At 38.8% G+C, this 72089-nt stretch overlaps 2 protein-coding genes and 1 long non-coding RNA gene across 3 annotated transcripts; all 3 read right to left on the reverse strand.

Annotated features, from left to right (window-relative positions):
• Positions 1-45958: 45958 nt before the first annotated feature.
• Positions 45959-47248, reverse strand: LOC145139525 (uncharacterized). The gene is made up of 2 exons (XM_079073320.1): positions 46705-47248; positions 45959-46638 (listed from the first exon to the last, which is right to left on the reverse strand). Exons 1-2 carry the CDS (start codon positions 47246-47248, stop codon positions 45959-45961), a joined length of 1224 nt encoding a protein of 407 aa, XP_078929446.1.
• A 2-nt stretch (positions 47249-47250) lies between these two features.
• Positions 47251-48056, reverse strand: LOC145139526 (uncharacterized). Its single transcript, XM_079073321.1, has 2 exons — positions 47424-48056; positions 47251-47334 (listed from the first exon to the last, which is right to left on the reverse strand). The coding sequence occupies exons 1-2, from the start codon at positions 48054-48056 to the stop codon at positions 47251-47253; spliced, it is 717 nt and encodes a 238-aa protein (XP_078929447.1).
• A 15843-nt stretch (positions 48057-63899) lies between these two features.
• On the reverse strand, positions 63900-66193 carry LOC145136383 (uncharacterized). The gene is made up of 2 exons (XR_013720428.1): positions 65805-66193; positions 63900-64140 (listed from the first exon to the last, which is right to left on the reverse strand). It is a non-coding gene; the product is annotated as an uncharacterized LOC145136383 (long non-coding RNA).
• Positions 66194-72089: the final 5896 nt, after the last annotated feature.

Genomic DNA, 72089 nt, shown 5'->3' on the forward strand with positions numbered 1-72089 from the left:
ATGCTTTGTTGCATCACTAGCTATAGCTATGATTGGTGCCTCGCTGTCTTGGCTGTTTGTCGAGGGTTACGCAGTGATGCTACATAGAGTTGGATAATGTAGCTGTTGTCAAGTGGAATGTAGCGAGACTGCTATCGAGAGCTGATCAACAAGGTTGCTGGGGGCCAAGCAGCGAGTTGCTAGCGATAGATGAGCAGCACAACTATTGAGAGTTGAAACACGAGGCTGCTCTTTCAATCCAAAATATTATCGTCACCTCGGGAGCGCATTATCATGCATAGCATCAGCTCTTCATGCACTTCAACTCTGCCTCTTCGAAATAAAAATCACTTTTGCATAGGGCCGAGGAGCCAGACGACTCAAGGCAAGGATGTTGAACCCTACATGATTGGGCGCAACGACTGGCAATCTATGTGTTTGGCCCAGGTTATCAGGAGCAAATGAAGTGTAATGGCACCTAGTGCCCTGCCGTATCATCAACTATAGCGATGATTTATGCCTCGTCTTCTAATGACTTTGTCAAGAGCTATACAGCGAGGCTATCGAGAGCAGGACTGTGGGGCTGCTGTCAAGAGTTAAGCAACATGCCGCCGAGGACTGGGCAACGAGCTACTACCGATAGATAGGCAGCATGATTACTGAAAGTTGGGCGACGAGACTCCCGAGGGTTGAACTACGAGGCTGCTCTTTCAAACCAGAATACTTCTGCCTAGTGTCGTACCAGCCCTTCCCCCCTCCCCCCTTTTTCTTAGAGGAGGGGAGGAAACTGAATGATGGACGCATAACTGATGGAAACTGAGCGACATAGTCGCTGAAAAAGCTAACTGACATAAGTGCCAACAAAAACTGGGTAGCGCGGCTATCAAGAGTTGGGCAACGCGACTGCTGGCGATCAGACCATGTAACTGCTGATGACTGGGCTTTGCGGCTGCTGAGCTGGGTCTCGTGGCTGCTGAGGACTAGGTTGCGCGACCGATGAGATCCAGGCAGCGCGACTGCTGGGAGCTGAGTAGTGAGACTATCAAGGGCCAGTCAGCGTGAATGGTGAGAGCTGAGTAGCGAGTCTGACTGAGGTTGGTTGTTGGGATCTAGGAAGTGCAGCCGCCGAGGAGTAGGCTTTACGGCTACTCTTTCATCTATAATACTAATGTCTTCCTGAGAATGCATGACCATATATCGTCCGCTTGTTATGTAGTTAAACTCCTTGCTTGAAATAACACTTCTGTAGTGCTGTCCTAACCCTTCCCCCTCCCCCTCCCCCTTTTACCTTAGAGGAGGCGAAGAAAGGGAAAGATGGATGTATAGCTGCTGAAAGCTGAGATACATAGCTACTGGGAAGAGCTAGGCGATGCGAGTGCTAACAAGAGCTGGGTAGCATGGCTGCCGAGAGCAGGGCAACGTGACTGCGGGATGTCGGCCAACACGACTGATGAGAGCTGAGCTACGAGACCGCCCAGGGCCAGCCATCACGGCTGCTGATAGTCGCGTAACGTGGTTGATGTTTGGTGTTGGGCTATGAAGCTTCTCTTTCATTTCTACCACCAAACTCTTTCCTGCGGATGCACAATCGTATATAACGTCAATTCATTATGTAATTCAGCTCTTTACTCGAAATAGAAATGACACCTCTGCATAATGTTAATACTCCTTCCACTCCCCCCCCCTTTATTTTTTATAATTATTTTTTTAAAAAAAGGAAAAGTGGAGGGGGATATCGGCTTGTGCTTGCACGTTCGAGCCTCATTCGTTTGTACATGCCATTGTAAACAATAATAGTAAGTTATCTAGCTCCATACTATGTGAACGGTCGTAATATAAATGTTTGATAATGGCAGCTAAAATGGCTTTTGTGAATGCAATTTTGGAAATTGTTCACAACATATGCCATTGTTTAAACTTGTATAGACAAACTACTTGTGCGTTGTATAAATAGTTGAGCAGTATGCAATTAGTAGTTGCAAACTAATGATGAAAAAATGGTTTGATTGTATCGAAAATTGTTTGTCAATTTAGTTATCAAAACGTGGTATTTTGCATAAGATGTTGTAGTAAAACGATTATCTACTATGTAGTAGATTAGTATTTTGCATAGATACCTTAACTCACTGAAGGTAAAGGCATGCCACGATTGTCATAATAAAGCTTTTAGTAAATATCCTAGTTTTTACTAAATGGAGATAATAAATAAATGACATTAATTTACTTGAGGAATGAGAGAAAGTAGACCTTGATCATTTATCTCGCGATCGTATTCTAAAATGCTTCATGGAGTAGTAGTAGCATGCTACTTTTTTCCCTCCTTTTTTTTTGAAAATGTCGAGTGATCCGGGCCGCAACGCGTGTTCTGAAAATGTTTTTTTTTTTTTTTGTTGAGCGGAGTTTGCGGCACGCAACTATTAAATTTCTGATTTTTGTCTTGTAAAGATGGCTCATGTTACTTGTTGACGTAGCCCAATATGATCAAATACCAATATAATAGGAGCTAAGATGTATTCTGCAGCCCAATAGCTTGGGGGAAAACATCTTGAAGAAACCCACTATAGAATTATAGCCCCAACTTTCTTGTATGAGAAATGTCCAACAATATGAAGAAGCCCGAAATAAAATGGCAACCCATTTTCGAAATGGTAAAGGCCCAAGATGAGGATTATTGGAATCACTCGTGATTATCAGCCCAATATTAATTTTCTTGCATGAACTATATACACAAATGGGTATTACCTCCTTTTTTTTCTTAAAAATGTCGCGAGAGTTCGACTTGCAACGCATTCTGTTGAGCGGAGCTTGCGGTGCGTGAGCGTTGGTTGACCGACTGTTAAATTTGTCTCATAAGATAAGTCTGTTTTATTGTTGTTGACGCAACCCAATGAAATGAAGGAGTCCTCTTGGAAGAGGCCCAAAATGAAATTTTATGGAGCCCATTCACGAAATAATCAGCCCATTTCTCGAGTTAGGCCCATCCTTATATTATAATCTTTCTTTGTAACGATGCTATGCACAAGGTAATATGTGCTCTCTTTTCTTTATCATTTTGAAACGTAAGCAATCTTCATACGGGCCCAATTTTTTTTATTTAAATTTGAAAAACAAATGGTTGCCCTCTTGCCTTTGCTAACGCAAGTGGTTGCGTAGAGACACCCAAAAGGAAAATTTATGCGAACGGAGCTCTGCTACTTCACGGAGAATTAATGTTTTTTTTCTCTCCCTCTTAATTTTTGTTCTCCTATTTTTTTTTTAAAACGTGAAGATCCATATTTCTTTCTTATTTGTGGTTTATGAACCGTATAAACAGAGAGGGGCCCACCACGCTCCAAAGTTAACATGACCCACACTGCTTTCGCTGCTCGTTTTTTTTTTTATAACCTGATTTTAGACGAAAGCTTCATATGGGCCCACTGGATTTTGTTCTCATCTTGCAGTCGCCTTCCCCATTTTTCTTACGATCTGTGGTACCAAAAAGTAGAAACAAAACCTGTGATGGGAGGCTCCTTACAGGAGGATACCGACTGTGGGGTAAAACAGAGATACGATTGTACTGGTGTCATGGAGCTGTTGGGTCGATTGGAGGTCGTCCGGTGGTTGGAGGTGGGTATTTTCTCGTCGGGAGACGATGGCTGTAGTCCCTAGCGGGGTCGACGGACTTAGTCGGCGGCGCAAGTCTGCTCGGTCATGACTGAACGCTCTTCGTCACCTGTGCTGAAGGTGGGTAGCGGCTGGAGGTTTTCCCGTTAGTGGTGGTGAGTGAGAGCGAGGAGGCCGACTGGTGGGTCAGAGTTTACTGCTTGTAAAAGTGGTCGGGGTAGTGATCTTGTCGGCGCTGCCGCTTAGATGAATCGGTGACCGCAAGAGGTCCAACATCGGCGGTTTTTGGTGGTGATTTGCACTGAAGGGGGTCGTTGCCATCGTCTGTGGTGGTCGGAAGAGGTGGTGACCAAATTGGGCCCCACCTATTGACTTCTCTTCCAGCTTTCTGTCTTTTCATGTACTTTTGGTTTATGGTGTACTGCACCTTCCCTTTTTTTTCAAGAAACACAAGGCACACTTTCCCTGTATGTTTTTTATATTACTTTGTCAGCTTTGGAATAGTTTAGGTCCCACACACTGTTGTATGCTACACCGTATATGGATGCGATGTACACGGATCTGGTGCTGATATACTAGACCATTTTTACTCTTTTGTCTGTTGAGCTGATTAATAACTCTTGTATCATTCTTTCTTTTTTTTTTTTTTTTTTTTTTGAAAATCATTAACCAAAATGGTAAAACTATGGGGTAAATGTAACTTTTACCTTTTGAAATGTACAAAAATTACAGCACCATTTAAACAGACTTGTACATTTAGACTTATTACTAAAATGATCTTTGGATGATATGTAAATTGAAAGATGGTAAAAACTCAAAATAGTTTGTTTTTTTTTTGAAAGTTGAATAGAGCCACCAAGCTATTAACAAAAATAGATCTGAATAATTCTTTGTAGACATGTTCAAAAGGAACAAAAATCTCAGCGGGTCCAAGGATCTGAACTGAGAATATATAGAAATACCCAAATGAAGAATGAGTTTTCTAAAAATTTGAGAAGGTAAAAAATTCATAGAAACTTATTTCTTCCCTCAAGCTTCTAAATAACTTGAGTAAACTTATATACAGAAAATCATGAACTAAATGAGATTTTCTGGAAACATATAAACTGAAAGTGGGATAGAACCCATAAAGAACCTCTTCTTCTCTCTTTTCTTTTCCTGAAGAGTTCTGTAAAATGTGCAAGCTACATAGCTGTATGTACAAATAAATGTTTCAGGAATTGAAGCCTTTTTACAAAAAATCGTTTTTCTGTAACATGTAAACTGAGAATGAGGTAAAACTTCTCTACTTCTCAGATTTGCTAAACAAACCCCATATTATAAGTAAAAAAACGAATCTAATGTGGAGTGCTGCACATAAGACCTCATTTGCTTTTCAGCTTGCTCAACAAGCTATCAAGATATGGGCAAACACCAAAAATAAAAAGGTGGTGTAAAAATTTGAGTTTTTTCTCTTGATTTTATGAACTGAAAAATATGAGTAAGAACTCACAAAACTTCTTTTCTTTTGAAACAAACCCCCCAAGATATAAACAAAAAACAGATCTAAGAAAGTTTTTGCAGATTTGGGGAGTATTTGAGTGAAGAAAATGTAGATCCATAGATCTGAACTAAATACGAAATGGATCTAACAAAGTTTTATCCTCACTAAACCTTCTTTACTCTTTAGCTTGCTCAATAGATCTGAAAATCTTTTGTTTTCCATCTCTAAGCTTCTAGAAGAAGCATCAGATAAACAACTTGAATGAAGTTGCACATGAGAAATCAGGAACCAAAACCGATTTTCTTGAAAATGAGCAAGCAAAAGAGGTAAAGACTTGTAAAATATTGTTTGTTCTTCAACTTGCTGAATAAAATTCGAAAATATGAACAAAGATGGGGAAAAACTCATAGAAATCTCTTTTCTCCCCAACTTTCTGAATAATCCAACAAAGATGGATCTGATAAAATCTTTTAACTTGAGAATTGCTCAAATAAACTAAAACAAGGCGTATTTAGATATCTGAGCAAAAACAAGGTAGATCTAACGATATGAGCAAAAACTCAACAGATCTAAAGATCTGAGCAAGAAACTAAACAGATCTGAAAGATCTTGGCGAAACCAAATCGATCTGAACAGATCTTGGTAGAAACCAAATGGTGGGTAGAAATGAACAGATCTGAACAAATCTTAGGGGGAAAACACATCAGATCTGAACAAATATGGGAAGAACAAGGTGATGGCTGCTTGATCAAGTCCGGGATGGCGCCAAATGTTGCGACATCGACCTCCGGCGAGTCTTCTAGTCTTCTGTTGCGGCGGAGATCTGGACATCACAGTGCAAAGTCGTTAGAGCCGCCCCAGGGACTGTGCCCCCGGAGCGAACTCCGACGGTCAAGTTAGATCAGCTAGAAGATCTGAGATGGTCCTCCATAGCTGGAGAGAACCATCTTGGTGTTGGTGGTGGTATATGGTGGTTGACGGCGGCAGGTGGCGGCTGAGCCACCCGGCCGGAGTATAGTGTGGCGGCTGAGCTATGTGGGAAGAGTCCAAGGGAAAGGTCATCGGGAAAAGAGTCCTCCTTCATGGAGGAGGCACTATTCTATTGATAGTGGACAATTAGGTCAAGGGGAATTAGGTCAGGCCTTGGGCAAGCCCAATTCAGGCCCAACTAGCAAGGAGCTGGGCAAGGCCGCCCGGAGACGTCGGGCGGGGCTGGCGGGCGCGCCCCAGGCAAGGCTGGCGGGCGCGCCCCAGGCAAGGCTGGCGGGCGCGCACCAGGAAAGGATGACAAGGGAGTGCCAGGCGAGGGAGCGCCTGGCCGGGCGGGCAGGAGAGTCCCCAGCAGGGCTGGCAAGGGAGCGCCAGGCAAGGCTGGCACGCTAGAGCAGTCTAGGCCATGCTAGTGGACCATATATATATATATATATATATATATATATATATATATATATATATATATATATATATATAAGAATAAGTATATGCATATTGCAATTAAATACATATGATTATGCTTATGCATATGCATAAAAATAAGTATATACCTAAAATAATTAAATACATATGATTATGCGTATGTATATGCATATGCATAAGAATAAGTATATGACATATGCATATTCATAAGTTTATGTATATTTATATTTATAAGTATATGTATACGTATAAGAATAAGTATATTCATAAGGTAATTAAATACATATTTATTATGCTTATGTATATGAATAAGTATATACATATGCATATGTATAAGAATAATTATATGCATATGAATATGCATAACTATATGAATATGTGTAACATCCCGAAATATGGATGTTTAGAAGGTGAGAAAGAAAATGAAATAAGTTGGAAATTGACAAATAACAATAAAGGGAAAAATGGTCAAAGAGGGTAAATTGGTTATTTTATGTAACCAACAAGGTATATAATAGTAAATATGTCACAATTATACGAGTTATATGAGTTTTATATGCTTATGGTGTAAGGGATTAAGTTCAAGGGCAAAAGTGGAAAAGAATATGAAATTTGTAATTCCATGTAAAAGTGATAAAATGCCAACTTTGAGACCATAAAAGTCAACCTTAGAGGAAAATAAAGGAAAAAGGTTACAAAGGTAACTTGTAGTAGACTTGAAAATGAACCAATAACAAAAAGAATCAGCTTAAAAGGAGGTCATATGAAAAATCTACTAGGTTGCAAATTTGGACAAAAATTAATTAAAAGCTGATTTGGGAATTTGACAGTTGTAACGTGTCAACTTTGGAGCTTAATAAGTCGATATTCATAGCTAAATATAAAGAACATTATAAAGCACAGTTGTAGTCTATAAAACGAATAATACACAGGAAAAAGAATCAAACAAAATGGATATGTAATGAATGAGATATGGTCGTTTGAAGTGGGTTGTTCAAACACTTGAAATGTTGTAAGATTTCGACTTGCCATGTTAATAGTTGAATTATTCCCGTTTTAGACATATTCAGACGAAACAAATAATAAGGAACTTGTAATACTCCTAACAATCTTTCCAATGATATAAACATTGCCATTATCATGTTGACATTAGTAAATAATAAATTTGCCACTATCATGTTAACATTAGTAAATAAGAAAGATGAAAATAATTAAATTAAATGAGAATTTCTTTTTCTTTTGGAAATGCCTATCAAGGTAATATAGTGAGAGCCCTTTTTGCCAAAGATCTATTCACACAATACCAATGATCAGTACTTGTAAATAACATAAGTTTCTTGCTTTCGTTATCATCATTAATTAATTAAGAAATAAGATGCAATTTCCACTTAAACCCCAAATTAGGTTTCATCATGGGCATATAAATATTTCAAGAATGAATAAAATCCTACATGTATATCTTGCTGCATTGGACATTAAGTAATTCAAGTGTCAGAAGCTTTTGAAAGTTCACACAGAAAAGCATTTCATCAAACAAGTGGTAGGCAAACAAAGTTCAAGTATCAAAAGATTGGAATTTCACTCAAAAAATCATGCCAATTAATCGGAAGAACCAGAAATAGTATGCAAGAAGTCTTCATTACCTCCTGCAATACCCCTTAATTTTGGAAGTCGACAATAAAGATGCATATGAACTCCCTCAAAACCACTTTTTGGTGGGTAAATTTGTAGCATAAACAACTTCTATAGTGTAGCTTGATAGCAACCGAAAGAATCGTAAACGATAACACACCCGCCGAACCACCTTCCGGAGCACTGGCTTCCCTTGCCTCCCCTAGAGAAAAATCTCTACTGACATGATCAACCTGCTACGCTCGTAGCAACCCATACTTCTGGATTGGAAAGCTCCATTGTGCCTTTCTCGCACGCGCTACACCGACCCCGACACTGCTGGCCTCTCCAACCTGTTCAGAAGTCAGGGGTCTCTTCCCGAGACCCTCCACTAAATGCACCTGGCCTGATCCTTTCTCCCCGAGGTACTCCAAATCGATCTCCCACCCTCGGAATCTGGGATTCATATCATTTAGGGTCTAGCACCCTGACACCCTTACCATCTCAATCGTCAACGGCTGAACTGCAATAACTGGAGCAACCTCTGCCCTAACCTGGGTTACAAACTACTCCCAAGACATAGTCTCCAATCCTGAAAGCATAATAGATCGCACAATCAATCCCCAACAACTCCTTGCTGCCCGATACAAGAGATCCAAGGCGAACCGAACCTTAGCTCCTAAAGGGTAGGGACTAGTGCGGAAAACACTTTCCATCTCCTTAAACCAACGTGAACTCAAATCTCTGACAGTCCTTCCACTACCTGGCTCACCATCGGAGCCGAGACCAAACCCTGGTCCTTCCCCATACGTGCTCATCCTCATCTTGCAAAACAACTATTCACATGATCAGAGCATAACCAAGAATTCTCCTTCCCATAAGCTTCTTAGATTCACCAAGACTCTCACCGATTTGAGTATGGATCCTGTGCTTTCAGTAGTACGGGCCCAATACTACCTTCCACGCCTATCCATACTTTCCTCAACAATCCTCCCGAATCCTCTAAGTCACTTCCTCAAACCAAAGCACCAACCTTGCCAACTCGCCTCACTAAACTCACTGGAGCATATCCTAGGCTTTCATAGGTTCCCGACCTCACCTTGTCATCAGCTGCTGAAGAACTCCTCATGATGCCAGCCATCCACCTCCTGAATATCATCATATGCACTTAGCAGCTGACTCCCATCGTCCAAGAGTTCCACAAAGCACAAAGCAAGCAGCATTCGTGCAGTAACTTTCCAACCCATGAAACTATCATAGAACATTCGACCCACATACCACAACTCATGCTATCCAAATCCACCCTCACTATTGGTTGCCTTATGCATGCAAATTATACACAGAACAAGATCTAATAGACTCTACCCTAGGACCACGACCAGACAAGGAACAAGAAATAAGGCCAAATCAATTATTCTAAGGCTATTAGATCCTAACCGTATACAATTTTCAAAGCATACACTTAGCAGTTACTAATACCAATAGCCATTCCCATTCCAGCATAGCATCCAGTATCCCCAAGGCTACAAGCATCACATATCAGGCCAATCTATCGCTGACTGTTCAGCACTAGCATGCAAGTCTACCAGCTCAAACAACATATAAAGGCATCTCTTCTAGCCCTAACTAGCATGCGATTCAAAAATTCATAAATCAAGTCATAATAGATAACATATATGGGTATTATGGGGAAAACTTACTAGAGCTCGTCCGATTGCATGCACCACACCCTTTCTTGTCTTAGAAAACTCTTTCCTTGAAAACATTTTTCTTTTGAAGACTTTACAGATCCTCAGTTTGAGTTCAGACACACTCGAAAGTATGTCCGAATCCCTCAAACCAAGGCTCTGATACCAACTTGTAACGAGCCAAAAGTAAAGGGTAAAAATTTTATTTTTATTATAGTCAAAACACAGATATCTTTTAAATCCAAGCATTCCAAAAACATTGCTAATTAAAAACATTTATCAGAGTTCATCCCAAAATCACATATTGCGGAAACATGGGTGTGTGCGTTGCGATCAAGCCGGGCCCTTCCTTTCCAAACCAATGATACCTGAAACCATAAGCAAAACTGTAAGCACGAAGCTTAGTAAGTTCCCCATAACATACCCCACACAATCCACATAATCACATACACCACACCAACCACATAATCACATAAACCATATAAGCTATATAAGCTATGCATGCAAACATATAAGGATGCCATGGAAACCCCCCAAGGTTTTACACTGAGTGCCATGGGAACCCCCACATGGTCTTAGCCGACTGCCATGGGAACCCCCACATGGTCTTAACTAACTACCATATAAATCATACATACAAATTTATAAGGATGCCCTGGAAACCCTCCAAGGTCTTACTCCGGGTGCCATGAGAACCCCCACATGATCTTAGCCTGGAATGCCATGGGAACCCCCACATGGTCTTATATCCAACTGCCTCAGGAACCCCCCGGGGTCTTCCATTCAAGTATCATAAAGACAACTAGCATACCACATACCACAAAATCAACTAGCATACCACATATAACTAATTGCCATGGGAACCCCCGCATGGTCTTCACATAAATACATAATGTATCGATAACACATCCGCAATAATCATCACAACTAGATAAATGGGCCGGCCTTGGTACCTTCGACCCATTGGTATGGTGAGGAGACTCACCTCGAATGTAGAAGCTTCCCGGAAGAAAACCTTAGTTGCTACCCCGCCGGCTTCCCGAGCTATCAATACCAGAACCAGATAAAATCTTAGTTAATAGGCCAAAACCCTCAAGTTTGGCCCAAGGTCAAACTTGGTCAAAAGTCAACGGTCAACGAAAGTCAAAGTCAACAAGTCAAACTTCAGGCTGAGTATGCCCAACGTACTCAGCTCGTACGCATGGCGTACTTACCAACCAGAATCAGGACCCCATATGAGTACACGCAGCGTACTCGAAGGTACGCCCGACGTACCCGGCCAAATGGCACTTTTCCATTAAATGCTTAATCTCTTAAGTCCTTTCATCCAACACTTAGATCTAGTCCTACAACATCATTCTAAGTCATAAAGTTTCCACCTTTATGACTTTCCATGTTTAGAAAAGGTCCAAAAGTTAAAACCTTAACTTATCAATCCATTAAGACATCATGACACTCTCATGGAAGGTATAGAAGGATCAAGATTGCATTTTTATGGATCCTAAAAGCTCCATAATGGATAAAGTTTCCAACTTTATCCATTAGAATGGTCCAAACCACTAAGATCTAGCCTTTAAGCATCAAATGGAACCAAAAATGCATCTTTTTCAACTTAATCCATTAAGTCCAAGTCTCCAACCTTCGTATCTGAATCACAATGATGTTTAGATGGATAAAGTTTCCAACTTTATCCATAACAAGTTCACAAACTTTCAAGATCTAAACTTTATGCACTAAAATGACCAAAAGCTCATAACATCCAAAACTAGTTAGATTTAACAAATGCATCATCAAGATTCAAACTTTATACCTCTAGAAGATAGATCAAGGTGAACAAAGTCCAGATCTACAAGCTCCAATGCAACCAACACTTCTATAAGTAGTTCCTTCTTCTCCAAGGTGCACCATGCATACTCCAAAGCACTCAAAATCACATTCTTTTAGCTCAAAAGGATCATCTAAGGTTAGGGTTTCATGAAAGGGGTGTTAAAGGGGTGGAGGCTGAGAATGGAGTGGGTTTGGGGGAGTTAAGGAGCTTAAATAGGGCTTAAACCACGAAAATAGGGTTTGGGAACTGATTACGTATGCCCTACGTACTCCTGGTACGCCCAGCGTACTTAGGATTCCATTAGTACGCCCAACGTACACCTTTTTGTACGCCCAGCGTACTCAGCTTGGCCCAAAACCACCCAAACTTCAAACGGTCATAACTTCTTTGTTCTAACTCCATTTTCAACGTTCTTTATATCCACAGAAAGGTATTGAGGAGCTCTACAGCCCTATCTAATTACTTTTGAATTAAAACACATCTAACTAAAATCCATAATTCATAAAAGAAGTCTGAAAACAATACATTCCCATTTTACCCTTTGACTCCAAAGTGCAAACCGAACTATTGGGTCACATATCTACATTACCCGCATCCAAATAGGCCTAAATCTTACCTTTTTAAAGGCCTAATCCTTATGATGACCGCTCTTCGGGCCACAACCTCGAATTATGAATCGATTCGGAACAGGGCGTTACAAGTAGTACGTCATCAACATACTATACTAGAAAAGTTACTATACTCCCACTGAGAAATTAAATATCCTCCTACTTTTGTTCCTATAAATCTTCCTACCCAATTAAATGATGACGTGTGTCACATTAGTATATTAGAATATCATTAAATGAACATTAAATGTTACAAATGTCACTATTTAATTGGGTAGGAGGATTTGTAGGAACAAAAAGTAGGAGGATATTTAATTTCTCCTCCCACTAGCTTTGACATACACACCAGACTCATCCTTACTTCTAGAAAAAAACAAACTCTTTGACTTTTTCATGGAATCAAAGATTCCAACTGCGAGATGCTTGTTTCAATCTATAAATGGATTTCTCAAGCTTACACACTCTATTAGGAAACTTTGCATCAGCAAAACCCTCTGGATGACTTATGTAAACATCCTCAACCAACTTCCCATTATGGAACGCAATTTTAATATCCATCTGCCAAATTTCATAGTTATGAAAGGCAGCTATGGCGAGCATTATCCTAATAGATTTTATCTTAGCTACTGGTGAGAAGGTCTCATCATAGTCAATCCTTGGGGTTTGAGTAAATCTCTTTGCAACCAGTCGTGCCTTGAATGTGTGCACATTACCATCAATGTTGGTCTTCTTCTTGAAGATCCATTTGCAACCAACTATCTTTTGACCAGGTTCTTGATCAACTAAATTCTAAGCTTGGTCATCATACATGGACTTGATCTTGCTGTCCATTGCCTCTTTCCATTTAGCAGCCTTAGGGCCTACCATTTCTTCATTGTAGTTAGCTGGTTCTTCCAAAGTCACCAGTATACGATCACTAATAAACGTAACGCCTTCTGCAGTTATATGGAAACCATAAAACTGAGGTGGCATGCTAACTCTACTGGATCGATGAAGAGGTAAGAAAGTGTCAAATGACTCAACTATAACTTCTTCCTCTGGTTAAGTTCTAGTGTCTTCTAAGGTTATTTCATTGGTTGACTCTTGAATCTATTCAAGGTCAATTGTGCTCATACTGTCCTCTTTGCAAATGAGCTCTCTCTCGTGAAAAACTCCTCTTCGTGCTACAAAGACCACGTTTTCACTAGGTCTTAGAACAAATATCCAAAGGAATTTTGTGGGTAGCCAATGAAAATACATATCTCACTTCTGTCATCTTGCTTGTCTTGTGCCTCTCGTCTAACAAAAGCTTCACAACCCCAGACCTTGATATGTGCTAAAGAGGGAACTTTACCTATCCACATATCGTGAGGTGTTTTGGCAAACCTTTTCGTTGGGACAAGATTGGGGATATGGGTGGTAGTCTTTAATGCATACCCCAGAAGGAAATGAGAAGAGTGACTCGACTCATCATGGAACAAACCATGTCCAACAAGGTTCGATTGTGCCTCTCAGCCACACCATTAAGTTGTGGTGTCCTAGAAGGATTAAATTGTGAAACTACTCCACATTCCTTAAAGTAGTCGTGGAATTCGATACTAAGATATTCTCATCCTCTATCAGATCAGAGCATCTTTATATTCCTGCCTAATTGATTCTCGACTTCGTGCTTAAACTCTTTGAACTTTTCAAAGGTTTCTAATTTATGTTTGATCAAGTAGATATAACCATATCTGCTATAATCATCAATAAACGTTACATAAAATCGATTAGCATCTCTTGTGGTGGATCTGAAGGGTCCACACACATTTGTGTGTATGAGATCCAACAAACCTTCAACTCTTTCACAAGATCCGGTGAAAGGTGATTTTGTCATTTTGCCCAAAAGACAAGATTCGCATTCATCATTTGGCCTTAGATCAAATGATCAAATGAAAAGTAAATTAGATTGGGACTTAAAATTCCTCCATACCTCTTTTTACACCAGATAAAACAAAACTGGTTGTACTCAGTTTTGTGTGATCCAATTCAAATTCTAGTTTGTAAACTGTTAATGCACCTCAAATTAAACCACTATAAATGCTAAAAAAAATACATGTTGAATCTGATAAATTAATAACTAAAAAAAACAAAAAAAACTTGTTTTTCCAAGAGTAAACACTCAGTAGGGCTTCCAACAGGATCCGAAACAATTTGGGCTAAAGCTGGAACATGGACCGTAGATGGGCCATTAATGGTAAAGTCTCGGCTTGAATTGGACTGGATCCATTGTCCAAAGGTGCTCCTACTCCAAGAGCCCCAGGAACTGATGGGTTTTAAGCATAAGAACAATCTTATGTGCTCATACAAACCCTAATGCTTGGATCTAGGTTTCTCTATTGTACATGCATTGAATCCAAGACTTGCAAACCCTAATCTAGCATACATAATTCGAAAATTAACTTAATACATCAGATCCAGATGTTTACCTCTTCAAAGATTGGCTTAGATCTTCTTATCTTCTTCTCTTGAGCTTAGAGTCACAATTATAACTCCTCTAATGGATCACAAACACCTCAAGCAAGAAGGCAACTTTGAGAGAGGAGGGAGGATGCTAATTTTCGGCCCTAGGGTTTCTCTTGGAAGCAAGTGGCCGAAAATTGGAGCCTTGGGGTCTTATTTATAGTGCAGGCTGCTAGGGTTTCAGTCTAAACCCTAATGGATACCTTAGCCACCAAGTAGCCCAAGGAACCTTCTGGAATAAGGCCCTTGGACGAAAATATGATGATCCTTCATCATAATTTCGTTCCCCCTTAGTCCATTAGGTTTCCCAGCCCAAAACTCAACTATCACACATTTGACAGTTTATGCCCCTTTATTTAATTAATCTCTTTTAGTCACCAAATTAATTCCTAATTAATTTATGAGTAATACTAATTAAATAAATATGATTTCTCCTTTAATATATTATTCTTATAATATATTATTCTTATAATATATTAATAAACCATAATATCAAGTTGATTTGGTGAAGGCAACCCAAAAGGACCATGCATAACCGGGTCAAGTACATACCAAATATAGTTTAGGCATTAATCCCATGACAAAACAGCAACAAAATCCTGAAATATCCTCTGCCTGATGCACAGACTCGTCGAGTCAGACCTGGACTCGTCGAGTCGGGCCAACTCGCCGAGTTGAGTCGGGCAGAGGAAAAAAAATCGATTTTCAGCAATTAAACAGTTAAAGCATCACATACAACAGAAACCAATCAAGGCTCTGATACCACTGATGGGTTTTAAGCATAAGAACAATCCTATGTTCTCATACAAACCCTAATGCTTGGATCTAGGTTTCTCTATTGTACATGCATTGAATCCAAGACTTGCAAACCCTAATCTAGCATACATAATTCGAAAATTAACTTAATACATCAGATCCAGATGTTTACCTCTTCAAAGATTGGCTTAGATCTTCTTATCTTCTTCTCTTGAGCTTAGAGTCACAATTATAACTCCTCTAATGGATCACAAACACCTCAAGCAAGAAGGCAACTTTGAGAGAGGAGGGAGGATGCTAATTTTCGGCCCTAGGGTTTCTCTTGGAAGCAAGTGGCCGAAAATTGGAGCCTTGGGGTCTTATTTATAGTGCAGGCTGTTAGGGTTTCAGTCTAAACCCTAATGGATACCTTAGCCACCAAGTAGCCCAAGGAACCTTCTGGAATAAGGCCCTTGGACGAAAATATGATGATCCTTCATCATAATTTCGTTCCCCCTTAGTCCATTAGGTTTCCCAGCCCAAAACTCAACTATCACACATTTGACAGTTTATGCCCCTTTATTTAATTAATCTCTTTTAGTCACCAAATTAATTCCTAATTAATTTATGACTAATACTAATTAAATAAATATGATTTCTCCTTTAATATATTATTCTTATAATATATTAATAAACCATAATATCCTCTCTCTCATATCAAATTACCTTGTCAAGTTGCTTTGGTGAAGGCAACCCAAAAGGACCATGCATAACCGGGTCAAGTACATACCAAATATAGTTACGGGCTTAGACACTAATCCAACAGTCTCCCACTTGGATAAGTCTAGTAACTATATCTCACATACGACTTCAAGATCTGGTTAGCAATCGCAGCTCTTATATGCTTCTGTCAACTCTGATCAAAATCCTGTCCTTCAGATAAGGGATCGTATAATCCTCTGTTCTAGATATCATGCTGACAATACTTATTATCCAACATTTTGTTTCTCGATCTCTGATTTATTCGACATAGAATTTAGTTGAACACATCAACTTCATTCTGACCGGGCCCGGCACATAAGTCAAACTAAATCATCGAGTGGCCAAGATATCGCTTTTATTCTCTTAGAATAAAAGGTATAGAAAAACTTCGACTTATATGCTTTTATCATTTACTAGCTAAGTCACACACAATAATGCGTTTTATAACATCAAGTTACTGATGCGTTTTCACATTATCAATGCATAATCAACTAGCAAACAACAACCATATCTCTAGGTTTAAAGATTATATGATATTATCATCTTGCGATCACTTATGGTAACTTTCATGAAGTGATACAAGCAAGTGCGGGTTTATTCCAATGCTCAAAACAAATTTCATAAGCACTCATAAACTTCGTAGCAAACCTTTGCTATGTCTAAAACCTTTCAGACAATCTACAAACAAATTTATGACAATCTTCTTTCATATCTACTTCCAACATATGAGCGATTGTGGATTGTTCGAACAATCTTATTATTCAGGAAGTCAAAACATGCAAAATTGGAAATAACAGATAAATAATCAACACAAGATAGTAACTTTCTTATAAATAACACACCTTTATTTAATCATCAAAATGTTGAATACAAAATTATCCATTACAAATTTCCTACCTATCTAATCTAAACTAATATCGTCCTTTAGTCCAACGCTCCTAGCGTGCTTCAAATGCTTAACCCTACTCAGTCCCTTCGTAAGGGGATCTGCTGGGTTATCTTCTGACGATACCCTCTTCACAACGAGGAGTCCCTCTTCTACCCGATGTTTAATAAAATGGTATTTCCTGTCGATATGTCGAGATCTGCCATGATCTCTTGGTTCCTTGGTCAAGGCAACCGCTCCTTCATTATCACAGAAAATTTCTATAGGCTCCTTTATGGATGACACAACTCCAAGGTCTCCAATGAAGTTCTTCAACCATATAGCCTCCTTTGACGCCTCGCTTGCCGCAATGTACTCTGATTCGCACGTTGAATCAGCCACGGTCTCTTGCTTGGAACTTTTCCAAGTCACTGCTCCTCCATTCAGGGTAAAGACCCAGCCTGACTGCGATCGGTAATTATCCCGATCCGTCTGAAAACTAGCGTCACTGTACCCTCGCACCCTTAAGTCATCACTCCCACCGAGGACTAGAAACCATTCCTTGGTCCTTTGTAGGTACTTAAGAATATTCTTGACAGCAATCCAATGTGCCCTACCAGGGTTCCCTTGATATCTGCTGACCATGCTCAAAGCGAAAGCCACATCAGGGCGAGTACAGGTCATAACGTACATAATCGAGCCAACTGCGGAAGCGTAAGGTACTCGGCTCATATCAGCTATCTCTGCCTCTGTACTTGGGCTCTGAGTCTTACTCAATTTGGTATTGCATTGGATTGGTAACTCCCCTTTCTCGGAATTTTCCATACTAAAACGTTTTAGTACCTTTTCCAAGTATGTATCCTGACTGAGTCCTATCAGTCTCTTACTTCTGTCTCTCACTATCCTTATTCCCAGTATATATGCAGCTTCTCCGAGGTCCTTCATAGCGAAACACTTCCCAAGCCAGGATTTGACCTCCTGCAAGGTTGGAATGTCGTTTCCTATGAGTAGTATGTCATCGACATACAATACGAGGAAGCTCACTATACTCCCACTGGCCTTGACATACATACATGACTCATCTTCGTTTCGTAGAAAACCAAACTCTTTGACCTTCTCGTCAAAACAAAGATTCCATCTGCGAGATGCTTGCTTTAATCCATAAATGGATTTCTCAAGCTTGCACACTCTATTTGGATGCTTCGCATCGACAAAACCCTCTGGCTGATTCATGTAAACATCCTCAGCCAACTTTCCATTTAGGAAAGCGGTTTTTACGTCCATCTGCCAGATTTCATAATCATGAAACGCAGCTATTGCGAGCATTACCATAATAGACTTTATCTTGGCAACTGGCGAGAAGGTCTCATCATAGTCAACTCCAGGAGTTTGAGTAAAGCCCTTCGCGACCAATCGCGCTTTATAAGTATGCACTTTCCCATCCATGTCTGTCTTCTTCTTGAAGATCCACTTGCATCCGACTGTCTTACGACCCGGTACATTATCAACCAAATTCCAAACTTGGTTGTCATACATGGACTGAATCTCGCTGTCCATCGCCTCTTTCCATTTAGCAGACTCTGGGCCTGCCATGGCTTCCTTGTAGCTATTAGGTTCATCCAGATTTACCAGTGTACTATCACTAATAAATGTATCCCCGTCAGTAGTAATATGGAAACCATAAAACTGGGGGGGAACAATAACTCTACTTGAACGTCTAAGAGGTAAGGACTGGTCAATTGGTTCAACAGGAGTTTCCTCCTCAGGTTGAACGCCAGTGTCAGAGGTTCCTTCATCTCCTGACTCTTGAAGCGCTTCAAGGTCAATCTGACTCCCACTGTCTCCTTGACTTATGAGTTCTCTCTCTCTGAAAACTCCTCTCCTAGCAACAAAGACAACATTGTTACTTGGTCTATAGAAGAGATAGCCAAAAGACTTCTGTGGATAGCCGATGAAATAACACTTCTTACTACGAGGTTCTAGCTTGTCGTGAGTCTCTCGTCTTATGAAAGCTTCACAACCCCAAACCTTGATATGTGCTAACGAGGGAGCTTTCCCTGTCCACATCTCGTGAGGTGTTTTGGCAACCTTCTTGGTGGGAACTAAGTTAAGGATATGGGCGGCAGTCTCTAAGGCATACCCCCAGAATGAGATTGGTAACAAAGCACGACTCATCATAGAACAAACCATGTCCAACAAGGTTCGATTACGTCTCTCAGCCACACCATTCAATTGTGGCGTTCTAGGAGGCGTCAATTGCGAAACTATTCCACATTCTTTTAGATAGTCGTGAAACTCAAGACTTAGGTACTCTCCTCCTCGATCAGATCGAATCATCTTGATTTTCCTACCCAGCTGATTCTCCACTTCATTCTTAAACTCTTTGAACTTTTCAAAGGTTTCTGACTTTTGCTTGATCAAGTAGATATATCCATATCTGCTATAATCGTCTGTAAAAGTCACGTAGAAGCGACAAGCGTCCGTTGTGGTGGATCTAAAGGGTCTACATACATCTGTATGTATGAGATCCAATACACCCTCACCCCTTTCACATGTACCAGTAAAGGGTGACTTGGTCATCTTCCCAAGTAAACAAGATTCACACACGTCATCGTCCCTAAGGTCGAATGACTCCAAGACTCCATCCTTTTGGAGTTGGGCTATGCGTTTCTTGTTAACATGGCCAAGGCGACAATGCCACAAGCATGCTTTGTCCAAACTTGTGGACGAATCAATATTCAAAACATCATTTCCTAAATTATCTATAACTAACATAGATTCATAAATCCCATTACAAGGTAATGCATTGAAATAAAAGATACCATTCAAATAAGCATTAATAGAACCATTACTATTATCAAACGAATATCTGAAACCTTGTCTAAACAATCCATGAAAAGAAATGATGTTCCTTGCCATATCTGGCAAATAGCAACAATTATTTAAATCTAGCCCTAACCCATTACTCAACACTAAGGAATAAACTCCGATCTTGGTTACTGGTGAAGACTTCTTGTTTCCCATGATCAAGTTTATCCTTCCATGCTCCACTTCCCTACTTTTTCTTAGCCCCTGCAAATCAGAACAAATGTGGTAACCACATCTAGTATCAAGGACCCATGAAGTAGCAAGTGATGAGTTATTAGATTTAATTAAATACATACCTGCAAAGGTGGGCTTTATCTTCCCATCCTTAATATCCTGCAGATATTTAGGGCAGCTTCGTTTCCAGTGGCCCTTCTGGTGGCAATAGAAGCACTCTGCTTCCTTGGGGTCAGAAGAGGGCTTAACAGAACCTGCTTTGGTCCCACTAGAAGAGGAACCATCTTGGGTCTTACCCTTATGGTGGCTCTTAGAAGGAGCCTTCCTCTTCTTTCCCTTTCCTTGGCCAATTGCCAACACAGGAGCAGCTACAGTAGAGGATGATGCAATAGATTTGTCCTTGAGGTTGCTCTCAGCTGTCCTCGGGAGCCCTTGAAGTTTACTTAGGGTGACCTCTTCTTTGTTCATATGGTAGGTCATTCTGAACTGGTTGTAGCAGGAAGGCAAGGAGTGGAGGATGATGTCGATAGCCAAATCCTCATCAAACTTAACATTAAGTTTGAGAAGACGATCAACATACCTTTGCATTCTTTGCAAATGAGCAGTTAGGGATTCTCCACTCCCTATCCTAACGGTGATCATGTTGGTGATGATCTCATAACGCTCTTGTCTCGCGCTCTGGTGGTACTTGTCCAGCAAATCTTGGTGCATCTCATATGGATACATGTCCTCATAGGACTTTTGGAGTTCGAGGTTCATGGTGGCCAACATGATGCAATGAACTTTCGTTGCATCACGCTCGTGGGCCTCAAAGGCGGCCATCTCTTCAGGAGTAGCTTCTTCTGGGTTGATCTTTTCTAGCTTCTCGTCGAGGACATATTCTTTGTCCTCATAGCGAGTTATCATGCGAATGTATCCCATCCACTCGTTGAAGTTCGAGCCATCAAATGTCACCTTTTGACATAGGTTCATCAACGAGAATGACCCAGAAGTGTTGTTGTTTGCGTTTGCGTTAGACATCTGAAATAGAAAGGAACAAAGTTTGATTAGAAATGAATCCCTAATTAAACACCCAAATGAGAAATTAGGGCTAGGATCCAACAACATTATTTACAACTTAGAAAAGGGATGCCGTAATCTAAAAGTAAATAATTTGAAGGTAAGTGAATGACGATTCACTAATTTTCACCATGAAAAACGAAAAGAAATTAAGTTTTAAATGTATTTGAAAATTCCTAGATTTCTTTTGAGATTCATTGAACATTTAAATGTCATGTTTAAATCTCGATATGCACTTCAAAATTGCTACTGGGATGCCGAGGATCGCAAACAAGTTTGTGAATAACCATGCGAATCAACATGGTGCACTCAATGTCTTCATCACCTAATCAATGTGCTGGTTAGCCACGCACGCTCCATTGATCTATGATAAAACATCGAACCACCCTTTGTCACCAATGTCAATCCCAAATTAGTGTGCCGGTTAGCCACGCACGCTCCACTAACGTTTGACAGGGGTACAAAGTGTAATTCCATGGAATAACATCATTTTCACATTTTACCCTAAAGTAACTAAGATGGGAATTTGAAAAACATTGTAGTTACTTTGTAATATTCATTATACTTATCATGAGGAATTAAGTGCCCTATCCTATCCGTTCGGCTAACGACCCTCCACCAATCAAGCAAGCGGTGGATGTGAGTGTACACCCATTAAGCGCCATTTTATAGGCAGCAACCTTATACCCACCTTATAGACTGGCTTCGTGAATGAGGCCTACTAGCGATAAGACTAGCTTATTCTTATACATATATATTAATTAATCTTGTAATAATATAATAGTATAGGGTTGAATTTTAAACTTGTAAAATTCTAAGGATTTGAAATTTAAATCATTCAAAATTAAACTTTTAATCGTAAAATTTAAATTTCAAAACTTGAGGACAACTTTTGAACTTTTCAAAACACAAGGGATCAAATAACAAATAATATAAATTAAACAATTCATTTTATGATTATCTGTATTTGACCTAATCCAATTTTAGTCACAAGATAATTACCAAATAATTCAAATAATCCATATTTATCATATAAAGAAATTATTATTCAAAAGATTTGAAATTATCTTTTGTTTTGGCAGGGATAATCATTCAAATATAATAAAATTCGGATTTTATCTTCAAAAAACGATTTAGGCATTAATCCCATGACAAAACAGCAACAAAATCCCGAAATATCCTCTGCCTGATGCACAGACTCGTCGAGTCAGACCTGGACTCGTCGAGTCGGGCCAACTCGCCGAGTTGAGTCGGGCAGAGGAAAAAAAAATCGATTTTCAGCAATTAAACAGTTAAAGCATCACATACAACAGAAACCAATCAAGGCTCTGATACCACTGATGGGTTTTAAGCATAAGAACAATCCTATGTTCTCATACAAACCCTAATGCTTGGATCTAGGTTTCTCTATTGTACATGCATTGAATCCAAGACTTGCAAACCCTAATCTAGCATACATAATTCGAAAATTAACTTAATACATCAGATCCAGATGTTTACCTCTTCAAAGATTGGCTTAGATCTTCTTATCTTCTTCTCTTGAGCTTAGAGTCACAATTATAACTCCTCTAATGGATCACAAACACCTCAAGCAAGAAGGCAACTTTGAGAGAGGAGGGAGGATGCTAATTTTCGGCCCTAGGGTTTCTCTTGGAAGCAAGTGGCCGAAAATTGGAGCCTTGGGGTCTTATTTATAGTGCAGGCTGCTAGGGTTTCAGTCTAAACCCTAATGGATACCTTAGCCACCAAGTAGCCCAAGGAACCTTCTGGAATAAGGCCCTTGGACGAAAATATGATGATCCTTCATCATAATTTCGTTCCCCCTTAGTCCATTAGGTTTCCCAGCCCAAAACTCAACTATCACACATTTGACAGTTTATGCCCCTTTATTTAATTAATCTCTTTTAGTCACCAAATTAATTCCTAATTAATTTATGAGTAATACTAATTAAATAAATATGATTTCTCCTTTAATATATTATTCTTATAATATATTAATAAACCATAATATCAAGTTGATTTGGTGAAGGCAACCCAAAAGGACCATGCATAACCGGGTCAAGTACATACCAAATATAGTTACGGGCTTAGACACTAATCCAACAGGAACAACCCTGCAAAGGATAATATCGTCAGTTGTGTTATATAAAAATAATATTATGAAATGTAACCAACTTACCTTGATGCAATACCACTTTGATTAAGCTTTGCCATAAGCATCACCCTTGATAGTGCGCGCATTTAGAGCCTGTAAAATAACCAATAAAACATCTGAATGAGACTAAATGACTATTTTACCCTTACATAATAACACTCCAATAAAACACATTTCATTTTTTTAATCTATTTTAACATTAAAGCTGGGAGGAAAAATGAGGAAAGGCTGTCAGCCGTCACTCCCCCATGCAGTCCCCATCTACCATCAGTGACACTCACTGATTTATAACAACAATTAACAAGATCCACTAATTATAAACAATAAAAAAAATTAAAATTCTGAAATTATAAGGGTTTATTAGCAAAAAGAACATCAAACTACTTGAGTAAGATTATATCATTATTAAGTAATAATATAGTTTGTATAACTATATCTTTGACACTAATTATTTGCTAAAAGATAAACAAACCCATAACCAAAGATCCATCAACAGTTTGCTACTTCTATTTTTTCTTATAAAAAATGAAAATTTTATTGAGCCCTACTTATGCTTACACTATAAATAGGGTGAAAGTAAATTGTTTCATAATCTAAAGGATTAAGAAGATCATATACAAGCAAACCAAGATTAACATCAACTATCTTATAAACATCATTAGAATTTTGCATAACTGGAGCAGATGAGGACATATAACCTTAGTTGTCAATTTGAAGCCGCCTTTCTTCCATAATCAATTATTCCTGTAACTTACAGATCACATCACTCACCTAAAAATTAATATAAAATATTTTAAACTTGAAAAAAAAATAACACAAACTTCTGAAAACATCATGCCACTCATAACTCATATGTAGAAACTCAAAATTTAGACCATGTATGTTCTTCTCCACAAAAATATACCCACCAAATCATTAACCTTCAAATCTCTCTTTTCTGAAATAAACAAATACAATATGAAAGCAAATTCAGTCTCTTAACCCCCCCCCCCCCCCCCCCCGCTTCCCCCAAAAAAAATATCATTTTCATAAAACATTAATTTCCATATTCAATAACACTCGATAATGAAAATTTAAAGAAATCCAAAAACTATCCATACGACACAATTTACATATATATGCCTATCTACATACGTTTTTTCTTGTGATTTTGACAAAAAAACCAAGATGATTTATCTAAATCTAAAGCCTGAACATATTTAGTAGATCTATATTTTACCTGCACTTTTACAGAACAATCATGCTTCCAAAAAATGAATAGAACCCTCAAACGATGTGATTATATCCAGTTTTTAATGTTAAACTTATTGTGCTTCAAACTTTAAAAAATCGATTTCTTACTTGTTTCTTAAAAAAAATAAAGATAAAATAAAATCCTGGGAGAATTTTACAAAAGAACGTGTTATTAATCTTGAACGTGCATCGAAAATCTATATAAATTCATCATCTCATTATATGCTGATAAGAGTAGATTGAATACCAAGTTTGATAAACTTCAGTCTAAACATGGGCAGTTGCATGGTATGCAAAAACCCCCAAACTTTTTATTGATATTAAATACACCATCAGAAATGACAGCTGGCATACACGAAACTAAGTCATGTACTGTTGTACATTATAGTTTTACAAGTAACTTCATTGAACATATGCTCTGTAAAGTTACTTATAAAACTATAATGTACACCAGTCACGTGACATAGTTTCGTGTATGCCAGCTATCATTTCTGAGACAGACACAACGAAGAGTCCCATTGTGACATCCCCATTTTCTCGGCCAGAAAACACCGATTTTGTTTATGCTTTATAAAATCAGAGTATCTCTTTTAATAAAAATGTTGCGGAATTTGTTCCCAGAAAAACATGATAAATACATTATCAAAGCATTTCCGAAGAAATGTATTTTTATTCATTTTAAAACATTTGGGATGTCATCGTCAATACAGAAACATAAACATAAACAAAATTTACATTCATTATCACTAGTGATTTATATCTCCTTAATCTCTCAGTGTAATGTAACTTCATATCGACACCTGTGATACAAATAAGCTTGAGTGGGTCAGGTTGGGAAACCTGGTGAGTACATAGGGTTTTCAACCCACAATAATATAATTATTATGTTTAAACATCAAACAATCAACCCAATTACCCATCCCCATTATCTTCTTTACTCTTAAGGATCTACCCTAAGAATCGACAATTCCTCGTTAATTCATTCCTAAGGATTATCCTAAGGAATAGGCACGAAGTCCATCGTTGTCAGGGTTTATACAACAGGCACTAAGTCACATAGTCGCCAGGGTTTAGGCACTAAGTCTCATAGTCTCCAGGGTTTATACAACAGGCACTAAGTCGCATAGTCGCCAGGGTTTAGGCACTAAGTCTCATAGTCGCCGGGGTTTATACAACAGGCACTAAGTCGCATAGTCACCAGGGTTTAGGCACTAATTCTCATAGTCGCCATGGTTTATCTCATTTATTGACAGTATTGTTTTCGAGAGTCCAATCGCAATACATGTCAATGGGTTTTTTTAGAGTACACCGGTGAACACATCGTTCACAACACCTACAGGTTGCGAGTCTGCTAGAGTTCCACTGGACTGTCTAGAATAGTCCGTGGTTGTCATCCATACTCTGCTAGATGACGGGGCCAACACTTGGGTAAAAGGCTTCTCTCATTGTTCACCTCTCACCCTTATCTCATGGTCTATATCACCTCTCACCTCATCATCCAACTCATATTTCATCTACCCATGTTTTACCCAACATATTTTGTAGATATAAAATACATATACAGTTTAAATCATTTAAAACATGTATAAAATCGTTCATCCAGCATAGATAGCAAGTATACAGATAAGATGCACACATAGCACATAATTTATATTAAATACTTCATATCTATGTGTAAGATGAAAGTAACTACGCACTCACCTGATAAGGTGGTGATTCCGGACTCGGACAACGCTTCGTCTCTTAAAACAACTTCTTTTGACAAAACCTAGTATCATTACCACTAGATTTTAGTCTAATGTTCAACGAGACTAATTATTAGTCTTGGTATTATTATTATTATATAAGCGTTAAAACAATACTCTTCACCCACTATATACAGACAGGGTACCCTATCACATTTGGAAATAAAAGAGGAACACCGGAGGGCAGGATCATTTTGGCATATAGCACTTCTGAATCCAGCAACCCAAGCGACCCTTCAAACCGGATTCCCCGTACCTTTAAAAAGATATTATAACGACACTTATATAAGTCATAATAATAGCCCAAATACTTATTATAAGTTCATAATAACAATACTAATTTTAAATATAAGTTATACTTAAAGTAGGGTAATCATAACTTACTTACAATGGGGTTTTAGCTGGGAGCCGGGCTCTGCAAGGGCAGAACTTCGTCGCTGAATCTTTCTAAGAAAGATTCTTGTAGCGCTTCAGTGCTCACATTACTATACTAAAACTATAGAAAGAGAAGTCGAATCACGAGGGACCGAAATGCTCGGGGGATAAGAAGAGAAAGACTCTTGAATCAAGAGAATGGTGCAAGAATAATGAGAGCCTAAGGCTCTTATTTATAGTAATTGAATTTTCAAAAACTACCCTCATAGTTACTTAATGACCTTATAGTTATATAAACAACTAAACACCCATTTATAATACTATTTTAAATAGATTTAACGATATTTGTACTAAACTAATGTCGAAAGAACTCAACATTAGTCTTATAATGACCGCATCGTCGATACCTTTCTAATGATATATACATATGTATATATATGTGTACGTATATATGATTTATACTTTATTATAATACGTAAATATGCTATTATAATTTGTAACTCGTTCATACGAACTCCGTTTTTGACTTTCTTTATATTCACGCGTAGGTGGAGACGTACTCTACAACTTTCGTTTAGACTCCGTCGGCTAATTTTCACTTTATTTTTAAAGTTATATTTTTAACAGGTCGGGACAGAAAAAGTCCGTTAAAAATTCATAACTTTTTCATCCGACGTCCGTTTTCGTCTGTCTTTTTACCGTTGTGCTACTATTAATAAGATCTTCAATACTCATTTAGGTTGCGTTGGCCAAAAATCGATCGATCTAAAATTCGAATTTCGGGTTGTGTACTATTATGCCAAATTTTAGAAAAATCATAACTTCCTCATACGAAGTCAGATTTTGGTGTTCTTTTTATGCAGAATCTCTCGGTTTAACGTATGTTACGACTTTCGTTTAGATCGCTAAGGCTAAAAAGCACTTTATCGTAAACTCATTTTTTACGTCACACAGTGTAGTGTCGGTTTAGCCGTTAAACTTCGACGAGTCATAACTTCTTCGTTATAACTCGGATTTCAGCGTTCTTTATATGTACGATACCCTTGTAACATATACTATAACTTGGTTAAGATTACCCATTCTAAATAATCTTCCATCAAAAAGTTATTTTTGACGCTCATTGTCTCTAAATTGACTAGCCCGAATCTGCGGGCGTTATACCCATCAAGTTTCTCACATCTGTGTCCATAATGCTGAACCTTTTGGCAGATATCCTTACAATCCGTATCCTTCACACAAGTTGAAGAAATGATCTGTTTTTTACAAATCTTTGCTTCTGTGGAAGTCATAAAAGTCTCATCTGCAACAAAACAATCCATCATCAGTCACATATACGTATTTATTTGTTTATTCTCTCAAAATCACACTTATAATTCATCATTTTCGTCTTAATAGTTATTAACAAGAAAAATATAATTTTACATGCAAGAGATGTTTACATCTCAAGTAGCAATGGAACGGACAAGGATTAAGGGATTAAGGGCTAGCTAGCAGGCATAGTTTCTGTCTAGATGATTTCTACATAATATCTCATTTAGCATGTTAGTTATAATTCCATGTTACAGATTACAGATTTAGATAGGATAGGTATATACCTCTTGTTGTAATGCCCAGTTTCCGGTATGTATTTTAAATTTAAGTTGTTGCATTTTACTTTGGGACTCGACGAGCTGGAGGCCCAACTTGTTGAGTAGATGAGAATTTTGGATGCGGGACTTAAGTCGCCTACTTGGCGAGTCGAGAGCCCGACTCGACGAGTAGACCCGTCTGGAGGAAACCCTAAATTTTAGGGTTTACACCCACTATAAACACATTAACCCGCCTCCAATGCAGCTCCCATCGTCTCCCTTAGTCCATAACGCCCTAACTCGTGTCCCTTGAGCTTTTTTGAGTGTGTGAATCCTTTGTGAGAGTGTTGGTGTGATTTTGAAGCTAGAGAAAGAAGAAGAAGGAGCTAGAAGGTCCAAGGAAACTTTAGATCCAACATTGAAGCTACATTTCCAGTCCCATTAAGGTATAAAGTTGCTTCCTTGACCCTCCTATTGATAGATCTCTCCATGTTTGAGTTTAGGACCATCTTTTAGCAATCTTGTGAACCTTTTTGAGTATACAGTGTGATCTGAAGTTGTAACTTCAGATCCAGGCTCATTTCAGTCTTTATAGCCATAAGGTTCACGAATTCATAATGCTTTATCCCTTCCTTTTTGGCCTAGACTTCATATTAGAGTTAGAAATGGTGTTTTTGGCTCACAACACCTTGAATGCACGTAAAGCTTGAAACTTTACGTGTAATATCGACCCTAAAAGGCTAGATCTAGGTTCTGGATGCATTGAGCTCGAGTATTATCGACTGTATGGATTTGGTACATGAGGGACTCGACGAGTTGTTCATACAACTCCGCGAGTCGGGTCGTGGTCCCCAACCTTTCTGGCTCCGGGTGAGCTCGTTGGGTTACACGTAATTGTCTGGGTGCCACTATCTGATATGTTATTTGTGATAGGAAATTCTGACATACATGCTCAACAATACTTGATGCCCTGTTATTACAGTAGCGGTAGGAGTGAAATAGTCCCCGGGACCGGTTGAGATACACCGGTAGGGGTAGGTCAGACACCCCGGTATGTCTGACATGGGGTAGGTTGAGCACCCTGGTATATGCTCATCAGGGTAGGTTGGGCACCCAAATATGCCTGGCAGGGGTAGGTCGGGCACCCTGATATGCCTGACAGTATGTGCTTGAATGGTATGTGGTATGATGGGGGAACTCACTAAGCTTCGTGCTTACGGTTTACAGTTTTGTTTTAGGTCCTTCTTCTTCCAGGGGAAAGGAGCTGGCTCGGTAGCAGCGCATCACACACACTATTTTCCGCATATGATGCTCCTGGGATTTTGTACTCTGACACTATTTATCAGGATATGTATTGACTATTAATACTCTGGTTTATTATAATTGATGTTATGTTGGTTTCCAGAAAAATGGTTTTTATAATTAATAACTAAAAAATGAAAATTTTGGCCTTGAAATTTGGATTGTTACAAGTTGGTATCAGAGCCTTGGTTTGAGAGATTCGGGCACACTCTCGGGTGTGTCTGGACTCAAACTGAGGACTAGTAAGAAAACTCTTAAAAAGGAAAAACATTTTTCTGGAAAAAGAACTTGAAAGGAGAAAGGATTAATAAAAGAACAAGATGTGTGGTGCGCGCAATCGGCCGAGCTCAAGTAAGTTACTCCAAGATACCCATACATGTATTTATGAGATGCGAAGATGAGAGTTGCATGCTAGATTAGAGCTAAGGATCTAGAAAGATGCCTTATGTGCCTGCTTTATGTGCTTATTAAACTTTATGCTAGAACTGATTAGTCAGTAACAAGATAACCTGATTAGAATATGCTTGGTTTGGGTTACCCAATGCCCGAATGCTACTTGCTTTGTGCTCTTAGGAATTCTAGTTATCTTTGGCTAGCTAATGAAGGAATACGTTAAGTTACATATTGCAAGGACTAAATAATCTCAGAAGGTTAGGTCTAGCCCTATTTCACAGCTCTTGTTTGAGTCCAACCGTTGTAGGATTGGATCTCTCATTCGAAGAACTATTTGGTCTTTGTAGTATGTAATGGTATTCGCGAGCTAGTTAGTTAAAGGTAGCAGGGATTACTTACGCAGCTGAGGGTGGAGAGTAGTTTGGAGAGTTATCCTAAGGAGAGCCTAGGATGAGTTTACTGCAGTGAGTAGTAGTCGTAGAAGGGACTTGGTGAAGTCAATGCAATCCTTGAGGAAATTACGGATAGATGTGGAAGGTAGTATGGGCTCGTACTACTGAAAGCAGAGGATCCGTACTCGAGTCAAGGAGGGATGGGATTGGATCAGGGAACTTGTAGAATGTGTGAGGCCCCTCGAGGTTATGTATGATCCTGCTGATTATGTGTTTTGTTTCAGAATGGTGGTGACACGTTACGGAGCAGGAGGATCAGGGTCTAGGTCAGGATCGGGTGCAGGTTCCGAGCCAGTTGACGACGGATTACGCGAGTTCATCGCGTCTGATATCACAAGAGGCATCCTTGAGGAGACCCTGATGATTTTCGGGTCGATCAAGGAAGGGATTATTGAGCTGATGGAGGATCGCCTCCAGGCGTTCCGGAGCGACATGGCACCTAGCCAGACAGGCACGCGCACTCTGTCCTTCAAGGACTTCAGAGGATTTGGTGTGCCAGACTTTCAAGGGGTGAAAGACCCCATCGTTGCCAGGAGGTGGATCGCAGACATTGAGTCTGCCTAGTTGACGAGCTTCTGCCGTGAGGGGTCGAAGGTTCGGTATGCTACTGGATATTTGAGGGACAGGGTGAGGGATTGGTAGGAGGCAGTCAGCGATTCATTGGGAGCCCCAGCCGTGGAGGCTATGACTTGGTCGGACTTTGTGAATAGGTTTAGGGTGGAGTTCGTGCCGGCGGTCGAGCTTCAGGCTATAGAGTTTCTTGATATGAGACAGCTGACAGAGTCGGTGGTGGAGATTACCGCCAAGTTCAGAGAGAGAGCTTTATTGGTAACTCAATACGCCGGCGACGAGGAAGTGAAGAAGACACGGTACCATGATATGTTGAGGGATGACATCCAGGAACATGTCAGCTACTCAGCCTGCCCAACATTGGATTCCATGATTACGAGAGCGAGGGAGAAGGAGATTGATATAGAGCACCTCCGGAAGAGGAAGGCAGAAGCTGAGCAGGTGACAGGGGTTTCTGGGAAGAAACCCAAGGGATTCGACTTGAGGTCGAAGGGCCATCAGGGCCGGAGTCGCTGTGGAAAGTGCGGCAAGCCGCACGAGAGAGTATGCAGGGCTGGGGGATCGGGCTGCTACAAGTGCGACAAGACGGGGCACTTTAGCAAGGACTGTACTGCCCCTACCCCCACTATTCAGACATCAGAGTTGCTGTGTTTCCACTGCAACCAACGAGGCCATAAAAAGGCCAACTGCCCGAGATTGACAGCAGCAGCGCCAGTGGTGGCACCAGCTCCAGCGACCCTGCGGATCACGAATGGCCGGCAGGCCAAGACAGAGGCTCCAATGGTGAGAATCCGAGCTTTCCAGCTGACCACCGAGGAGGCGCGTGCCACACCGAATGTGGTGACGGGTATGTTTTCTTCTCCCTAACTTTTATCACAAGTCGGTTATGTTATTCATGTTCCATGTTTATGTGTTTTGGTTACGATCGTTCCACGTGAACGGCATCCCATTACAGGTGTTATTTGACTCGGGGGCTACCCGATCATTTGTCTCTCTTGCTCTTAGCAAGAGATTCTCCGAGCCTTCTGGCATGTTAGATCGTCCCTTAGAGGTCGAGATTGCTGATGACCGATCTATTCGAGCATCAGAGGTTTTCCAAGACTGCGTGTTGAGGTTGTATGACAAGCGATACCTCGTGGATTTGGTTCCCATTCCATTGCGTGGGAACAAGGTCATCATAGGCATGGATTAGTTGAGCCCCAATGGGGCAATGATCGATTGCGTGGGGCAATTGTTGCGTATCAAGACCCCAAGTGGGGGAGAGTTGGTGGTTCAGGGTGAGAGACCGCAGCAAGGACCAACCTTGTGCTCAGCGGCGAGGGTTAGGCGTTACCTTCAGCAGGTTTGCGCAGGGTACGTCGCCTATGTTATGGATACCCGGGAGACGGGTAAGGCGATGGTAGGTGATGTGCCAGTGGTGCGAGAGTACCCGAATGCATTTCCAGAGGAATTGCATGGGATACCTCCGGAGAGACAGGTGGAGTTCCGGATCGATCTGGTTCCTGGTGCGGCTCTAATAGCCAAGGCACCATATCGGTTGGCTCATCCTGAGATCTAGGAGATGTCTACACAGCTGCAGGCGCTGTTAGACGAGGGATTTATCAGGCCGAGCAGTTCGCCTTGGGGAGCCCCGATCCTATTTGTGAAGAAGAAGGACGGGTCGCATCGGATATGTATAGATTACCGGGAGCTGAACAAGGTAACGATGAAGAACCGTTACCCACTCCCGAGGATTGATGATCTGTTCGACCAGCTACAGGGGGCATCTTGGTTTTCCAAGATTGATTTCCGATCGGGCTACCATCACATGAGGGTCAGAGACGAGGATGTTGCCAAGATTGCTTTTCGGACTCGCTATGGCCACTACGAGTTCGTGGTGATGTCCTTCGGGCTCACCAATGCTCCTGCCGCGTTCATGGACCTCATGAACCGCGTATGTAGACCGATGCTGGATAGGTCTGTGATAGTCTTTATCGACGACATCTTGGTTTATTCCAAGACGTAGGAGCAGCATGAGGAGCACTTGCGAGAGGTATTGGATACCCTAAGGAGGGAGAGCTTGTATGCCAAGTTCTCCAAGTGTGAGTTCTGGTTGCGCGAGGTGCAGTTTCTTGGGCACCTTGTCAATCAGAATGGGATTTCGGTCGACCCGGCCAAAGTAGAGGTCGTGATGATATGGGAGGTTCCAAAGTCTCCATCTGAGATTTGGAGTTTCCTTGGATTGGCTGGCTATTATCGGAGGTTCATTCACGATTTCTGCAAGATAGTAGTACCCTTGACTCGACTGACGAAGAAAGCCGTTGTTTTTCACTAGGGGCCTGGGCAGCAGGCAGCGTTCGAGAAACTTAGACAGAGGTTGTGCGAGGTGCCGATTCTATCCCTTCCTGAGGGCGTAGAGGATTTTGTGGTATACTATGACGCTTCTATTTCAAGCTTGGGCGCAGTATTGATGCAGATGGGGCATGACTTCGCCTACGCTTCGAGACGATTGAAGCCTCACGAGGCGAACTAACCGACGCACGATTTGGAGCTGGGGACTGTAGCTTTCGCCCTCAAGATTTGGCGAAATTACCTCTATGGGGTTCATTTTACTATCTACACGGACCACAAGAGTTTGAGGTATCTCATTGATCAGCCGAATCTGAACATGAGGCAGCGTCGGTGCTTGGACATAGTGAAGGATTATGATTGTGAGATCCGTTACCACCCAAGTAAGGCCAATGTGGTGGCCGACGCCCTGAGCCACAAGGCGGTAGCGGCTCCGATGCGGGATATGTGTCTGAGGATGATAGTGATTACTCCACTTCTAGAGAAGATCCGAGAGGCGCAGGTTGAGGGCATGAAGGAAAAGCGCCGGAAGTGTGAGCGGATCGTTGGTCAGGTGGCCTCTTTTGATTATGACAGTCGAGGATTATTGACCCTGCATGGGAGGGTTTGGGTTCCGTTCTGGGGTGGAGTATGGCAGATTCTGATGGATGAGGCCCATAAGTCGAGGTTCTCTATCCATCCTGGGGCGACGAAGATGTATCAGGATCTTCGCCCTGATTACTGGTGGCCTTGCATGAAGCGGGACGTAACTTGGTATGTGGAGCGGTGCTTGACCTACAGGAAGGTCAAGGCCGAGCACTAGAGGCCGCATAGAAAGATGCAGCCGCTAGATATTCCCATGTGAAAAGGGGAAGATATCACCATGGACTTCATTACGAAGCTTCCCAGGACCGCTCGTGGAGTTGATTCGATCTGGGTCATCGTGGATCGGTTGAGCAAGAGTGCTCATTTTATCCTGATCTAGGAGAGTATCTCGGCCGAGAAGCTGGCCGAGATTTACGTGTGTGAGATAGTGGCGCGACATGGGGTGCCTGTCTCGGTGGTGTAAGATCGAGATGTTAGTTTCACTTCCAGATTTTAGAAGCGGTTTCACGACAAGATGGGTACTCGTCTCCATTTCAGCACTGCTTTCCACCCCCAGACAGATGGGCAGAGCGAGAGGACGATACAGACTCTCGAGGACATGCTTCGTGCATGTGTTTTGGATTTCGGTGGAAGTTGGGATATGTATCTCCTGTTAGCGGAATTTTCGTATAACAACAGTTACCACGCCAACATATACCGACCTCCCTTTGAGATGCTCTACGGGAGGAAGTGTAGGACCCCTATATATTGGGGCGAGGTCGGTCAGAGAGTCATGGGGAGTACCGAGGTGGTACTCAAGACTACTGAGAGGATCCAGCAGGTACGGAGCAGGCTTCAGACTGGTCAGAGTCGGCAGAAGAGCTATGCCGACAGGAGGCGTTCAGATTTGGAGTTCCAGGTGGACGACATGGTCCTACTGAAGGTGTCACCTTGGAAAGGTTTCATCCGGTTGAGGAAGCGGGGAAAGATGGGCCCTAGGTATATCAGTCCGTTTAGCGTTCTAGCCCGGGTAGGTCGAGTTGCTTACTAATTGGACCTTCCATCAGAGCTCAGCCAGATCCACAACACTTTCCATGTTTCACAGTTGCGGAAGTGTTTGGTGGATGATTCAGTAGTGGTACCCCTTGAGGATATTCAGGTTGACGATAGTCTGAACTACATTGAGCGACCGGTAGCTATCCTCGATAGGAAGACGAAGGATCTGAGAAACAAGAGGGTGGAGTTGGTTAAGGTGTGGTGGCCGCATCGCAAGGGGTCAGAATAGACTTGGGAGCCGGAGGACGAGATGAGAGAGCACTACCCTGAGCTTTTCACGGATACAGCGACAGAATTCGAGGACGAAGTCTAGAATAAGTGGGGGAGATTTGTAATGCCCAGTTTCCGGTATGTATTTTAAATTTAAGTTGTTACATTTTACTTTGGGACTCGACGAACTAGAGGCCCAACTCATCGAGTAGATGAGAATTTTGGACGCGGGACTTAAGTCACCTACTCGGCGAGTCAAGAGCCCGACTCGACGAGTAGACCCATCTGGAGGAAACCCTAAATTTTAGGGTTTACACCCTATATAAACACATTAACCCGCCTCCAATGCAGCTCCCATCGTCTCCCTTAGTCCAGAACGCCCTAACTCGTGTCCCTTGAGCTTTGTTGAGTGTGTGAATCCTTTGTGAGAGTGTTGGTGTGATTTTGAAGCTAGAGAAAGAAGAAGAAGGAGCTAGAAGGTCTAAGGGAACTGTAGATCCAAGATTCAAGCTACATTTCCAGTCCCATTAAGGTATAAAGTTGCTTCCTTGACCCTCCTATTGATAGATCTCTCCATGTTTGAGTTTAGGACCATCTTTTAGCAATCTTGTGAACCTTTTTGAGTATACAGTGTGATCTGAAGTTGTAACTTCAGATCCAGGTTTCTTTCAGTCCTTATAGCCATAAAGTTCACGAATTCAAAATGCTTTAGCCCTTCCTTTTTGGCCTAAACTTCATATTAGAGTTAGAAATGGTGTTTTTGGCTCAACACCTTGCATGCACGTAAAGCTTGAAACTTTACGTGTAATATCGACCCTAAAAGGCTAGATCTAGGTTCTGGATGCATTAAGCTCGAGTATTATTGACTGTATGGATTTGGTACATGAGGGACTCGGCGAGTTGTTCATACAACTCGGCGAGTCGGGTCGTGGTCCCCAACCTTTTTGGCTCCGTGTGAGCTCGTTGGGTTAGAAGAGGACTCGGTGAGTTGGATTTGGCTTGGAATCGAAGATCATAGGACTCGACGAGTTCAGGGAAGAACTCGGTGAGTAAGGTGTCAATGTCCCAATTAAGATGAAGATGGACTCGACGAGTTCAAGATCTCACTCGGCGAGTAGTGAGAAAATACCTCAGCTTGTATGACGGGGAACTCAACGAGTTGATGGACCAACTCGACGAAAATGACGGCCCACTAGTAGGTGATCATGTAGGAGATGATTGTCTTTGTGATAATTGTCTGGGTGCCACTATCCGATATGTTATATGTGATAGGAAATTCTGACATACATGCTCAACAATACTTGATGTCCTGTTATTATAGTAGTGGTAGGGGGTGAAATAGTCCCCTGGATCGGTTGAGATACACCGGTAGGGGTAGGTCAGACACCCAGGTATGTCTGACATGGGGTAGGTTGAGCACCCTGGTATGCTCATCAGGGTAGGTCGGGCACCCAGATATGCCTGACAGGGGTAGGTCGGGCACCCCGGTATGCCTAACAGTATGTGCTTGAATGGTATGTGGTATGATGGGGGAACTCACTAAGCTTCGTGCTTACGGTTTACAGTTTTGTTTCAGGTCCTTCTTCTTCCAGGGGAAAGGAGCCGGCTCGGTAGCAGCGCATCACACACACTATTTTCCGCATATGATGCTCCTAGGATTTTGTACTCTGACACTATTTATCAGGATATGTATCGACTATTAGTACTCTGGTTTATTATAATTGATGTTATGTTGGTTTTCAGACAAATGGTTTTTATAATTAATAACTTAAAAATGAAAGTTTTGGCCTTGAAATTTGGATTGTTACACTTGTACTGATCCTGTCCTTTCCATAATTATAATTAAAAACATAATTTAAAGAATCGACATGTATAAGAAAAATATTCATACCTAAACATGTAACAAAAATAATATAAAATCACTCATATTTCATACACGAAAAGGATAAAAGAAGAATAAAGTAAAATGCCTGTAGTGAAGAGAACAAGGAGCAGCATCAACACAAATAAGTTTCCCCATTATGATTTTGTATCACAGGAATAAATACATGTGTAAAGCAACAACACCTCAACCCCCTTATATAGGAGACTCATTTCATTCCCTAGTGTTACGTATAGGTAAACACCACCTATGGATCATTGATTATGGGCAATTTATGCACGTTTTCAGATTATGTGTTTCAAGAATTCAGATGATCGACATGTAATCCACGATTTTCTTTTCCATTCCAATCTAACATCACATGACCTATATTCAAAGTTCAAAACTTCAAACAATTATATAATTTCATAAAGTTAACAAAATCACATAAAACTAATTAATTATTTACAAACACATATTACATTATCACAAATCAAATTTAAGAACATAATTTTTTTTACAAACAATCATATGTATTTATATAAAAATATAAAGCATTAAAAAATGTTAAGTAATAAAAATTAGGGCTTTAAGATTACCAAACAAAAGTTTGGTTAAAACCTAACTGCATTTGACAAATAACCAATTAATTACAATTACATATCAAGCATAATACGTATCACAAAAATGCGAAGTTTTCAAAATTATCAAACAAGAATTAGGTTAAAGTTTGAACGTACCTAATTTAGAAGGGGTTGGAGGTCGAGAACGAGATAGAAAGACCAAAGACTAAAGAGAGGCGGACTGCATAGGGTGTTTGGTTGGAGATTAAAATGAATCACTGTGTTGATTTTTTATTTATTTATTTTTTTTTTTTGTGCGTCTTTGCTAGCGTTGAAAGAGCCAACAAAATTGGGCTTATATTTATTTATTTTCGAGCTTCATTTCCTCTTTGGCCCAAAGTGATGCTAACAAGCCGAATCTCTAAGAGCCTGGCCCAAATTTCATTGCAGGCCTCTCCTTATATATTTAAATAAAATTAATCCAACAACTCTTAAAGTCAATTATATTTATATGACACGGACCCCAATCCCAATGCCTTAGATCCGCATATAATATACCACAGATAGACAAAAAATTGGGGTCAATTTCTAAATTTAGTCATAATTTTTTTTTCCAGATATAGACATACATTCCGCGGAGGACCCTCCGCGGACCTCCGCGGAACCATGAAATCTCCGCGTAGAGGGGGTAATTTCGTAAATTCAACCAAATTTTTTGAAAAAAACGAAGGGGACCTCTTTTGGTCCCCACTGGTCCCCGTTCCTCTTCGTCATTCCGCATCGTGTCGCATAGGCATTGATCAAAGACTTCAAATCCGGTGACGACTTCAACTCCGGCGACGACTTAAACGACTTGAACTCCGGCGACGAATTCAACTCCGCATCGGGTCGCACAGCTCTCTTCGTCACCGATGGACCCCAAATTCCCCGATGTTATGGCTGATGGATACGGTTCCCGGGTATTTCTCACATTCTCATCTAATTATTAATGTCGAAAATGTCGAATATGATTCAAATTAGAGGAAAACCCATTTTATTACACTGAAAATGTATACAGATTTAGGATTTTTAGGTTTAGAAATCACAGGTACGTTATTTGGGATGATCCATTCCATGGAGGGGGACGTCAGTCCGCAGAGGGTGCTCCGCGGAGTGATGTGTTACCTCCGCGGAATGTTATAATCGAAGCATGCAGTCCTCCGCGGAGGCTAGAGGTCAATCCGCAGAGAGGCCTCCGCGGAATGACATCTACCCTCCGCGGAATGACCTTAAAAATTGGTTTTTGCAAAATAATTTTTTTTCTGCCTTTAAGTATGTTGCTATTTATTTCATAATGAAATAATATATTTTTTTTATTTTCAATTAGTAATGTTTTAAATGAAATAATATTTTTTTGTTGTGTAGCACGAAGATCTCAATCAAAAAGCGGATTTAACTTTGAAAGGCGTGGTGGGGACTATCGTTAAAGACTATTTTCCGCGCCTAACACAATCACAACGAGTATTATTCGAAGGTTCCCCCTTTGGAATATTCTTAGGAATGCATATCCCACATGGTGATCCCTTACTTGTGCATAAGATGATGTTGCACGAAGTAAGGTGTCAACAAATATTTGAAATGGGGAGGTTTCTGTTTGATATAAAGGGGATCCAGTTGGGTTTTGGTGAAATTGAATATATTCTGATTTGTGGTTTAAAAGTTGGTCCTTATGTGGATTTACTCCATGACGAAAAGGGCCAGTCAAATTCAAATCTCCGTGCTCGGTTGTTCCCAGATATTTCTGATGCACGTTTGCGGCTGAAAGATTTAGAAGACTTAATTATGTCCCCGAATTATTTAGCACTACAAGATGAAGATGCTGTGATGCTTATCCAGCTTGTTTTTATGTTGAAGGGTCTACACGGACGGGACGTTAAAACGGGCAATCCTACAGCAGTAAACAAGCTTGTTGATAATATAGATGATTGGAATATGTATTACATTTAAAACAGGCATTCCCGCAGTAGTATGCAATGCATTAATTATAATAAATAAATTGAAAATTGCAGGTTTGCATGGGGTACGTATTTCTGGAAATATACTTCGCGTATGATGCGTGGAATGTATAAGAAAATAGAAGAGTTTAGAGAATTCAAGCAGGCCAATCCCGAATCGAAGAAAGTACACAAGTATACCGTTCCCGGTTTTATGCTTCCGTTTAAGGTTACTTTCTAATGCATTTTAATAGTTTTCATTGTTTAGTTTTTTATACTAAAAAACTTTGAACTTCGTTTTGTATTATATAATAAGTTTGTATCATGACTTTTATAGTATAATAGAACGATACTTACATTTTTTTTTCATAGATATGGATTTTGGAGACGTTCCCAGAGGCAACCAAGTTTTATATACGCACGCCGACAGAATTGCCACGGATGAGGGCGTGGAGAAGTAAACACCGTTAAATTGGGTTCAATGTTGTCGAATAATGAACGTGTCTGTGGTATGGTTTTTATATTAACAATCATCTATATTTACAAATTCCAATGTATTTTCATGTTAAACTAACAATTTGATTTTTGCAGCCTAACAACCAACCTATTAATGTCATGGCAACCCCGGAGGAGTTGATGTTGTCATTTTATGTTCGTTATGTCAATTGGACTCTTAATCCTGTAGAGTCTCCCCCACGACAACATAGTCCTGTCCGAAATAGTCCACCTCATGTTGCCTCGCCTGCTCGAAGAAGGATGTACAAGTCCGAAATACAAACATCTTCGAATGAATCTGCCACAAATGCTTCTTCCTCGCAACATCTTGAAATAAAAACAAGTTATATGTCAAACGACACATCAAGATTGGTAAAGAATAAGAAGACAAGCACAAAGGCATTAGTGAAGCGTCTACTAGGCGTTGTGGCTGACTTAAGTTCTAAAGTAGACCGTGTATTACAGAAAAAAGAAGAACCAGACACAAATGTTGAACCAGACAGAGGGTTTCGAGAGGAGGAAGAGGTGGAGGAGGAGGAAGAGATGATAAATGAAGAGGAGGAAGAAAAATATTACCATCATACACATTTTAACTATGATGATATAGGTACTCATGGTTTGGAGGGGGAATTTGGGTCTACACCTACGCATGTTGAGCCGTCATCGGACGTGGGTGAACATCACACAAAAGAAATGACTCCTATTGTTAGGCCGCAACGAAAGAGGGGTGTTCCATGGTATCAGCGGACTCCGTTCACAGTGGTACAAAACTGATATTTTAAATTTGGTATATTTTTAAAATATTAACGTATTGATAATTATTTAACATGTTAATTTTTTAGATGCAATCCACACCAAAATTGAAGAAAATCACCAAAGCAAAGAAAAAAAAAGTTGTGAAGAGTCCTGAAAAAGCAAATGAAGACATTGTGAATGAAGAGAGTAATGATGTTTCAAATCATCTCCTACTCGACAGTGTTGAAGCTGCCAGTACGTTGACTTTTTGGAAAGAATGGAATAGGATCTCTTCCAACCTAAACACTAAACATAGGCTGCATATGCTCACACTGGATGTGGAGTTTTGGTCGAGGTTACTTGCAGTTACTGACGCTGGGTGGTTAATTTCTTCGGTAACATTCGTTAAATATAATTTTTAACTACATTTTTAGACGATAATTTATATAAAAAGCTGTAACATTTTTATCTTAAAATGTACAGCATATTGCGATATGGAGTGCCTTGCTCATGGAAAGACGGCCGACGAACACAAGGTGGACGATATTCCCTCAAGAACTTAATTTGCAAAACGGAAAAACATATTTTCTTAGGAATATTGCAAATGGTGTTGGAGGCCATCCTAAATGGAAGGATGTGGATATGGTTAGTTAAGTTTATTAATTATTTATTTTATATAGGAAACGAATTAATGACTATTAAATTTGTTTTTGTTTGCAGGTTCTATTCCCCATAAACTTTCCTCATGCCCATTGGTTTTTGGTAGTGCTACATTTAGATATTTGGAAAGTACACATTTATGATTCAACACGATGTATGAATTACTTCACAACGTACTTAACTGGTGGAGAATTCAAAAGTTTTGGGGATAGTATAATCGAAGAGCTAGATGCGATTGACTACTGGAAGGATTTCCCCGATGGACACAAAGACAACGCAGTTGTGGAGTTTATTGATATTGTAGACGCGCCACAACAAGAATATATTACTAATAGAGGGGATTGTGGAGTATTCGTAAGCATGTATATGGAAATGATTGCTTCGGGGGTACCGGTGAAGAGTGATAAGCCATGTAGAGATGCGAGATTTCTCTACAGAAATAGGATGACAAATATTATTTGGGATACTAAATAACTTGATGTTTGGAAGTTTGTATACATTATTATGAAATACTTGTTTTTAGTAGTTTTGTTTAATATAAACAACTTTTGTATCATATATTTTTTGAAACATAATTCACCAACATCTATTACGATACATTAAAAACAAAACAAAAATTTGAAATAACATAATAACATTACAGAAAACATTGCAAATAAAAGATGAACGACTAACAAACGTTACATAGAACATTACGAATAAAAGAGTCGTCTACATGAAAAAGGGTTTATTTCTAACCAGATTACAAACGTCCGTATACTCGAACTCAGTTTTATCAAACTGGCACAGGTAATATCCGTTCACGTATTCAAGAAGTTCTTCATCATCAGCATCAGAGCATCGCATTTTCTCATAATTGTAGCATCGATTGTACCATGTGACTTTAGTCTTTAAATCCATCCATTACTAACAATATCGGGTTTTAGTCGTTTTTGTCCTTGTCCCACGTTATAGTTGAACAAAGCTACTAAGCGGGACCATTCATCACCAAGAAGGCAATTAAGGGGAGCTATTACCGGTAGACCCTCGTAAACGGTAATCCAGCATCGTGTTAGGACCAACACCTTTGTTGTCGTCCATGGAGATGTACCATTTGTTGGAGCAGACGCATTAGACAGATTAGCTGCATTTGAAGACGTTGGTACATTGGATGCCATTTTGTGAAATGATCCCTTACCTCTAATTCGGACGTATAGATACTTGCTTTACTATATATAAAAAGATAGGTAACGCGGACTGACAAGTCAGTAACGCGGACTGACGAATAGCTATGCGGAATGACAAGTCAGTAACGCGGACTGACGAATAGCTATGCGGACTGACAAGTCAGTAACGCAGACTGACAAATAGTTATGCGGACTGACAAGTCAGTAACGCGGACTGACGAATAGCTATGCGGACTGACAAGTCAGTAACGCGGACTGACGAATAGCTATGCGGACTGACAAGTCAGTAACGCGGACTGACGAACAGCTCTCTGCGGAGTTGAAGGGTCTATATATTGTCATGGATGATCGTTGGATATTTGTGGACTGTCATGTCTATATAAAACGACAAAAAATTATGTATCACTTCATCTAATCTATTTTAGTTCATGTAGTTTGTATGTTTTACAATGGGTTCAAACCCATGGACCGCTAACGAGTATTTGCTTCTAACTCGTGCATATATTAATGACTACGAGAACACCAGTTTGGAGGATAGAATGTTTTGGTTCCTATTAACGAATACGTTCAACACTGACGCTGAAACCACCATAGAAAACCATCGCAGCACGCTTGATATAGCTGCAAAATGGTATGAATTGAAAACAGAAGTTGTGTTATTCAACGATATTTATAATAAGATTGAAGACGATCGTGTGAATGATACTGAGGAAGACATCTTGGAGGCAGCTAAAGAAGAATACAAATCCATTAGCAACGGACAGAGTTTCGAGTATGAAGCCCCTTAGAATCTTTTGAAAAATGTCCCATTTTTTTAACTAGTACTGCGTTTTGTATTGTTCTTGTATTGCTTTATTTATATGTAATATGGTATTCATCCTTTATATTATGAAAAATAATTCCCATGTTTAAAAACCATACATTCAAACAGGTTACATGGACTGACAAATAAGTTACGCGTACTGACAAGTCATTTACGCGGACTGACAAGTAAGTTCTGCAAAATAATGTATACTAATTCCTTATAAATTGGACAAGCATTTCCATTTTTACAAGGTGTCGAAAGTTGTGAAAATGAGTTCAGTCAATCAGGTATTAAGAAAAAGTTTCTCCAGCCTACCGACTTTTTTCCATAATCTGCAAAGAACCAATCCTAACACCTTCACGTACATTACGAAAGATCAGTACAATCGTTTCCAAATTTGTTTCGTGGCATTGGGATGCATGGTATGTAATCCCTTATAGTAAATAAATATTTAGTTATTTCAAGTTGTTATATGCCTAATATTCTTATGTTGACTTACAGATTCGTACGTTTCTCACGTCTATGATACCAATCATATTTGTTGGTCAAGTACCTCTAATTGGGGTGTATGTAAGATCCATGTACTTTGCGGTTGCTTTAGATGGAAATCATGAACCCCTTCTCATAGTGTTTGCTTTGGGAACCATAAACCGTGACAATTCATGGTTATGATTCATGAGGAGGCTTAAAGAATGTTTAGGTGACTATACAGAAGTTGGTTTCATAAGCCATATGTCTGATTCTATAGACTTTGCAGTTCAAAGAGTCTACCCTGATTCATATCATGGCTATTGTTGTAAAAATATAGCCGAGAAAATACGCGCTTCCATCGGAAGCAATACAGTCGTAGAGCAGTTGTTCTGGAAGACTTGTAAAGCGTATAATTTATCTCATTTTTATGCATGTTTGAACAACTTAAAAAATGAGGTTAATGGGAATGATCTTCATTAGCTTGACAATATTCCCATTGCAAAATGGGTACGGGCTTGTTTTCCAAGAGTACGTTTCAATGTTATATTCATTGACATTCCCGTTGTTGTCAATTGGTTTAAAACAAACACGCATGAGTTTCCAATAACAACAATCATTGAAATGGTCCATGACTCGATGCAAGCAGTGTATCTTCAACGTGCTGCATTTGGAGGTAATTATAAGTTATGACATCACTCAAATGGTGAATTGATATGTTATTATACGTTATGACATCATAATTTTTGTTTTTTGATTCAGTTCATTTCACAGGGGATTTTCATGGTCTTCTAACCCCTTATGCACTTAAGGTGATTCATAAAAGATTTATCCACTCGGATGGTTGTAGGATTACGCATATTGTTGGCGACAGATATGAAGTGACTAAGTATTCAACAACCGAATCTGTCCAATTAGACTGTGGTATTTGTAGTTGCGGTAAATGGCAAAAATGCGATATACCTTGTGAGCATGCTATAGCTTCACTACAAAGACTCGAAATTGCAGAAATCTAGCAAATGGTAAATTTAAAGTTAAGTACAGCGGTGTATCGAAATGCTTATCAAACTGAGACGGTCAATCCTATTCCAACCCTTAGGCATTGGGAAATACCAGTTGAAAGTGTTGTGGTCTTACCTCCACGACAATTCAATTGAATTGTATTGTATGGATCACAACGAATATTAGTTTGTATTCAGTTCTATGTTGACCGTAGTTGTAATGGTCTGTTGGCGTTCTTTACTTTTTAATAAAAAATGTTTACCTTTAAATAAATAATTGTATTCCCATAATTGTAATGTATGGATGACAACGACTAGACAAACAGCTCTGCAGACTGACAAACATTATTGCGGACTGACAAAAAGCTCTGCGGACTGACAACAGCTCTCTGCGGAGTGGAAGGGACTATATATAGTCATGGATGGTCGTTGGATTTTTGGTATAGAGTTATAAATTTTTTTTAAATTTAAAATGAGTTTATCTTCAACTTTGTATATTTGCTCGTGCAACGAAGTTGATTGTTTCTATTGTGATCCGATCGACCCTTTTCTTGCCCCATCACCAAATTTAAGAGAGCCGTATATGTCGGAGGATACTTTGCAACAACTACAATGGGCTGAAGAACAAAAAAAAAAGATAAAGACTCATCTCGAGCTCTCACTGAACGTCGTGACCTCATTGCGGCGGAGTGCAAAGAGGTTGAGGAAAGGATGACGATTACTAAAAAAAATCAAAGATCATGAGGAATGGATAAAAAAAAGTAAGAAGAATATCAAACTGTCTGAAAAATGGCTTCCTGACAAGGATGCAGAAATGATGGAACTTGGTAGCCAAAAGGACCGTATGGAAGATAAAATAAGAATTAGGGACGACTACATAACAATGGAGAAAGAAAAGTATCCTTTGCAATTCTCTTAAGTTAATTACTATTGTTGTACGTTTACTATATGTTTCTGGTTTGTTGAATGTATTATCTTCGAGTATTAGTTATTATTCTACTAGTAATTATGCACTAATATAATCATAATATTACCCATCATCTTTAAAATAAACACACCATTTCAAAGTACACAAATTAATGTCGTCTAAAACAAAACATAATTAATTATAAATACAACATCAATCATTCAAATCAAACGTTGAACAATAGTCTTCTCTCTGCGTCCCACTCGTCCAACGCGTCTCTTGTGTCCCGTGCGTCTCTAGCGTCTCCTGAGTCCCTTCTGTCCCTTTCCCTTTCCCTTTTGTGATACTACCTGATGTCGCACTACTTTTTGTAGCCTTTTTTTGTTTCTTTGGGACCAATGCCGGACAAGTCGCTGCATTATGTGTTGTACTATCACATCTACTACACCTTCTTACTATAGGTTCCTCACCTTGTGACAGGATACGATTTCTGTTTCTCGGTCTACCAGCTTGACGTGTATCCATTATCGGGGGTTTAACAACCATCATCTCAGCAAGAATTTCCCAATCACACGGTTCTGGAAGGGGGTAAACCGGCTCCTCATACGTACTTCGGTACGTTTCCATTTTGTAAGCATCTATAGCCAGATGTCCGAAGTTAGTTTTTTTCAAGTGCTTCAAGACCATTATGACATGACCACAAGGCAACCCAATTCCTTCCCAATATTTGCATGTACAACTTTCTTGCCTCAGATCAACTATGCCACCATGTTTGAAATCATGAACTTGATATATTACATCTGAAACACCAGAAACGGACCATCCTGTCGTACGCTCTTCATTTTTACTAACTACTTTTTCAGCCCACTCGGTTAGCACTGTTGAACGTTTCCCTGTAAAGAAGATATATATAATTAACTTATTATTCGACCTAATTAAAGTCCAAATTAAATTCATACCTCCTTCGATGCGACGCTTGTTACACCATTCCTGTGAAAGACGACGGAAGAACTCAAGAAGGGGTATTATAGGCATCTTCCTTGCATCTATAGATAAAGCATTCGTGGACTTTGCACTGTTCGAGGTCATGTAATTGTACCGTTTCGATAGCGAATATGCTCTAGTCCACTTATTACGGGGAATTTCACTTAGATACGCTGCTACTTGCGGCCTAGTAGAACTAAATCTATACCACAATTCTTCAAAAACATTTCTTTTGCAAGCTTTCACAAGCCTCCAAAACAACACTTTTGTTTTATCATTTTTCCCAAACCTGTGTACTATGTTTCCTAGTAGATGAAAAGCACACAAGCCATGATGAGCATGTGGGAAAACATTTTCAATACTAACCCGAATTGCATCGGCCCTATCAGTTACAAAAGTCAATTCTTGACAATCACCAACACATTCATACAACTTTTCAAGAAACCATGTCCAAGTAAGACCACTCTCTTTTTTGCATATTTCGTGCGCAAGGGGCAATATCTGGCTGTTCCCATCCATAGCTACTGCATTCCCTTAAAATCACCCTTCAAATGGGCACCATCCATAATTATAACTTTACGACAAAAACGTTTGAACGCTCGTATCTGCAATATATTAAAATGGAACACATAAACACTCTATAATTTGTTTAAAAAAATTATATATTAAATAACAACAAGTTTTTTGTATTTACCGTGCTCCCAATGGCATAAAAACAACACTCGAAACAATCTTTAGAATCTGTTTGAATATATGCCACTGTACCGGGATTATGCCTCTTCAAATTGTGAAAATAAATAGGAAGTTTGGAAAAACATTCTTCAGAGGATCCCAACAACAGTTCCATAACATATTGTTTTACACGCCAAGCTTGTTTGTAATCTACATTGATTTCCAGCAAAGCATTTAAATCCCTTGATATTTCATTAGGCCTCCAAACCTTGGAACGAGTTTTTCCCATAATCTCATTCAATATAGTACCCATCACTTTTTTATTAGCATGCTTATGATTAGGGTGTATCTGTAATGACGAACATGTGTGCACGTTGTTGAAAGTCCTGATTTCAAATTCATCGGTGGGATCAAGGCGTTTTGCATATAAACGCCAACTACAGTTCTCAATTTCACAATATACCTCATAACGATTTTTGTTAGAATGTTTGGTCTTAAACTGAAACTTTTCTCTGGTTGCTTTAAGACTCAAAGCAAATATTAGTTGTTGTTTGTTATCATATGTTTGACGAACAAACATATCATCATTTGGACCTAAACTGTGACATGGTCCGGGTTCAACAATAGGATCAGGACAATCAGGTATGGGAGGCATACCGTAAAATATGTCTGAAGCTTTTTTCTCGTGTGTGAACTCATCTTCTGACCATCCTTCATTTGACTCTTCATCGTCTGACAAAGTTTTGTCAGTCAGTCTTCCAAACTCATATAAATTTTTTTTCTTCAACCGTATTCACTGCCACAGTTTCTTCTTCTGGACACTCTTCAACATTATCAGATACAACGTTTTCAACATTGTATGGTACAATCTTGTCAACCGCTTCTGTCTGTTCGACCAGTCCCTGAAACACCTCTAAATACAAATGCACAATCTCCTTCGTTTCAGAAATTACATTTCTAAGTTGATGAACATCTGCTTCGTCTAAAATATTCATAACATACCCATGAACCGGGTGTTGAAATGATAATGATATATTACTATTGAACACATTAGCCTTAATTTTGACCAAATCAAACAATATTCGACGATCAAAATTTGGTGGAAGCAGTAAACCTAAGTTGTTAAACTTTGGTCTAACGTAGGTGTTAATCCCATTACTTATCTGCCAAAAACCCCCAGTACATAAAATAACAAAACTCATACTTTTTTTTTTTGAAAATGAAATGAATAAGAACTGATCTATTTTGTAGAGATGATTGACCAAATCGACCTAAAAAAATGAAAAACAACAGTTTATATAAAAAAAACCCTCTAAAAACCGTTGCAACCACGACTTCCGCGGAGACATTAATCTTTCCGCGGAGCTCCTCGTCACCTTCTCCGCGGAGGTATTTATGAAGGCCAAACGACTCGCTCCGCGGAGGTATTAATGTATCCGCAGAGGGCGTACGCGGAACATTCTTTTATCAATTCAAAAATCAGAATTGTAGCTTGTCCACTGAGATGACGTCATTCCGCGGAGGTCCGCGGAGGGTCCTCCGCGGAATGTATGTCTATATCTGGAAAAATCGTTTTTTATGACTAAATTTAGAAATTGACCCCCATTTTTTTGTCTATTTGTGGTATTTTCCCTATAATATATATTCCTTCCGTTCCATAATTTTTCATCAGATTTAATTTTTCATAGTAAACCTAATTAACTAAGGATTTAAAATGTGAAAGGGAGGTATTGTAGAACCACCCGACAAAGAACCTAGATTACATGCCTAAAAATTATTACTGGCAGACAAAGAACACACATGATGAACACACACGCACACACACCTACAAATCAATATTGAACACACCCACACATAATGGTTCACACAAACACACACACCTACAAATCAATATTGAACACATCCACACATAATGGTTCACACACACACACCTACAATCATATGCATTTGGATCTTTGAGGAGTTCAAGAAAAAGAAGCAGTAAAAGCGTTGGTATTGGTCACTAAATCAAAACAAGAAACCAAAAGCACCGGTGGTGGTCTCCGCACAAAATGAAACAAGAATGATCAAATTAGTTTACAATGATTCTGGTCACACATGAGAATAATATTATTATGAAAGCCAATAGTCCAATTTTAATGCACATTTGAAGCCTTAATTAGATGGTCGATATTGCGTTTTTACACCAAATTCACGTGATTACTTTTGCTCGCCTCAATCTTTACTTCAGTTCAGTGATATGGTATTCAGGTATCCAAACATGAGTATTTCGGTTCACTTACTGTTTGAATCGATGAAGACGCAACGACAGAAGAAAGTTTCGTGGAAATTATTGAATCGATTAAATCGGACATGCAACAGGAAATCAAAGTTGTTTTGGAAACAAATTATTTTCTCTCTCTTCGATATAATAATAAAAACAAAAATAGGTGGAGGGGTATAAGTGTCCAAGCATTGATTTTTCAGTGGATTAATCAAAACACTATGTGGAAAACTCAGCACCCAAAAAAAATGATAATGGTTAGTTTTTCTACATTCCTTGCAAAACATCATAATTTATGGGTGATATTCACTAATAGTCAGACCTTCAATGCATATCATTAGATCAATCCAACGCACACACTAGGTTGGTCGTTTATATTCTTATGTTTTGTAATTGTAGTGCAATTATCTTAGTTATTTCCAATTTTAGTCAAATATTATTAGAAAGTATCATTTTATAAATATTTAATGTTACTCATTCCAATTTAAAATTTTCTTTGAATCAACTCGTGTATGTAATTACTTACTATGTATTATTTATGTTATTATTAAATCTTAAACTATGTATTACACGGATTTTAACATTTTATATATATATATATATATATATATATATATATATATATATATATATATATATATATATATATATATATATATATATATATATATATCAGCCAATCAATATAATTCATTAATTAAAATTTTTACCTGCCTAAGGGCATTTTCGGCTATGCACAATTTATTTGATGACTAATTCAATGTTAATTTCCTATAATTATGGTAAATTAAATATTCCATAATTTCCATAATAACAAACAATCCAATTACAACTAGTCAAACCTATTATACTGTATCCATCTTCATCTTCAAACGTTGGTTCATTCAACCTTATTCTCCACTTATAATTGTAATTCATAACAATCCATTTATATATTTGTTATTCCCCCACGATTATGCAGATACCCGCAATATGTTTGACGATGAAATATTTTCAAGTGACTGATGAATTGGTTTTATCCGATCACGATAATGTCGACATCATCGATCAGCAACATGAAGAGGAGGTTATGTCTGCCGAAGATTTTGCCAATAGCAGCAAAATTTCTGGAAAGTTCTTCGATTAGTTTATTGTATAAAATGGTAATCAATGGTCGGCGTCATCTATCTGTAACACCCAAAAATTTCAAACCAATTTAAACTTTTAAAACATGTCAAATTCATCAAAACATTACAACCTTGTTTTCAAAATATTATTTATCAGAGTATTCCCAGAAACATAAACATAATATGAGGAGCTGTACAATCATGCATTCGCCTTGCCGCGATCCCCTGATGTACCTGAAACAATAAACTGAAACTGTAAGCCCGAAAGCTTAGTGAGTTACCCCCAAAATACCGATACACATGCAGTCCACATAACCATGTCAGCAATAACATATCATAACAAACTGAACATAACAGCACATAACGGGTCCACAGCCCTACAGACTGTAATACCCACGAGCCCACAGTACGAGTCTCCCTTAGCCCGTAACTGGAATGCTCCTGAGCCCACAGTACGAGTCTCCCTTAGCCCGTAACTGGAATGCTCCTAGGGTTTGTTGGCTACCGCACGAAGCAGTACAACCTCAACCCATCCCATATAACAAACACATAACATAACCACTGAGCATGCAATAATCACATAACATCACAGGTAGTCCTACAGATCCACCTAACTGGCATAACCACTAGCATGCAACACTAACTCGTACTCAACCTCTAACACTGCTAGGATAATATATCCAATGGGCCGACCTTGGTGCCTTAGACCCCTTAGTATAGTGAGGATAACTCACCTTGCAACTGTCGTCTGAAACTAGAAAGCTCAACTCCCGGATCAACAACACGAACTCCACCACCTATAGTTACCATAAAACCCTTTTTCATAAATCTCCAAATTACCGGAATACCCTCATAAGTCAACTGGTCAACCCTTGGTCCAAGTCAAAGTCCACAGTCAAAGTCAACAGTCCATGTTGACTCTGTTGGGTTATGAGCATTCTAACACTCCTAAGTGTACATGCAACCCTAAATACCTTGGATCTATGTTTTCTCTATTATACATACAATTATGAACATCCAAGGTATTATCCTAATCTAGCATACAAAATAATAAATATAACAAGATAGAATACATACCTCTTTGATGTAGAATGTCTTAATTAGGCTTGAGTGCCTAGTGCCCCAAGTGTGACACCTCAAATGGTTCACACAACACCAAATACACTTGGAATAACTTGAGAGAAACTTGAACACTCCTTGAAATCGTCTAGCCCTCACACTTACACATTAGTGCACGATTTCTTGAGCCATGGGATTCTTTTATATGGTGGCTATTAGGGTTACACCATGTAACTCATAACTTTACCCATTCCTTATGCTCCATGGATTTTAACCTCCATGGAGTATCCATGGGTCACCCCATGGACTTAGTCCAACATAAGGAATCTTGGATCACAAGCCCACATATGTAAGAATGAATGATTTACACAATCAACCCATATATTTAATTAGTCTCCTTTTGATCACTTAATTAATTCCAAATTAATTCTTGATCAATACTAATTAAATAACCTTATTAATATATTAGAACTTATAATATATTAACCAACCTTAAGTGTTATTTCTCTCATTATAGTCTATCCAAATGCATGATGCCATGCAACCCAAATGGACCATGTCGGGTCGGGTCAAGTCTTACCAATTATAGTTATGGACTTAGACATTAATCCAACAGTCTCCCACTTGGATAAGTCTAAAACTATTATTGCGTATGACTTCAGGAACCGATCAGCAATCGTAGCTCTCAAAAGCTTCTGTCGAACTCTGACCTTGTCGATGAACTCTGACCTTTGTCAATGACTTGTCCATTAGATAAGGGATCATATATTCCTCCATTCTAGATATCATATGGACTGAGACATGGATTATCAATCATTCTCTCTGTCCATTTGTTGTTTTCCGATTTCCGATTCAAGATGACTGACTGATTGAACAAATCAAATCAGTCCTGGCTTGGCCAAGCACTCACATGTATCATCTTTAAATCATCGAGGGGCCCACAGATATCGCTTTTATCCCGAAGGTAAAAGGAATGGATAAACTTCGACTCATATGGCTTGTTCTACTACTTGTTGAATCATACACAAAGGCACGTTTTATAACATCGAGTTACCAATGCGTTTTCGTGCAATCAATGTATAACCAACTCATAGTAACAACTCATATCTCTAGGTTTGAAGAATATAAGATATTATCGTCTCATGATCACTCGTGATAAAATCCATGAAGTGATTCAAATGAGCGCGGGTTGAATCCAATACTCAGAACTTATGAGCACTCATGAGTGTTGTAGCACCACTTTTGTCCACCAACTTGGACCTCTACAAACCAACCCATGACAGTCTTGATTCATATCTACTTCCAACATATGACCGACTGTGGATGGTTTGAATAACTTAATCATTCAGGAAGAGCGACTTAGTTATTCTGGAAGTCAAAACATGCAAAGTGAAACACAAGAATAAATGAATCAAATATGGTATCAAACCCTATGAATATAAATAAACACTTTTATTTATCACCATACTGATTACTCATTATTCATTGTTTCGGTTTTATCAACTTTATACTTGAATTTAAAACAATAGTTGTCCCATGCTCCAAGCATGTACACTATGTTTTCTAAACACTAGTCATGCCATACACCAAGTATGCATACTATGTTTGTCTATGATCTTTACTTTGTAAAATAGATCAATTGAACATCACTCCAATGATCCTCTTTTCACAGTCCCAAATCCTTACTGCAAATGCAAGAATTCCAAATTCATGCCATTTACTGAAATCTGTTAGATTCTAAACTTATATGCATTGATCCTCTTAATGATTATGCACGAAGTCAGAAAGACTTGACAACAATCATTACAGAGCATTCCAAAGGAGATCAGCTCTTGGAAACATTCTTCTTTCATTAAGTTTCCTAATCTTACACAGATTGAATAATTTCTAACTTTGAAACATTTCCATATTCCATTTTGACTATCACTTCTGAACAAGAGTTGCCTCCTTACAGATTATGTCAATATGGTCCTTCCAGAATTAACATTATACTTCCAACTGTCCTTGAGCAACCAATCTTTGGTAAACCTTAGATTGTCCTCGACAATTGCTTAATCATTTTAGTCATATCCAATTCTAGACCTTTTCCCTTCATAATGCCCCAGGCATTTGGAAAATTTTAGAAAGGATGAATATAGCACATGTAATCGATCCTATATCCGAAGCATATGGGACACGATTCATGATGTCTCACATAAAGACTAAACCAGTCTTTTGCTATAATATTTCCATTTTAATTTGCCAAGTTCTCAAAATTCAGATTATGAAAAGGGATGCCGTAATCATAATCGAATTTTAGAACGCAAATAATGGACCCATATATAGAATTTCCTTATGTTGAGCCATTCCAACATGAAATTCATATATATATCCTTGATTAAATACGATTAAAATCTCAATCTAAGCTTTTAGAATTGAAATGAAGTATAATTTTCCTCTCCCTTAATTATAGCAAAACAACTGTTTCAACCCCTGCAACCTCACGAATTGAAACTTTTGTTTTCTATAATTAACATTGCTAACTTGCAACCTTTGTCATAATTATCATGCTCCCACTAACATGATGATTATTAGCATAACACTTATGCTCCCACTAGCTTTGACATGTACTCAGAAATCAGCTGACTTTCTTACCAAAGTTCAGATTTCTGATACTAGATTGTTTTGATAAAACTTTATCAAAATCATACACCTCTCTTAGATAGCTCACATGTGTGTCTAAACAATTTTAGAACTATGAAAAGGGATGCTGTAATCATAGTCTCAATTGTTTAGACCTTTTCCACTTCTCACAAGTCCATGTTAGTGTGCCGGTAAACCACACACACTCCACTAACGACTTTGAGAATGCAAATATCACAATTGCTATCTAGCTAAAATCTACTTAGTGAAAGTGTTTCCTCACCATCATTTTCATGAATCGGAGAGAAACCTTATGACACTTAGATTTAATAGTGTATGTGTTCTTATCCATGTGAATTTGTCAAAACCATAATCACAAGACAAGGTTAGTGACAAATCCAAACTCATATTGATTAAACTTGTGCAGTCTTAAATTCTTGCCATTTGGCAGCTCAGGTACCTGCCATTGCTTCCAAGTAGTTGTGCAACCAATTGAGAACTCTCAGAACTCCTATGCAAAGCCAACTTGAATAGGCACAAAAATTTCAACACGATAGGTTATAAACCTCAAGTCGTGTGCTAGTGAAGGACTTTAGGTTTTATTCTTGATTAAGTCTTGAAACTTTCAAGAGCTTTAAGACTCCCACTGTCCTCTTGACATATAAGACTCCCTTGTCAAATATTCAAGAGATAGTGCAGATTCTTTATCAAGACTAACACTTTACACAATTGGCCTAAGTTGGTCTCTGTTTTATCCAAAACATCACAACTTACCAATTTCAAATGTACAAGAGTAGATAACCTTTTACTCTTACATATGACTAGTGTTAACAAACCCTCTTTAAGATATGTCACTCAAGTTACAATCTTGGAGTATGACTCTAAGAATTGTTTTGGAACGAAGTATGACTCATTTTTTTGATTTAACCATTTCAACAATTCATGACTCCTCTTCTTAGTCATGAGAATGCACTAAGATGACTTTAGAGGACCAATTGTGATATGGTATCTTAATCATAAAGATGATCATAAACATGATACTAAAGTACTCTCCCATCTTTTCAGATTTGAGAAACTTTTATCTTTCTGCCATACTTTGATTCTTCTTATTCGTTTTGTCTCACATTGAAACTTCTCCAATGCTACAGACTTATACTTAAACTTATAAGTATAACCATATTTACTGAACTTAAGTAAATCATGACGAATAGTCTTCTTGATCTTTTGTGGTGGACTTGACCAGTGCACAAGAATGTGTGCTCAATCCCTTAGTCCTTTCTTTATTCACATAAGGATTAGTCTTAATTTTCCAAGCTGAAAGTTCTCATTCATCATACTATACAACTTGCATGATTCCAAGTTTCGGTCCAATTGAACCTTGGGTGATGAGAATCTTTCCTTATTTGGTAATATTAGACACTACCACAACCGAAAGAATCAAATCCATTTTTCCAATATTGCTATCAATGGAATCTTATAAGCAACAACTTTTCACAAATGCCATTGTAAGGATACTTAAAATAAATAAAATCAAAACCTTTTTCTTTTATTTTAAAACTTTGCGGAAAAACTTATCCTTACAATCCATATGAAAACCTTGTTGTTATCTATTCCTAAGCAATATAAATATCATAACTCTTAAGTAATAGCCCAAAATTTTGATCACCGAACCATGCGATTGAAATCCATCTTCGCGATCAGAATCAACATGTACTTAATAGAGTTAGACAATGGACTTTACCTGAAGTAGAGCCAAACTTATTGACTTTAACATCCTTAGGTAAATTTGGCAGCTTCGTAACCAATGCCCCTTCCTTTGGAAATAGTTACCTATGGACCCTTGATAATGGGACTATCTCAGACTTCGCCTCTCTCTTTACCATTGGGTCAACCGAGTTGACTATGGCCGATCCCTTTCCATTGGGAAGAGAGAGCTTTACTGGATATCCAATGTCATCATTGTCAATGTCCATAGCGTTTTAGGAAGTTGATCTTAGCAAATAGATAAGATCATTAAGGGTCTTGTCTTAGTCTGTTTCATAGGATTCCCAAAAGAACTCACTATGTGACTTAGAAAGTAGTTGAGCCACCAACTTTCTCAAGACTTTGACACCCAACTCTCCCGGCTTGTCAATATGTGACTACATCTCCAAGATGTGATCACACCTAGACCTTGCCTTGCCAATAGGGCTTGAGTGACCTTAAACTTTTTAGGAACTTGTGGGTTAGGGAGAATAATTGGAGGAGGTGAAAGAAGTATGATATCCATGGGACATCATCTTCATTTAGGAAAGCTTGTTTCAAGAGATTTGGGAAGATCATAAATGTCTAGACCAGACATCTTTTTGGGAGATATTCAAGATAGTTGATTTAAAGTCCTTAATATGACACCCAATATGAAATATTAAGGCTAGGACCCAACAAACTATTTTATAACTTAGAAGAGGGATGCCGTAATCCAAGCTATAAAATATTTGAAGGTAGGTGAATGACGATTCACCAATTTCCACCATGAAAAACGAAATAATTTATTAGGTTTTAATTGGATTTGAAAGTCCTAGATCTTTGAGATTCATTGAACTGTTCAAATGCATGTTTCAATCTCGAGTGTGCCCTTCAGGTTTTGTGACTGGGATGCCGATGATCACAAAACAAGGTGTGAATAACCATGCAAATATACTTGGTACCCTTAATATTTACCCCTTAATCAGTGTGCCGGTTAACCACACACGCTCCACCGATACTATGATAAATATTAAGTTACCCTTTGCCTACCTTGTTAAGTCCAGGTTAGTGTGCCGGTTAACCACACACGCTCCACTAACGACTTAAGCAAAGTGCAAAGTGTAATTTCATGGGTTAGCACCAAATTCACATTTTCCTAAGTAACTAAGATTGGGTATTAATAAGAGTTTAGTTACTTAGTATTTATCATTAATACTTTTAATGAAAGGAGAATTATAGTCTTTGTCCTACCCGTTTGGCTAACGACCCTCCATCAGTCAAGGAAGCGGTGGGTGAGAGTGGACACCCATTAAACTGCCATTTTATAGGCAGTAACCTTATACCCCCCTTATAGACCGGCTTCGTGAATGAGGCCTACTAACGGTAAGACTGACTTTACTCTTATACATATATATAAATATTATTAACTTATAATATTATAAAGTATAAGGGTTGAATTTTAACTTTTAAAATTCTAAGGGCTAACTTGGAATTAAAGTATTCATAAGTGAAAACTTTTCAAATTCCAAAACTTGAGGGCAAGTTTTGAAACTATTCAAAACTAATTAATTCCATAACTTATGAGTTTAAAGTAGTTTTTAATTAAAAAAAAAAAACTCTTCAAGTTCCATAACTTGAGGACAAGTTATGGAAGACTTTAAACTAATTAATAAAAAAAAATAACTTTTTTTATTGTAACTTATGGAACTAATTAAGGTTACACCTTTTTTTTAATTTAATGAAGAGACTCTTGAACCTCCATAACTTGAGGACAAGTTATGGAGTCATAAAACCATTTAATTAGAACTAGACTCTTCATTTTGTAACCTTTGCCAACTTTTATGAGTTTTATGATTCTTAAATGTGACTTTTCATATAACTTGAGGACAAGTTACAAAAACACACTTTGGAATCAACTCTTAGATTAAAATGGATTGAAAACAACTATTTCACACAACTTTTCTATTAATCTAAGAACCTCATAAGAACAAGATAATTCAAATCATCAATCTTCAAGAAATTAGCATGAACATACAAACTAATACAAATCTTGAAATTATGATAATTATCTTAGAAATTGGATTAGCATGAACATTACCACATCAAAAACAAGTTTATAAGTCCAAAAACATCTTAGGGTAATGTTCCTAGTCCAATTCCAGCCAAAACAATCGAATATATGCATCCAACTCGATTTTTCAGCTACTTTTGCAAGTATAACAAGAAAACAAGCCTAGACTCTGATACCACTGTTGGGTTATGAGCATTCTAACACTCCTAAGTGTACATGCAACCCTAAATACCTTGGATCTATGTTTTCTCTATTATACATACAATTATGAACATCCAAGGTATTATCCTAATCTAGCATACAAAATAATAAATATAACAAGATAGAATACATACATCTTTGATGTAGAATGTCTTAATTAGGCTTGAGTGCCTAGTGCCCCAAGTGTGACACCTCAAATGGTCCACACAACACCAAATACACTTGGAATAACTTGAGAGAAACTTGAACACTCCTTGAAATCGTCTAGCCCTCACACTCACACATTAGTGCACGATTTCTTGAGCCATGGGATTCTTTTATATGGTGGCTATTAGGGTTACACCATGTAACTCATAACTTTACCCATTCCTTATGCTCCATGGATTTTAACCTCCATGGAGTATCCATGGGTCACCCCATGGACTTAGTCCAACATAAGGAATCTTGGATCACAAGCCCACATATATAAGAATGAATGATTTACACAATCAACCCATATATTTAATTAGTCTCCTTTTGATCACTTAATTAATTCCAAATTAATTCTTGATCAATACTAATTAAATAACCTTATTAATATATTAGAACTTATAATATATTAACCAACCTTAAGTGTTATTTCTCTCATTATAGTCTATCCAAATGCATGATGCCATGCAACCCAAATGGACCATGCCGGGTCGGGTCAAGTCTTACCAATTATAGTTATGGACTTAGAAATTAATCCAACAGACTCGACTCGTCGAGTGCAGTTCACCGACTCGTCGAGTCCTTCCTAAACTCGAGAAGTCATGAAATCCTTGATTGGCTCGGCGAGTTCCCTTTTAACTCGCCGAGTTCATACGTGTCCAATAATTTGGAGAAACCCTAGCCGACTCGCCGAGTCTTCGAATGACTCGCCGAGTTCAAGGCAATCTTCAACGGACTTGCCGAGTTGTTCATCCAACTCGTCAAGTTCATGGCCATCTTCAACGGGCTTGCCGAGTTGTTCATCTAACTCGCCGAGTCCTTGCAGACCTTTATCCATGCAGACGCTTTTTAAGCCATAGCAAGGTTCCAGATTATAGATCCAAGCTTCTAGGGCATGTTTATCACGTAAAGTTACAAACTTTACATGCATGCAAAGCTTTAAGACCCTTAAATGGCAAAACTAAGCTTGCAATGAAGTCTCACACTTGAGGGAAGGCTCCTACTAGGCAAGGCTGATGACTTTATGGATCTAGAGGTCAAAGGGAGTCCAGATCTGAAGTTACAACTTCAGATCTTAGCTTAAACATGGGGAGCCTTTCATAAAACCCATCCAAAAGAGGTTAAAAAAGAGATGAGCTAAAGGAACAGCTTAATACCTTCCAGAGAGTGACAACTGATGAATCTCTTAGCTCCCCACGAGTTCCTAGCCTTGATTTCCTTGCTTCCCCAAGTGTTTCCTTCTCCAAAGTTCCTCCTCCAAGCTTGAACACACCAAAAGAAAACACACACACACGATTTAGGGTTTGAGAGGGACAAGGGGCAGTAAAGGGGAGGCTGGGGGAGGCCAATGATCCTTTAAATAGGGTGCAAAACCCCGAGATTTAGGGTTTCATCTGCCAGCTCCTACTCGTCGAGTCCCGTCTTGGACTCGGCGAGTAGGTCATTAAAATACGTGGACCAACCCACTGCTACTCGACGAGTAGGGCAATCAACTCGTCGAGTAGCCCTTGAAATCAAGAACTCACACATTAAATCAATACCTGAGAATCGGAGCGTTACAAACACATTTTCATTTGATTATCCACGTAACTATTGAAATATATAACTTTATAAATTGATTACTTCTTTTTCATTATACGATTTTGCATCAAAAGAAATATATCTTCTTCTTATTATTTAATGTCTAACATTCATTCAGAGTGATGTCATAAATAAACAACTATGCCACTTGGGTATACTCGATCACTAACATCAACGATTTCTTTCAGAAATATGTATTATGATTTAGGGTTCTTATTCAAAATTTTGAAGTGTGTAAATCTTTCTAATTTAATCACTTTTTTTATGTGTGTATCATGTTTCTAATTCATGTTTTTAACTGGAAATACATATTCCATTTATGTTGATTTTTTGAATATTCATTCACACATTCCTGTGGTTAAATTACGTATTGTAAATATGTATTTTTATTGTGTTTGTCGCATATAACATTCAGAACTCATTTATGTATATTTTATATACTAGTCAACAATGTCTTTAGTTTATAATACCTAATAACTGATTACATTCATATATCTTATTCATGATAAAAAAAATTATTCGATAAGGAATGTTATGTACTTCATAATAACATATTTTACCATACTTCATATTCTCTTACATTCACCTTCAAATAAATGTTAATCAACAAGTTTATTAAAAACCATTGTCTTTACTAAACATACTTTTATTAAACAAGAAATTCAAGTATACAAATTAAATTCATTTACACTCGTTAATCAACAAACACATACCTTCAAAACAGAATATATTGGCATTCAATACCGAATATTGTATAATGACTTTTTATGTACTATCTGAACTTCATACTCAAAATTGCATATACTCATACATAATTTGCATAAAATCAAAACCCTAATATTCCAACCTGATTCCATCATTCTTGGACTCCTTCGTAAGCTTTGTGATCCCGTCCACTTCATTTCACTCCAAATATATAATGACATAGAATCAACCTAAATTTTTGGAAAATTTGTTGAAGATTTTGCTGATCCTTGCTAACAGAATTGAAAAATATTTTGGGAGATTTTTATGGGAGTGAATATCGACTTCCGTTTGACTTTGCTTGAGTTCCCTTCTTTATCACAAATGTCATTTACAGAATTACCCTTGTATGCATATAAATCAATGTGGAATACGTCTTTATACTTAAATCATTATAGAATACAACTTATGTCTGGTTCATTCATCTTAACCGTTAATTAAAAATATCTAAGGGTTGTAATTTGTCCTCATGTTCTCATTTTAAAGTGTGTTCTCACAAGAACTGTCCCTTATATATATATATATATATATATATATATATATATATATATATATATATATATATATATATATATATATATATATATATATAGAGGTAGGTTCAAATGTTTCTCATATCTATTGTGTGCTAGAATGCACCAATAGGAATTTAGTATTAATTATATGTATATTAAATGCTATCCATACTTATAACTCATTTTTATGGAAACTAATTAAATTCTTCATTAATGTCAACAGTAATATTCTTTCAGAATGAATTCATATCTAGAAGAATGAGAGTGTATTCCAGCAGAATGAGAGTGTATTCTAGTAGAATACACTCTCGTTCTTCATATTCCATGCAACTTTATTGTATTTTAAGTGAGTGAGTTCTGAAACAAAATACAAACTCATATATAAAAACCTAGATGCGAATTCATTCTGAAAGAATGTTATTGCTGACATTAATGACAGATTTAATTAGTTTCCATAAAAATAGAATTATAATTATGGATATCATTTAATATACATATAATTATGGAAATCATTTAATATCTATATTTACTCCCTCCGTCTCAAAATTATAGTCCATCTTTTCTTTTTGGTTTGTCCCAAAATAATAGTCCACTTCTAAAAATAAATAACATTTTTACCAAAATACCAAATTATTATTACTTAACCAACTATGCATTTAATGAAACATTAAATGCAAAGTAAGGACAAAACTGTCATTTTATTGTATAAAGTTAGTGATAATTAATTTTTCCTTAATCTGTGTGTTTTTTGTCTGTGGACAATAATTTTGGGACGGAGGGAGTATTTAATTAAATAATTATTCAATTTATTAAATTCCTATTGGTGCATTCTAGCACACAATAAATGTAAGAAACAAAATAACCTAGCCCTATATATATATATATATATATATATATATATATATATATATATATATATATATATATATATATATATATATATATATATATATATATATATATATGACATTGTTCTTTCAATTTAATGTTTTAATTAGGAAAAAATAAAATAGAATTATAGAATAGAAAAGAAAGTGAAACATAAACAATTACTAATAAAATTATAGCATTGCACTTTTAAAATACATTGGTTTAATAAGAAAAAATTAAAGTAAACTTAAAAAATTTAAAGAAATATAAATAAAAATAAGATGCTATATTAGGAAAAAATGAAAGTACATTGTCATTTCTTGCCTTTAGCTTATGATCGGGATAACTGCAAGAAATAGAATGTTAAATAACAATATTCTCATAAGAAAAAGGAAAGCTAGAGTTGCATTCATATGGATTTGCAAGCTACATACAAATACCAAAAAAGGTTATAAATTACACATTTTTTGGAAGTTGGCAGGCATTCAAATAGTTCCATATTATGATTATTGTAAAAACTAAAGTAGACTGGAACTTAAAATTTCTTCCAACCTCTTTTTACACCAGATAAAAGAAAACAGGTTGTATTGTATTTGATGTGATCTAAATCAAATTACATGTCAAGTTGTAAAAAATACCTCAAATTAAGGTAGTGTTTGTTTTTTGTCTGCAAATCTGCGTGACCTCTTCTGCGCGGCAGACATTAGCCTTCGCAGACTGTTTGTTTTTTTGAAGACTGTAGACTTAAAAATGTCTGCGCGTCCTCTTCTTGGCGCAGATGTGGACCAGAGTCTTCTAACATCTTCAGACATCTTCTAGCCTAAAAAAACATATATATCTTTATTTTTTTTAATTTATATTGTTTTCCAACTTTATTAATGATAAACAATTTGAAAAAGAAAAATAACAAAACTTAAAAAAAACGTTCGACGATACAAACATGATATTTTTGACAAATTTATAAATAATGATTTATTACAATAATAGTCGTTGAAATTGTTTATATAAATATGAAAAAAAAAATCATAATATATTCTTATATTTTTTTGCCAAATTTTGTAAAACATTATTTAATACAGTATTGTCAATTTCTCGAGAAAATATTTATGGTACGTTTTTAATGGATTTAATTGAAAAAATCGAAGTTTATTTCCATCTATTTATGTATCAAATTCTTTGATCACTAATTATAATGTTTAGTTATAACTTTGCAACCAAAGTTGTTGGTTTTTATCAAATATATACGTTAATTCATATCATTTTTATTTTTATTTTTTTATACAATAATACATAAAAGTTGATCTAGATTCGTTAATTATTTATAACAAAGTAATAAAAATATTAAAAAATCACTTTTAAGTTTAAAAAAATCAGTTTATTTAGATTTCAGTTTATTTTAATAGCCCGCAGATGTTAAAAAAACAAACAGTTTTCTTTTTTCAGACTGCAGACGTTTGGTCCACCTCTTCTACTGCAGAGGTCTACAGATGTGGTCCGCAGACTGCAGACATTTTGCCTCAGAAAAAACAAACAGCACCTTCGCTATGAATGCTAAAAAAAATACATGTTTAATCTGATAAATTAATAATAAATAAATAAAAAACTTGGTAGATGGATCAAACATGTTTTCCAAAAATAAACACTCGCTAGGGTTTCCAACGGGCTCCAAAACAATTTGGGCTAAAGCTGGAACATTGACTGTAGATTGCCAATTAAACATTAAAGTCCCGCCTTGAATCTGACCAGATCCATTGACCAAAGGTCCTCCTACTCCAAGAGCCCTAGGAACAACACTGCAAAGGGTAATATTGTCAATTTTGTGTTATATAAAATTAATACTATTAAATGTAACCACTTTGATTAGGCTTTGCCACAAGCATCGGTGAGCATTTTACCCCTACATAAAATAACCAATAAAAGATCTGAATGATAATAAATAACCGTTTTACCCTTAGATAATAACACTCCGAAAAAACACATTTCATTTTTTTTTTTTTTATCAATTTTAACATCAGAGCTGGGAGGGAAAAAGAGGAAGGGCTGTCACAGCCATCACTCCCCCGGCCAGTCCCCACTACTATCAGTGGCAGTAGCAGATCTGTGCTACTTTTATTTTTTCATATAAAAAATAAAATTTTTACTAAGAACATTACTACTGATTCATGAACCCTACTTATGCCTACACTGTAAATAGGATGAAAGTAATTTGTTTCATAATCTGAAGGATTAAGATGATCATATACAAGCAAACCTAGATTAACATCAACTATCTTATAAACATCATTGGAATTTGAATAAGAAAAACAGGCAATTGAAGAATTTTGCATAACTGGAGTAGATGAGGACCGACATATAACCTTAGTTGTCAATTTGAAGTCGCTTTTCTTCCATAATCCATCATTCCTCTAACTTACCGATCGCATCACTCACCCAAAAAAGAATATAAAATATTTTAAACTTGAAAAAAAAAATGAACAGAAACTTTGGAAAACATCATGCCACTCATAACTCATATGTAGAAATTCAAAAAGTTAGACCATGTATGTTCTTCTCCACAAAAATATACCCACCAAATCACTAACCTTCAAAGCTCTGTTTTCTTAAATAAGCAAATACAACATGAACGAAAATTTAGTTTCTTAAAACCCCCAAAAAAAATATCGTTTTCATAAAACATTAATTTCCATATTCAATAACACTCAATAATGAAATTTTACAGAAATCCAAAAAGATATCCATACCACACAATTTTATATTAACTTACTAATTCCTGTCTGGTTTATAAATCCATTAAAAAAAATTGAAATGCATTTTTTAATATGTTTACAAGGGCAGTTTGGTCTTTTAATGAAAAATTAAGAAAGGAATTCGGTTCTTACAGGACACCCCTAGGAATGATCCGAAACATGGATTTAGAGGAATCTCCCTGAATTAAATTCCATTGACACACCACGGAATGGAATTTGAAATTCCAATTCCATTGAATTCCATAAACCAAACACACCAAGGATGTTTGAACAGCAGTTGATGGGAAAACAGAAACAAGGCCTAATAAAAAGATGAATGAAACACAAAAACAATCGTATGACTTATCAAATGCATCTGCTTCTGGTTTTTATTTTATTTTATTTTTTAATTTTTATTTTTTTTGCTGAAAAACACCATAATACCTTATGAAACTGAATTCAGTTTCGATAAAAATGGTTGAATATAATGAAAAACTACTCATTCTTGAAAAAATACGTGAGTTGGGGATTTTTTTTTTAAGAATTGTTGTTAATTCCCAGCAGAGAGAATGTTCCACAAAGATCACTTTAAGTTACTTTCAAATAATTCCTCTTATAAAGTATGCCACTTTACTCCCCTATAGACTCTGTTCTATCCAGACAATAAAAAGAGTTACTTGTAGTTGTAAGGGGGGAAATGGTAAAATGATCAAAGAGAAAGAAACAATTACCTGTTTTCATGTGATAATCATAACCTGATTAGAAACTCAGAAAGGCAAACAACTCCCAATCATCATCATTTTCACCCTTATTGCTCAATCGAACACCTCCGAGCCACAGTCAGTCGCTATTGACTTGATTTCCGATCAATCCTCTTTTCCCTCCTATGTTACAGTTGATTGGACCAAAAGAAGAAAGAGGTCGTCGATGCGAACATGCAGTATCGACGCCTCTCCTCAAAACCTCACGACCGTCACCGGAGTTCGGACCCTTCGCCCCTCTGTTCGATTGTTCGTTCTTTTCCCGTTCCTTTGCTCAATCTGGTGATCAGTTGAAGAAGACGAAGACGCGACCCCATTCCCTTTTATTTGACCTACTTGACATGACTGGTCCCTCAAAATTGTGGTTTTTAAATCAAAATAAACCCTTGGTGAATATCTCTACAAATCAGGTCCCAATTGATTTAAACATTACAAGTATGTTCCCTTTTTGGATATAATTTATTGTAAAATCAGTCCCTGGTGTAAAATAAAATTACAAATTAGCCTTTTCTTTTAAATATAAAATATTTGAAAACGAGTCCCTTTAGTTTAAAACATTACCAAATAAACCCGGAAATGCTTGAAAGACCAAGAAAGGTGACCTCGCGGTTATTCACGAAAAGCCTCACCAAAACGTGAATCAGGATCAAGATCACGCTACGAAAGTGAGTTTCTATGGCCCCTTTTTTACTGGTTTAATAATTGGAGGTAGAATATATGCGCGTCTAATAAAGTTTGATGATTTTCAAGTTTTATATATATAAAATAACATCATATTTTATTATTGGTCAAAAGTTTATGATGTAGCAATCTAAAAATGCGATAAATCACCAATAAATCTATTAAGTTAAAATAGATTGTTAAAAGATGATATATTTATACTTTATGTGAAATATAAATATAGATATTAAGAAAATTCATAAGATTATAAGTAGATTGCTATAATAACACATGTTGATATTATTAGTCACATGAATGATGATTGTATATGTATAAGTTAAAGTATTTCATGGAAGCATGGAAATATATAAAAATGACCAAAAATATTATTCGTGTATAAAACTAAAATACATCGTCATATGTGATGGAAAGACCAAGTTCACAACTTCTCGAGTTCAAGAAGGACTCGACGAGTCGGTGAACTGCAATCGACGGGTCGGGTCAACATGGACTGTTGACTTTGACTGTGGATTTTGACCTTGGACAAGGGTTGACTTTTGGACTTTTGGGAGTATCTTGGGAATTTATGGACTTTGTGATGTGTCAGATATAGGTGGTGGAGTTTGTGGTGGTGATACGGGAGCTGAGCTTTCTAGTTTCAGACGACAATTGCGAGGTGAGTTATCCTCACTATACTAAGGGGTCTAAGGCACCAAGGCTAGCCCATTGGATATGTTATTCTAGTAGTGTTAGAATGTGGAGTATGAGTTAGTGTTGCATGCTAGTGGTTATGCCAGTTAGGTAGATCTGTAGGACTACTTGTGTTGTTATATGATTATATGCATGCTCAGTGGTTATGTTATATGTTGATATGTTATGTGGGATGGGTTGAGGTTGTACTGCTCCGTGCGGTAACCAACAAACCCTAGGAGCATTCCAGATACGGGCTAAGGGAGACTCGTACTGTGGGCTCGATGGCAATGTAGATGTGAGCTGTGGGCCCGGAAGGCAATCCAGACTCACGCTGTGGGACCAGGGGTAATCCAGTCTGTAAAGCTGTGGACCCATTATATGCTGTTCAGTTTGTTATGTTATGATATTGCTGACATGATTATGTGGACTGTATGTGTATTGGTATCTTGGGGGTAACTCACTAAGCTTTCGGGCTTACAATTTCAGTTTATTGTTTCAGGTACATCTGGCGATCGTGGCAAGGCAAAGGCGTGATCGTACAACTCCTCACTTTTTTATGACCTTGTTTCTGGGATACTCTGATATGATATATTTTGAAAACAAGTTTTGTAATAGTTAATGGATTTGTAATGTTTTTAAAAGTTTAAATTGGCTTCAATTTTTGGTGTTACAAGTTGGTATCAGAGCCTTGGTTTGAGTGAATTGGAGGAACATGCGTGTGAATCCAGTCTCAAATCAAGGAAAGGTTTTCAAAATGATTTCTAAAATGGTTTTCAAAATAATGAAATGAGGATGCAGGGTGTACGATCAGCCGGAGCCAGTAAGTAGACCCCAAAATACCATACAGTTATTTGATATTGTGATATGTTAGAACAACATGCTAGTACTAGGCTAGGGGTCTTCAGGAATTGCATGATAGAATTGCCTAATTATATGATGCCTGGTAGCCTAGGGTTTCCTTATATAAGATTGACATCATTACTGTGGTTGCTTAGTGTATGCATCACGGTTATACATAATTAAGATCTTATAGCTTGAGAATGTTTGGCTCGACCTTATGTTCTGTTCTTATTGATTAGGGCTTAAGGTAGGATCGGATATTCGAAAGTCTATAGGGTCCATCGTTATGTATGGCTAGCATACACTAGTTCTGCAGGGTTGGTGGAAGTTTCATGGATGGGGAGGTTGTGTGAGGCCGGTAGGCCAGTTGCGAGATATTTAGCATTCCTCTAGGAGTGAGGATTGAGTGCTCATTATGATTATGTATATTGTTAGGGCGTTGTAATGATACTTGAGACAAATATGGGTAGGTGTGGAAGGTAGTATGGGCCCGTACTACTGAAAGCACATGACCCATACGCGTAGCAAGGAAGTCACAGCCCCTAGGGTTTAGAAAGGAGTTGGTTCCCGGTTATCTATGTGGATTGTCTGATATCTTCCTCTTATATTTTCAGTATGGTGGTTACGAGGCGTGTCGTGACTGGATCCGGATCGGGATCGGGACAGGGTGAGCAGGAGGCCCCTGTGGCACCTGAGATTATCGGCCAGGAGGAGCCAGTGTTGGCAGAGGATCGAGTCAGGGAGATCATCCGCGAGGAGGTGGTCGAGATTGTCCGGGGACAAATCCCAGAGTTGTTTGGGACTATTAAGTCCGTTATGAGGGAGTACTTTGATGACCGATACACAGCCCTTGCTGAGACGGTTGCCGCTGCAGCTCCCGCGGCTGTAACATCGACATGGGGAGGAGCTAGTAGGGGCTTTCAGTACAGGGACTTCGATAACACGAAGCCCCCTACTTTTGATGGGACGCAGGATCCCATCAAGGCTATGAGGTGGATCTTAGATGTGGAGGGGTGTTTCTTTACCTGCTCGTGTCCTACTGACCATAAGGTCATGTGTGCTATAAACCTGCTGAGGTCCGGGGCCAAGGACTGGTGGAGACTTGCGACGGGGTCGTACACTGATGATCAGAGAGTTGCTGTTACTTGGGAGCAGTTCAGGGATATGTTCCGCGCCCGATACATTCCACGGGTCGAGCGGGAACGGTTGTCACAGGAATTTCTGAGTTTGAGACAGGATGGGGAGTCGGTGACGGAGATCACCCGTATGTTCACTGAGAGGGCGATGTTTTTCCCGGAGTTTGCTTCCGAGCAGGCCCAGATGACCCGTTATATGAGCATGCTCAAGACGGATATCTGTCAGTTTGTGTCTACCCAGCGATGTGATACTCTTCTGGAGTTACAGGAGGCCGCTAGACGACGAGAGTTGGAGATTGAGCTGCAGTTGAGAGAGCAGCAGCAGGCCCCGACACAGTCTCAGCCGACGCCGAAGTGGTCTAAGACCGCTGATACGAGGACCGGGAGTCAGCAGAGCCGCACTTGTGGAAAGTGTGGCAAGGGTCATTCTGGTGTGTGTCGAGCTGGTAGTGGGTGTCATAGGTGTGGCAAGGAGGGGCATTACGCGAAGGACTGGCGCCAGGCAGTCCCAATTCAGGGTATGAGGTTATGTTATCACTGCGATCAGATTGGCCACGTAAAGGCCAACTATCCGTTACTTGCCGCTAAGCCGGCACAAGCCCCGGTGCCAGCTACATTGAGGATTTCTGATGTGAGGCCAGTAAAGGCAGAGCCTCCGAAGGCCCTGGGGCGTGCCTTCCAGCTTACGGCCGAGGAGGCCAAAGCAGCGCCAGATGTGGTTGCTGGTATGTTTCTATCCCTTATCTCATTTACTGTATCTGTTGTATACTTATATGTTGTACTTGTAATTAGGTACGTTTCTAGTGAACTCCTTACCTGAATTTGTTTTATTTGACTCAGGGGCGAGTCGGTCTTTTGTATCTCAGACATTTAGTATGGAGTTCAGAGTGCCAGTGGGCGAGCTTGAGTGTCCGTTGCGAGTCTCTATCACCAACGAACACAGGGTTTCTGCTTCTTCGGTCTACCGAGGATGTGAGATGGAGATCTTCGGGATACCTTTTCCGTTAGACTTGATTTCGATTCCCATGAGGGATGTATGTGTGATTGTTGGGATGGACTGGATCAGTCGATTCGGTGTCATGATTGATTGTGAGGGTCAGCGGGTAGTGGTTCGAACTCCAAGTTGGGGAGAACTGATCGTATATGGGGAGGGCACCAGAGTGGGATCAGGGTTCTGTTCAGCCGCCAGAGCTCGGCAGTACATTCAACACGGGCGCGCGGGTTACCTAGCATACGTAGTGGATACGCGGGTTAGAGATCAGATTTTGATTTCAGAGGTTCCAGTGGTTAGGGAGTTTGCCGACGTGTTTCCGGAGGAGTTGCCAGGGATACCTCCGGAGAGGCAGGTCGAGTTCCGGATTGACCTGGTGCCGGGTGCGTCTCCTATTTCTAAGGCGTCGTACCGTTTGGCACCACCCGAGCTGCAGGAGCTGTCTTCACAGCTGCAGGAACTGTTGGGCAAACAGTTCATTTGACCTAGCAGTTCTCCATGGGGAGCACCGATCCTCTTCGTCAGGAAGAAGGATGGATCGCACCGGATGTGCATTGACTATAGGGAGCTGAACAAGTTGTCGGTGAAGAACCGTTATCCACTCCCGAGGATAGACGATCTCTTTGATCAGTTACAGGGTGCATCTTGGTTCTCCAAGATTGACTTGAGATCGGGATATCACCATGTCCGGGTTAAAGAGGAGGACGTGGAGAAGACCGCGTTTCAGACCCGTTATGGTCACTACGAGTTCGTGGTGATGCCGTTCGGGCTCACCAACGCGCCAACAATATTCATGGACCTGATGAATCAGGTCTGCAGACCGATGCTTGATCGCTCGGTCATCGTGTTCATAGATGATATCTTGGTGTATTCCAAGACCCGAGAGCAGCACGAGGAGCATCTTAGGGAGCTATTGGGAATTCTGAGACGAGAGCGGCTATATGAAAAGTTCTCGAAGTGTGAGTTTTGGTTACGGGAGGTCCAGTTCCTTGGACACCTAGTTAACCAGGAGGGGATTTTGGTCGATCCGGCCAAAATTGAGGCGGTCATGCAGTGGGAGGTTCCGAAATCTCCCCCGGACATCAGGAGCTTTTTGGGGTTAGCAGGATACTACCAGAGATTCATTCAGGATTTCTCCAAGATTGCAGTACCCCTCACTCGTCTGACAAGGAAGGGGGTGGATTTTCGGTGGGGCCCTGAGCAGCAGAGGGCGTTTGAGACCCTCCGACAACGGTTGTGTGAGGCTCCAGTTTTGACACTCCCGGAAGGAGTGGAGGACTTCGTGGTGTTCTGTGATGCATCCATCACAGGTTTAGGGACGGTCCTCATGTAGAGGGGACGAGTGATAGCTTATGCATCTCGGCAGTTGAAGCCGCATGAGACACGATACCCTACGTATGATTTGGAGCTGGGAGCGGTGGTGTTCGCCCTCAAGATATGGAGGCATTACCTTTATGGGGTCCGTTGTACCATATACACGGATCACAAGAGCTTGAGGCATATCATGGATCAGCCGAACCTGAACATGAGACAGCGTAGGTGGCTGGATGTAGTCAAGGACTACGACTGCGAGATCCTTTACCACCCTGGTAAAGCGAATGTGGTTGCGGATGCTTTGAGCCGCAAGCCAGCTGGGTCTTCCACCCCAACAGTATGTATGAGGATAGCAGTGGATTCTCCGCTTGTGAGTTTGATCAGAGATGCCCAGGTTGAGGGCATGCGGCCGGAGAATTGGAAACTGGAGAGGATCAAGGGTGAGAATACCCAGTTTATGCAGGATAGTCGAGGATTATTGACCCGATGCGGTCGGGTCTGGATTCCGATGTCTGGTGGGGTCAGGCAGACGGTCATGGAGGAGGCTCATAAGTCTCATTTTTCTATTCATCCGGGGGCCACCAAGATGTATAGAGACCTGAGTTTGAGTTACTGGTGGCC

Source organism: Lactuca virosa, chromosome 9 (assembly GCF_052849685.1).
Source record: "Lactuca virosa cultivar CGN04683 chromosome 9, Lactuca_virosa_CGN04683_v6, whole genome shotgun sequence".
NCBI lineage: Eukaryota > Viridiplantae > Streptophyta > Magnoliopsida > Asterales > Asteraceae > Lactuca > Lactuca virosa.

Bases quoted from the DNA above. Each gene is read 5' to 3' on its own strand.
- LOC145139526 (XM_079073321.1), bottom strand. From the start codon at position 48,056: ATGCCTCCCATACCTGATTGTCCTGATCCTATTGTTGAACCCGGACCA. The intron at 47,335-47,423 runs GTAAATACAAAA...AATATATTGCAG, and splicing joins TTTATGCCATTGGGAGCACG to ATACGAGCGTTCAAACGTTT.
- LOC145139525 (XM_079073320.1), bottom strand. From the start codon at position 47,248: ATGGATGGGAACAGCCAGATATTGCCCCTTGCGCACGAAATATGCAAA. The intron at 46,639-46,704 runs GTATGAATTTAA...TCTTCTTTACAG, and splicing joins CAAGCGTCGCATCGAAGGAG to GGAAACGTTCAACAGTGCTA.